General features: G+C 34.8%; 1 protein-coding gene across 1 annotated transcript; it reads left to right on the plus strand.

Annotated features, from left to right (window-relative positions):
* The first annotated feature begins 19,241 nt into the window (after positions 1-19,241).
* Positions 19,242-50,801, plus strand: CLCA2 (chloride channel accessory 2). The gene is given in 17 exon segments (XM_039838466.1): positions 19,242-19,427; positions 20,306-20,450; positions 21,740-21,866; positions 27,945-27,990; positions 27,992-28,012; positions 28,014-28,103; positions 30,104-30,331; positions 33,752-33,845; positions 33,848-33,981; positions 35,033-35,210; positions 36,034-36,140; positions 37,561-37,785; positions 39,839-39,960; positions 39,962-40,062; positions 42,877-43,002; positions 43,005-43,055; positions 50,329-50,801. Coding segments are annotated over 17 exon segments (2,454 nt in total).
* Positions 50,802-62,190: the final 11,389 nt, after the last annotated feature.

Genomic DNA, 62,190 nt, shown 5'->3' on the forward strand with positions numbered 1-62,190 from the left:
TGTATAATTCTATTATACATCTCTGTATATTGTACTGTGTGTTCGCCACCCAAAGTCAATCTTCTGGCACCAGATATTTGATTCCCTTTACTCATTCATCTTCCCTTTGCCCACCATTCCCTCTGGTAACGACTGAATTGTTGTCTGTGTCATGAGTTTTTGTCTTGTTCATTTGTTTTATTTTTATATGAATGAAATGATAATGGTTCTTGACTTTTTCTGATTTACTTTGCCTAGCATGATATTCTCAAGATCCATCCATGTTGTAGCGAATGGCAATATGTAAATTGGTATAGCCACTGTGAAAAACAGTAGGGATGTTCCTTGGAAAATTAAGACTAGAGTTACCATATGACCCAGCAATCCCTCTTCTGGGTATCTACCTGAAAATTTTGAAAACATTTATTTGTGAAGTTGTATGTACCCATATCTTCATTGTAGCATTATTCAGGGAGGCCAAAACATGGAAACAACAGAAGTATCTTTTGATAGGCGATTGCATACAGGAGGTATGGTACATATATACAGTGGCATACTACCCAGCCATAAGAAAAGATGCTTTTGCTTCTTATAGGGGAGATTTTTTTTAAAAACCAGGGTAACTACTACTGGAAGAAACCTCATTTTAATGTATGGTATTATTTACCTGCGATCCTTCCCTGGTCTCTGATTTCTCCCATTAAATGGGGGAGCCCGATGGTGATCACCAAGATACTTTTCAGGTCTCAAATTCTTTGTATCTATGCTACAGCCTGATGGTATGGTTTATATACTCCTGAACAAGCAAAAATTTTTCCAAATTTTATTTGGAAAAGTATAAAACTTTATCCAACACTTTATCTTTCATGTTAAGGATCTCATACATATTAAGTTCACAAATAGAGCAACTATCAACTGAGCAGTTTAATTGTGGCATACCTCATTATTGATTTTACTAAAGAATATTTTCCATTGATGATTCTAGCAATTCTGTTTTTTCCTCCACAGCACTGTTATTGTCCAGCCAAAAGTTCATGAGAATTAAAAGTTCATTCATAATAAATACAACTGTTTCACACATGCAAATACTAAAAAGCACTAGAGACTGGAGATTTAAGTATCTACTTCTTCACTGATGGATCATGACCTTGGCAACTAACTTCTCTGGGCTAGTCTTATCACACACACACACACACACACACACCACACACACACGTGGGTGGACAGGTGGAGTTGGGGCAAGAGACATAATTTCTAGGGCGTTTCCAACACTAACCTAGGATTCTAGCTAACCTTGCTAATGTCATAAATAGAAAATTAATTGTACAGAGAAGTTAGTCTCCTCTTATGAAAAGTACTTATTTTAATTAAATTACATCGGTATTAAGTATAACCACCATGATAATTCAAGAGAAAATATTTACAAAATCTCAAAATGATTACATAAGGTTCTCAAATTGACTTTTTAACTGAATTGTCCAGGTAAAGTAAATATAACCTCCCTCATCCTCTAAATCTGATCTGTTCCTAAGATCTGGTTGGACAGTGAATTATTAGAAAATCCCTTGTTCCATTATTATTTAAATGGAAAAAAAATAATTTATTCCAGCCCATTCAAAAACCTCAGTTTCTTTAGATATCATTAATCACTTGATAACCTATTAAACAGTCCACCAAAGATTTCCACATAATTTAAAACAGAGGACAACATACTTTTTCTGCAAAGAGCCACATATTAATATTTTAGGTTTTGTGAGTTACACAGTCTCTGTCATACTTAACACTGCCATTGTGGCATAAAAGGTGCCAAGGAGGATACATAAACAAATGGCTTGGCTGTGTTCCAATAGAATTTTATTTACAAAAATAAGTACCAAGATAGATTTGGCCCATAGGACATAGTGTGCAGATCTCTGATATAAAGCATTTAAAACATCAAGTGCCTGATTTAAAAAAAACAAAAAACAAAAAAAACACCTCATTCATTGTGGTACATTTGCGTATAGGATGCAACAATACATTATTGATGAAAATTGTGTTTTTCTCCCTGCGACAAACATATACTGTAATGTAAAAATTGCAGAAATGAAATAATAGGTTAAAGATACTTGACAAATACAAATAATACTTAGCAAAATAAAAAGCAATTTAAAAAATGGTGGTAAACTGTTTCCAAAAACGGCCTCTGAACAATTGTCTCATTGTTGTACACCCAACACAAGTGGAATCTACTTCCCTTCTTGAATTTGAACAATAGAATGTTGTAAAAGTGACCCTGGGCCAGTTCTAGATTTAGGCCTTGAGAAACCTAGCAGGTTCTGGTTTCCTTTCTTTGAAGCCAAGTACCATATAATTATCCAATTATCCTTCTGTTGAGCAAAACCCAGGCAGATCCCAGCTGACAGCATGAGGTGCTAGACATGTGAGCCATTGATTTTCAAGGTCCAACCATGTTCCCTCTGAATGCAGCTATGTGAGTGACCCTAGCCAATACCATGATCCAAGGGGATGAAAGGTGAAACAACTTTCATTCTAAGTGGGTAAACTAATATGGTCCAGACCATTGGACCCAAGAAAATTCAGAAGTAGGAGAACCCTAAATTTTCATAGAGTTTATCCCCTCCACTTTCTCAATTGTGTGTGTTCTTTTCCAGCATGTTTTGGTTTTCTTTTGTTGTTATAACAAACTTAGTGGTTTAAAACAACTGTTTTGTTCATGATTCTGTGAGTGAGAAATTCAGGCAGGGTTCAGCTGGGTGTTTTTTCCTCCATATGGCAATAGCTGGGTTGTCTCATATAGTTGCAACCAGATTGCTGCTGAGGCTGAAATATCCAACATAACTTTAGTTATATGTCTGGTGACTTAGTAGATTCATTTTAAGGACGAGGACCTCTTCCACTTTATCCTTGTGGCTCTGTATGTGGCTGTGTGTGTGTGTGTGTGTGTGTGTGTGGTAGCTGTATCCCAAGAGTGGGGGCTCAAGCAGCAAAGGCAGAATTTACAGATCTAAGGCCATGCAAGTTACACAGAATCACCACTGCTGCATTTTGTTATCTAAAATATATCAGAGGGCCAGCCCAAATCTGAGAGAAAGAGTGAAAGATTCCACCTCTTGGACAGTGTTAAGGTCACATTGCATCTACGGAAAGACAATTTACTACACAAGGCATCTATGGTATATGCTATTTCCTGATCAGTGGGTCTTATTAGCACAATATCATACATATAGTAGACAAAAATGATATCCCATAAGGTGATGAAATGATTATAGTTCCTGCACACTAAATTATGAGAGAGAGCTAGAGAATTAACATAGCCCTTACATAAAGCAATAAATTCTCTCACTTCCAGATGAAAGCAAATAACTTAGTTTTTGCATGCATATTAGGATGAATAAAACATATTTGCCAGAGTGATATCTACATACTAAGTGCTAGGAATTGTGCTCATTCACCTGACAAAAAGACTGCACCCAAATCAACATTTTAGATGACACTTTCACTTCTACACAGGCCAAATGAAAGATTAAATGAGGGTGTAGTGAAAATCACGATCCCTGCATCTTTCAGGTATTTAAAGGTAGCACTAATTGCTAGAACTCCCCCAGGAACATGGTATTGCTTTGGGTTTATTTACTCTTTTGGTAGAAAAGGGCAGTTCCAGGGACTACCGATTGGTTTTCCTATTACAATAGCAATGAATTAAGAAGCCAGTGCCAAGATGCTGTAAATTTCCATTAAGTTTATGAAGTTCAAGTCTATTTTCATCAGATCTAGCAATTTTTTGTTATACAGATCAAGTAGGATCTTAATAGGCTGTCCATCCATTTTAATTCTAGGGACACCACAATCAGTTATCCACCGCTAAAGATCCCTTTTACTTAAACAACTATGATTATTGCCCTGCTGCCTGTAATAACTGCAGCTACCTCATCTCTGATGGTTAAGTGCTGTCACTTGGCTTCTGCTGCTTTGAGATATTATTTCCACTAGGGAGTTAAGGATCCCATTCGATGGCTGCATCTCCTAACTTCATCTCTGGGCTTAGAGGACAACAGCTACAGCACTTTCATAGGATTCTGGCATTCTCCTCCCCAGTGTTTTCCCAATACATTAGTGACAAGAGGGTCCTCTGAGCCCTCTCAGGACACATTTGGAGATAGCTGACTGGATCACAAATGATAAATCCATTCCAACCATCCTATCTTCCTTAGTCTTTTAAATCGATCCTCTAAAATATATGAAGAGATCTCTAGCATCTCAACTTTATTTAGTGCATGCACCACTGAGCTCGGATTTTAACCAACCAACTGAGTAAACCTTTAGAAACTCTATTGGATGCTCAGGCAAGCACAATGAATCCAGTCTCTGGTAAGTATATCTATATTGATAATTTCAGTCTCATCGAAATCGTATTCTTTCATTCCTAGTCTAACACCCTAGGAATTCATTATCATAGGTTTCTGCTGATATAAACAAGCACATTCTTGCATAGTTTTTAGTATGAAAGACCTCTCCCGGGTCAGAGTTTTCACTTGTGCCCTGGAATGTATTGAAATCTAACTCTATGCAGATCTATACCAGTGGTTCTTGACTTTTGTTTTTGAGTCACAACTTGGAGGATGGGTGCAGGAGAGATTACTATTGGAATCTAGTGGGTAGAGGTCAGGCATGCTGCTAAACATCCTGCAATGCACAGGTTAGCCGCACAACAACAAAAAATTATTCAGTCCATTTCTTACTGATGTTAAGAAATAAGAAACCATGGTCAAATATGGAGAATACAGAGGCCACTAGCCACTGACGGATATTGAACATTTAAAATGTGACTATTCTAAATGGAAATACGTTGTAAGTGTAAAATACACACTGATTTTGCATATGAAAAATAATGTAAAATATCTTAATTTTTATGTTGACATGTTGAAATATTTTAATATATTGAGTTGTGTAAGAAATCATCAAAATTTAATTTTAACTCTTTTGTTTTACTATTCTTAATGTAGCTATTAAAAATTATAATCACATAGGTGGCTCACATTATATTTTTACTGGATAGTGCTGGTCAAGGGGTATAAAGAAGTGATAACAGTCAGTTATGAGAAGAATCAGCAAGGTAAATTCTTCAAATGAAGTTATTTTAGAATTTTCCAAGAAGACCAGACTAGCTTTTAAGACAGGGAAAGAGCTGTTCTTCAGAAAGCAAGAAGCTTGGTAGGGTCTAACTACTAAGAAAATAGAATTATCCAAGTCCACCCACACAACTCCATTACAATTCTGAAGATCTAGCTCCTTCTCAATCAGTGGCTTAATTTTTCATCTGGTGAGTCTGTTCATTCACCTTATCTTGTTATTCAGCTCTTCACATCATTAATACTTGATTTGGATATGTCATCTCAGCAACCCAGAGAGATAAGTTTTTAAGGCAATCATAGAAGCTCTCCTGACCTCTAAGCTTATCACATTTTTCTTTAAGCATCTTAGTGCAAGTATAAAGAGCAAACCCACCTCACAATCTTTGTAGTCTTCATTTCTACCCACAAAAGGCTTGCCTTCAATAATTAGTCAATTTCTGATGACTACAGGTCACTTTTAAGTGAAGGTAAAATTTACATTCAATAAAGCACACAAATATTCAATGTTCAGAACATGAGTTTTGACAATTACATACACCCATGAAGCTACAAACTAAAACAAGATCTAGAACATTTATATCAACCCAGAAAGTCTATTTGTCTTCCTTTCTGGTCCATTAACCAAAACTACCCCATCCCCAGTCACACACACATGCACACACTGAGAAAACCACTTTCTAATTTCTGTCACTACAGGTTAATTTTGACTATTCTTGATCTTCATATAAATGCAGTCAGATAATATATCTTCTTTTGTGTCCAACTCCTGTCACTTGATATATATTTTTTTTAGATTCAGTAATACTGTTGCACGTTTTAGTAGTTTATTCCCTTTTATTGGTAAGTAATATTCAGTTATATGAATATATCACAATTTGTTTACCAATTTTCCTGTTGATAGATATTTAGGTAGTTTGCAAGTTTTGGTTATTATGAATAAGGATGTTATAAACACACTTGTAAAAGGCATTTTATAAATATGATTTCATTTTTTTTTTAACCTAGGAGTGGAATTGCTGGGTCATGGGATATGCATATCTTTTACTTTGTTAAAAAATGATGTATCCATCTTCAAAGTGATTGTAGCAGCAATTGCTTCACATCCTTGCCAACATTTAGTATAGCCACATTCTTTATTTTAGTTGTTGTAGGGAGTGTGAGGTGGCATCTTATTGTGGTTTTCATTTTCATTTCCCTGATAACTAATAATGTTGATCATTTTTTAAATATTGATGTACCAAATATCCATCTTTTATGAAGTGCTATTCAAGTCTTTTGCTCATTTTTGGGTTGTCTTTTTATTGTTGATTTGTAGGACTGCTTTATATTTTCTGAAGATGTCTTTTGTCGAATATATATAATGAATATTTTCTCTCAGTCTGTATCTTGCTTATTCATTTTCATAAAGGTGTCTCTTGATGACAAGCATTTCGATACAATCTAACTTATCAATATTTTTCCTTTTATAGTTTTGTGCTTAATAACTCCACGTTTGTAAAAATTATTGTGTGTTTTCTTCTAAAAGTTTAATGATTCTAAGCTTTTATATTTAAATATGTGATTCATTTTGAATTTATTTTTGGAAGGAGTGAAGTAGGGGTCAAGACTTACTTAGTTGTACACAGATAGTCAATAGTTCCACCATCATTTATTTAAAAGACTTTCTTTTTCACATTGTATTAACTTAGTGCTTTTGTTGAAAATGGTTAGACCATATATGTGTGTACTTTTTATTCTACTCTAATAATAAATAATTTAAACTTATGCCAACATCACATCCTCTTGATTACTGTAGTTTTATATGTCTTAAAATTAGTAGACTCCATTTGCTACAAGGGTGGTTGTCCACAGGGTTAGTTAAACAAGAACTGAACAAAGTTTGAGGCACAGACAGGCATCACTCTTACTAGATAGAGTGTTAGTGGGTATCTTAGTCAGTTATACCATAGACTGGGTGGCATTAACAACACAAAGTTATTGCTCACAGCTCTGGAGCCTGGGTAGTCTAAGATTAAGATGCCAGCTAATTCGATTCCTGGTGAGAGCCTCTTCCTGGTTTTCAGAGGGACACCTTTTTGCTGTATCTTCACATCTAAGAGAGAGAAGAAGCAAATTCTCACATATCTCTTCTTATAAGGGCACAAATCTCATAATGAGGGCTTCATACTCATGACCTACTTACCTCCCAAAAGCCCTGCCTCCAAATACCATCACATTGGGGATCAGGGTTTTAAACTATGAATTTTAGGAGAACATAAACATTTAGTCTATAGCGGTGGGCAACATGTTATCTGTTGTTGAAAAGACGGCTTTACCAGAAACCACCCAGAAAAGTAATTACCCCAGTACTGCACAAACTAATTAAACCATTGGCGGTCAGGCCAAGCATAAGTATGGGATGAGGCTGAAATAGGTTATTATAATAATGTAGTGGTTAGCAACAAGGGCTTTAGAAGCATATAACAGTGTATTCATGTTTTCTAGCTACAAGTCTTGGGCAAGTTACTTCACTTCTCTGAGCTTTGATTTTTTCTTTAAAAATATTAAAGAATAATTCTACCTATCTGACAGGATTGTTATGATGATTGAGGTCATATTTGTACCACATAGCCTTGACCTTAATAAATCATAAGTACCCCATAAGTGGTAGGTATTAATAAACAATGATTGTTTTAAGGTGCAAAGCACATGATATAAAATCAAGAATGATTATCTCTCTCTTATATTTAAGACTTTCGTTTTAGAGTATTTTTAGGTTCCCAGCAAAATTGAGAGAAAAGAACAGAGATATACCATATATCCCTGGCCCGACTCATGGACAGCCTCCCCATTATAGAAATCTTCCACCAGATGGAACATTTGTTACAACTGATGAACCTAGACTGACACATCATTATCACCCAGAGTCCATAGTTTACATTTACAATTAATTCTTGGTATTGCACATTCTATGGGTCTGGACAAATGTATAATGACATGTATTCACCATTATAGTCATACGGAGCATTTTCGCTACCATAAAAATCCCCTGTGCTCTGCCTATTCATCTCTCCTTTCCCCAAACCCTTAGCAACCACTAATCCTTTTACTGTCTCCATAGCTTTGCCTTTTCCAGCACGTTATACAGTTGGAATCATTCAGTATGTGGCCTTTCCATATTGTTTTCTTTCACTTGGTACTATGCATTTAAGTTTCCACCATGATTTTCCATGGCTTGATAGCTCATTTCTTTTTAGCATTGAATAATATTCCATTGTCTGGATGTACCGTAGTTTATTTATACATTCACCTACTAAAGGACATCTCAGTTGCTCCCAAGTTTTGGCAGTTATGAATAAAGCCGCTATAAACATCCAGGTGCAAGTAGTTATGTGGACATATTTTCAACTCCTTTGGGTAAATACCAAGGAGTGGGATTGCTGAATCTGATTATCTCTTTTCATGCAGATATTTTCCATGGTGGTTTGAGTGTTCAGACAAGAGTTTTCTTAAAGAAAAGTAATAGCATATGTGAATTTACTTTTCACTTTAAACTATAAATGGTTCCAGCAAATACCATAATGTGCAAAAATCCAAAATGTCTGACCAGTTAAATAAAGACTGTCAAATTTAACCCAAGTCATAGCGTGTGTTCAGTATTTATACTCAAGAAAGTTATGTATGGAACATTTACTATATTATATTACATAGCCAATTTTTAAAATCAGTTTATTTTAATACTATGCACAAAATAACACTGTCTGTCCTTATATTTTAAGCTCAATACTCTATCCTCTAGATATTAGCAGTTCTTTGGCCGACCAAGGAAAAATGATGCATGGGTATGAGATTTCCTTTTTAAAATATAGTATCGTTTGGCTGTGATTAGGTATTAAAGCCTTCAATAATAAATATAAGCAATTTAAATCTCATGGCATAAAGATACTGTCTGGTCATAGAGAGTATATATACTATTTTATTCTTTTTGTATTGTTTGAAAATCTACTAATATAACTATAAATTAATTGGAGAGTTAGTTAACCACTTAAAAAGTACTTAGAAAAACATAGACTCTGGTGTCAAATATGAAGAAAAATATTCATAAGTAAAATGTGGTCCTTTGGAGACAAGAAGATTAATAATGCAGGGATACAGATATAAAATTGGCATAGTTATATTTTAGTCTAGTATATATTTTAAGAAAAGCTTAAGAATGCTAAATAGTTTTGCCATTTACTTTTAAAGTTATTTTATGTTAGGCTTTGAACGGGCATTTTTCTCCCTAGCCTATTAAAGCTAAGCATGATCCTTTCGTATGAAAGAGAAAATCACTTGCTCAAAAATTTGCAATATTATTATTTGTTCATTAAAATATCTTATAGTTTATATAGTAAACCATTTCATGTACATTTTCCAAACATTGCTTGGCATTTTTATAAATGCCAATGCTATTTTGTGAAGTGCTTTTATCAGTTGTAGTGGTTTTGTCCAGAAGTAACAGGAAACCTAATAATGATGGCTTAAAGAACCGGAGCGTTCATTGCTTCACACAATGAGAAGTCTGGAGTTAGGCACTCCTGGGTCGGCTCAGCTATCACGGTATCATCAGGGACACAGGACTCATACACCTTTCAACTCTCCTACCTTCATTTTTTGGCTGGCTAACCACTCACCTTCCATCTCACTGCCACAGAGGCTCTCTCAGCTTCTGGCACCCTGATAGAAAAGAAGAGTGGGCTTTTTCTAGACATTTCCCTTTTTTTTTTTATGGAGGAAAATCTTTTCTATAAATGATCCCAACAGTACCACATTCTTCTCCTCCACCTGCCTCCTGCTAGCAGACTACTCCTTAGATTATTGGCTGGAGTCAGGTCACATAGTCATGCACCAATATGAGGGAGACTTGGAAAAATTAGCATCAGACATTTTTGACCTCTGTCATAGAAGATAGGTTCTGACAGCAAGAAAAAAAAGAGTATGATTATTAGGTAAGAAATTAATAGTGCCCAAGCAAGTGCCACACACACCAGAGAAAGGACATAATTAATATGAGTTAATACTTATTAAATTCTTACTCTGGCCTAGACACTGTTTTAATCACTACATGTACTATTTAAATTTTACACCAATATTAAAGATGTAGAAAATGAGGCACAGAGATATTTAATAACTTACATGCAGCCAGTAAAAGGCAGAACTGGAATTTCAATCCACACAGTCTAACTTCAAAGTCCAATTACTCAACCATTTAACCACTGCTTCTACATGATTATTGTAGTACAAGATTAAAAGTGAATGCCAATAAAAATGTATATAATTCAAAACAGAAGTGGCAGAAAAATTTTGCATATTCTTAAACTCTGGCATTTTACTATTTTGGCTTTATACCCTGCTTAGTAAGTAATCTATAATGTGTGACTCATTGCTAAAATCTATAATATGGTAACTTATTCATGTGGAGATAAAACATATGTGATATAATGACATTTAAGATAAATTATGACTCAAAAAAATCATTATTTTATTCTTGGCTTAAAAAAAGACAAAAATATTGCCTAAAAAGTTTCTTTTAAAAAATTTGTCTATTGCTTGTAACTATTGGTTTTTAAAATCCTTTAATATTTTTAGAATATGAACATTTGATCTTGGTTAAAATGTGTCATCCATTGTACATTTTTTGTCTTTAAATTTATTGTATTTTTAGTAACCAATTTTGCCATTATTTTACAGAATCGATTTTTTTGTTTTTTCTTAGCTACGCGACACTAAAGAATCTGTATTCAAAAAATCCCATTATTTTCTAACAGAGAAAAAATAAAAACAGCTATTTAGGTAAAGATATGTTGTAATAATATTTTTTAGAAGTTGCTCCCTAGACTTTTTAGAGGAGAATAGAAAAAGGTATAGGAGAAAGTACTAATATAGGATACAGAAAAAGAATAGGTGAGTAATAAGCAATAGAGAAAAAGATTAAAGATGGTTTCAGTTTGTGCAGGGCCTTCATTGGAATTTTCAGGCAAGCCACATCCAAAACTCTTGAAATAATCATAATAGGTTGTTTAAGAAAACTGAGATCAAGTTAGGGTTCCGGGAGCTGAGGGATACGGGAAAACCTCTGACACCTTAGCTGTGCCCAGCTAGTTAAAGGGAAAATAGCAACTTAAGGAAACAGAAATGATAGATCACAAGAAACAGAATAGTAGAAGAGTAAATATTTTGACTTCAAATTTAGAGGAGTAGAAATAGAAATAAGCTGGAGTGGCTTTTGAAGCCACCCAGGGAGATGAGTGCCTAAGCCAAAATTGTCCTAAAAACTCATTCTCCAGAATCTCTCTTGGGAACACTTTATAAATGTTTGAGGTTGAGGGGAAGAGCCATCGAATCCTCCCACCCTGCCTGGTTTCTCAGTGGTGACCAGGACTGAGAGAAACAGGGCACTGGTTCTGCAGGAGGCCAGGGATTCTGTTGGTGGTGGTGAGCTGGATGGTTTTTTTCTTGAAAGTAAGGAAAAGAGAGATAAGAAGAGCGATAAAGATCTCTCAAGACAGAAAGAGGCAGAGGCAATCTGGGGGACAGGGAAGCTCCACAGTTGTACAATATTATTTAAAGAATGCTGATACCTTAGCTTCACACATTGGCAATATCAAAGCCAATGAGGTTTATCTGAGGTGTGATTATTACTAAAAGGATGCCGATATTTTAAGTAGTGTAAAAGTTTTGTTTCATTTTTTTTCTGTGACAAATACCTTTTTTGCTTTCCCTATGAACTCTTCAATAAAGTCTAAATTGATCATAAACACAGCATGTATGTGTTCCTTTGGAAAATTCAAAACAGTACATCTGAAACAATGTGAAGCACAGAAACAGCATGTATGGATGTAGGAACCAGGAATTTTAAGAAATTGGGTGTCCAGGTAGTTGCAGAAATCTAGGAGGCAGAGCTTGGTTTTCCACAGGCTATGAAATTGACATGGATAAAAGCCAATTATATGAAGGTCTCTGAGGAGCAAGGGGACCCCAGCTGAGAGCAACTGATAATTATATTGATAATAATAATTCTAACCTTTTATGGAGCACTTACAGACAAGACATTGAAAATCATGGCCTACGTTATAAACTTAGACTATATTTCTATGTCATTTGACTACAGATAACTACAGATCTCAGATTATTTTAGTGTCATTGTTTCTCGTTTTATGTTTTGTCATCAGTCAGCATTATGCTAGGCACTTCTGGGCAGGCAAAGAAGTATTCTTTGATTCCTCTCTTAATAAGCTTACGAGCTGACAGGCTTTTATTTCACCTCCACAGCAAAATTATTTAGTGGAGAGGGGAAAAGAAACTTCTAGAAAGCTGAAGAAAGGCTAACTGAAGACAACCAAAACTGTTTTCTGAGCTCTCTACATCTCCATTGTCTTACCTGCATTCAGCAATAAGCCCCTCGCTGGCCCCTGCTTCTACCTTTGGCCTCCTCTCAAAAAGTGATCTGAAAGTCAGATCCCGTCATACCTCCACTGTGCACCAGAGAGGGCCTCTATGCCACAGCCTCCTCCAGTCTCAGGACCCTCTCTGTGGCAGCTCTCAGGCTCTTCCTTGTGCTCACTCCACTCCAGGCAACCTCCAACCTCAGGGCCTAGTAATCATAATTGCCCTATTCTCTTCCTGCACTATTTCTCACATATTGGCATGGTTCCTTTTTCACTCCTAATGATCTTATCTGTGAGGCCTTCTCCAATCACCTAATACAAAATAGCAAATCCCAATCTCATTGCCTTCTCCTGGTTACCTAATTTCTTATTCTCTATAACACTTTCATTAGATATCCCACCGTATTTTTTTGTTATCTTTCTTTCTTATTTAGGAAGTAAACTCCATCAGGACAAGGACTCGGCCCATTTGATTCACTCTAATATCCAGTTTAGAACAATGCCTGGCATCAAGTAGAAACACGATTTTACATTTTTAAGAGCTTTCTTTAGCTATATTTGACACAATTTTATTTTCGAACAAATGAATGAGTGAAAAAAATAGAGAAATAAAAATTAAGGAAGCAATTCCCTGTTTGAATAATGTACATCCTTGGGAAATGCCTGCTTGAGGCCACGTATTGGAGATCGTTAAAGCAATCTTATCATGGCTCACATATGATCAATAAGAAAACATTGTATTTGAGGCTTTAATAATAGTGTGACTTTCAAGAATTTAAAACATATCTGTTGTTGGTTTCTTTTTTAAAATTCTGTACTTGTTTCTTTACAAAGAATATTTAACAATGATGTCACCATAAAAATGCATAATTAATGCAATGTTTTTTTCCTGAGTTCTGAAAAAATGCAGGCCTTTCCTATATGGAGGTAAAAAATATATTTATGGATTACAAAGACTGCTTTCTTTTTGGTGTAAAGGCTGTAATCACCAAGTAAATCCTTGGATATTCCCTGGGAGCCCTTCTGATACAGAAACTCCTCCAAGTGTGGCTCAAGGACCAGTAGCCTCAGCAGCACCTGGGAGCTCGGTAAACGTGAAAAATATTGGGCTCACCTTGACCTACAACGAATTTCGAATCGGTATTTGAACAGGTGCTCCTTAGGTACATTACAATTTGAAAAGCACTAGTCTAAATGGTATTTTGGTGCATGGTGGAATGAAGGTCCTGCAGGTGGATTTTGTCTGGAGTTTTTGTCTGAAGATTCAGAGCCCCGGGGTACCTGCACCCCAAGAACAGAAGGGGGAGCCCTAATGCCCCAATTGCCAGGTCTTTCAACCAGTTGCAGTTGTTTTTGTTGTTGTTGTTTGCAGGGGCGGCAGGGTTCAACGGAACATTACAAGTAGCAAAGGAGAGGAAGGAAAACCAAAAGACTTGTTACCCTTTGCGGGTAGGGTTGGGAGCAGCAGGGGAGTCTGGCAGATCCCTGGAGCTTCAGAGACATACTGAAACAAGAAACAGAGCAGGAAGAAAACATAATGGGAGACTAGGGAAGAGGAGGGTCAAAATTTTGTGCTTCTACTTCTGTTTATTGTTCCCTGAGTCTCTGTGCTTATTTTTATCTCTCTAAAAAATTTCTCTTATGTTTCTGCCTTTTTTTTTCTTCTCTGAAAAGCAATGATAGTAATAATGATAATATTTTACATCCACATGATGCTAAATACTATCTGGTGCCTGACAGATACATATTTTATAGAAGGAAAATTTATGCCTGTTTTACAAATGAGGACTATACTATATCCTTTCTCTCATTTTCTTTATTGGGTTATCATTAAAAGCGGGTCTTGTTTTCCATGCTGGCAAATTTTGGAGAGGCTTTTCATGCACAAAATGATCTGCAGAGTTATTGCACAGTGAGGGTGTAGAGGAGGCATAATAGCAAAAGCCCAGGGGTAAAACACTGCATGGGGAGAATTCAAGAAACTAGACATGAAATGTAAGAGCTCCAAGCTTTAGAATTTTGGTGACTCAACAAACACAAATGACTTTTCAGACCCTATCTGGACTATCCACTTCATTTCTTTGTATTGAAAATGAGTGCAGTTGTCCCCACTTACCTGCAGGGGACACATTCCAAGACCCCTAGTAGAACCTGGAACCACTGATGGTACCAAACCCTAAATACACAATATTTTTTTCTATATATACATACTTATGATAAAGTTTAATTTATAAACTAGGCACAATAAGAGATTAGCAATAATAACTAATAATAAAATAGAATAATTATAATAATATACTGTACTAAAAGTTATAGAAATTGGTCTCCCTCTCTCAAAATATCTTATTGTACCGTATTCACATTTTCACTTAAAGAAAGCACTTTACAGCTTCTCTTTGACATATCTGAATTGCCTGCATTACTACTGTTGTGCTTTGGGGACATTATTAAGTAATATAAGGTTATTTGAACACAAGCACTGTGGTACCATTACAGTCGATCCAATAACCGAGATGGCTACTAAGTGACTAATGGGCAGGGAGTGTGTACAGTGTGGAAATGCTTTATGAAGGAGTGATTCATGGCCCAGGTGAGATGGAGCAAGACAGCATGAGATTTCATCACATTACTTAGAATGGCGCGCAATTTAAAACTTCTGAATTGTTTATTTCTGCGATTTTCCATTTAATATTTTTAGGCCTAGGTTGACCATGGGTAACGGAAACCAGAGAAAGTGAAACTGTGGACAAGAGGGGCTACTGGATAACTTTGAAGAAAATGGGTAAGGGGGGTATGAAATGTGCCATCTGGGTCCTTGGCAAACTCTATTTTATTTAATTCTTAGTCTTTACAGTTTGTCTCACTTCTATTTTGATTTATTTCATAAACATTTCAAAACTAAAGCGGCCCGTAAGTCATGCAGCCCAGCAAGATTCTACTTTCTTCTTCTGAATGGGATTGCTGCAAGAGTTGAAACAAAGGCAAAACTTTCTTGGACACCTCAAGATGTCAAATGTCCTGACTTCTCTGACACCAGCTGCATGTTTTACTCCCTTTGACTGTGAGTCTCCATCACCAGACTCCATGAAAAGAAATTGAGACGCCTTGTGGGGCCAGGTCAAACTGCATAGTCAGACAATGAACAAAGATGTCCTTTAGATTCTTCAATTACTGAAATTGAATAACTCTTATTTTCTTTCTTTTTTTTTTTTCTGAATAACTCTTATTTTCTTGAAAGTAGATGAAAGCAGAGCAGGTTCCTCTAGTGTTTACAACATTGAAATAAATGCTTGAACATTGTATTTCTGTTTTTCTTTGCTTCAGAAATATTTCGTTTCTTAGATATCATAATATCTATGGACATAAACAGTGAATATTCTTTGAATGAAAGGATGAATTGTTCTTTCTATTTTCAAATCAAACTTTATCAAAAGTGGGCACTCTATTTAAGAATGACTTTTAAGTAATTTAGTTAGGTCAGTTTTCTCCTGCTTTTTAGTTTTGTCTCCTTTGGGGTCAACCTGGCCAACGGGGAAGGCAGTAAGGAGAGATCTTCATACTGGCCTGGCCCCAAGTCTAGTTGCTGAGAGTAGGTCAGAACAGAGGTGGTGGGAAAGGCATTCAGGAGTGAATGTGACTCCCAGACTTGCTAAGAGAATCGGTCAGTGACTGCGAATCCTGTAAGGAACCGATAATGAAAGTGGAGTCCAATCAAGTAGCCAGACCTAGGCACTGGGTTCCAGAGACAAGAAAGCAGAAAGCAGATAGACAGAAATGGATGTCATGCCTGGCCCCTGAGCCCAGGGTGAGCAAAGCCTGAGTGGCTTGTTTAGGTTTTAACCCAGGTAAAGTTAGACAAGATTGTTTATTTATGGCTGTTCTTTACAAATCTGTATGCACTCTGTAGTCAGCATTCTCCACCGCCACATTCTAAGGGAGCCACTGTAACTGTTGATAAGAACAGATGGAAAGAGAGCTGCATGTCAGTCCTCAATGGCCCCTCAGCCATTGAACGACTTATATAAATATTCATGGTGGCAAGAAGAAACTCTTTTCTAATTTTTGACATAAAGCTAGTCTCATAGTGTGACTTAGGAGTTTAATTTTTAAGCATAGTTCTTTGCTGACGGGAATAATGCTTTCCTTAAAATCATGAGTTTGGCATAAGAAATAAACTGCCAAAGAAAGTTGAAAATAAAGTGTATTGTTCCATTCAGTGAGTCACAGTTACAGGCAAAGCCTTCAGAGTTGCCAAACCTTTGGACTTCTGCTCTGTAGACATACTGTGAGTGAGTGGGAAAACCCACAGTTGGAATTCGCCCCAGAAGACAAGATAACTAAGCTAACCTCTGAACTGAAGAGTGAGCAGCCTTGGCAGCCATGTGGTGACAGGTGACATTCCATTCTCCTCCACATCCAGGGGAGCACCAATACCCAAGTGTTATCTGTCAAGAAGAAGCAAGACGGAAACTGCTCTAGAACAGAAAAGGTAACTTCTAGAAGCAAAACATTCAAAATGGGGGTGGAGGGAAGAGTATTGTCACACTATAATAATGTGGCTTTTATTTACTTCTCTTGACTCCATTCATTTAGTCATTTATTCATTCAACGAATCGTTTTTGAGAGTTTACTAAGCTAGGTACTGAAAAGATGGTGATCAAAACAGATAAGGCCCCCTCTCTCTTATGCTCTTCAGCAGGAAGCAGACAACCATTTGCACAATATGAATGTGACATTGTAACCATAATCATGCTTCAAAAGAGAGGGATCTGATTCTATTAAAGAATGAAAGCAGGGTTGACCTAGTTGGGGAGCTCAGCTCAGGCTTCAGACCAGATGTGGGATTTGAAGAAAAAGCAGATGAGAAACAATGAGAGAAGAAGAGGTTTCAAGGAGAAGGACAGTAGGAGAAAAATTTTCTTCAACGTTGCAGCTCTTAATTCATTTCTAGTTTCTTGAGAACATGAAAGAACATGATATGGTGACAAACAATGGAATTTAGAATCAGTTGGATTCATTCTAGCAATATGACAATACTCACATAACCTGGAAAAAATTACTTAGATTTTCTGAGCCTGAGTTTTGTCAATCATAAAATAGGCGTGATGAAACCTATCACACGATAAATGTTAGTTCTTGTCCCCATTGGCTAATTTTCATAATCTTTCTGAGATTCAGTGTCTTCACTGAATAACAAAAGTAAAAATTATACCTGCATCAGGGAATTGACATTTTTAAATTTATTGGGGTGACATTGGTTAATAAAATTATATGGGTTTCAAATGTACAATTCTATAATACATCATCTGTATTTTGCATTGTGTGTTCACCATCCAAAGTCAAATCTTCTTCTATCACCATATATTTGACCCCCTCTACCCTTTTCTACCTACCTCCGACCTCGCTTTCTCTCTGGCAATCACTAAACTGTTGTTTGTGTCTATGAGTTTTTGTTTGTCTTGTTTGTTTGCTGCTTTCAGTTTTATATCCCACATATGAGTGAAATCATATGGTTCGCAACTATTTCTGTCTGACTTATTTCACTTAGCATGATATTCTCAAAATTCATCCATGTTGTCACAAATGGAAGTATTTAATCTCTTCTTATGGCTAAGTAATACTCCATTGTATATAGGTACCACATCTTCATTATCCAATCATCTATCATAGGACACTTCAGTTGTTTCCATATCTTGGCCACTGTGAATAATGCTGCTGCAATTACCATTGGGGTGCATATATCTTAGTGGATAAATGTTTTTAAACTTTTGGGGTATGGAGGTTCCTCAAAAAATTAAGAATAGAATTACCATATAATATGGCAATCCCTATTCTGGGAATTGAAATTTAAATGGGTACATTTGTAAACTCTAAAGCATTATGTAATTATCAGGTATTAATCATTCATAAAATATTTACCAGGTCCTGTGATAGGTATTGGAGAAATGGAAGGTTGAAGGAAGCAGAGCCTTGCTCTCACAAGAGAGTTCCTGAAAGAGAAATTCATTTTTTTCCCTGGTTCAGAGAAAAAGGCAACAAGGGGAGAGGGAAAAGTCTCTGTCACCTGCACAGGCATCCAAGATCTTGGTGTTTGACCCTCCCTGGGGGATATGTGATACCTCTGCCCCAGCAATCAGCTGAGAGCTTGCCCAGACTATCTGACACAAGGGCCCCATGAACAGGACTACAGGATGGATTTGCAAATCTTCAAAATGAGCAGACAAGAGAATCTTACAACAAACAAAAAATGACTTGAGTGCAGTGGGGAATTAGTTACGCTGATGGGTAGAGAAGGCTATCAAGGGTAATGAGAAAAAAATCACTACAGATTTTGGTTTTTCTACTGAAAGTGGATTGAATAATCCAGATTCTCTGATTTCCAGCCCATCCAGCTAGGCAACTGTCTTTCAAGCTCCTTTTGTATTGTTTTCCTCTTCCTCTGAGAAACAGAAAATGAGAAAGAAGTGGAAGATTTCTTGCCCAACCATGATTAAGGAGAAAGCTCAGCCAAAGAACAGGGAAGTATGGCATTGCTTAGAGAAAAAGGACTTGTAAAGGCAGGTCTCAGATAGACCCATTCCAGATTTTGTGAAGAAGACACCTCTTTCATCACAAGTTCTAGGACTTTTCAAGTTCAAGAAGAAACTATCTGTTTCCCATTGACAACCTGGAACAATGTACCCAGCAGGACAAGTGTGAGTAAACCAGAGGCTTCTCTAACATGACCCACAGGGACAATGCAGGTCCTGTTTGCAGCCTGAAGCTTGTGACTCTCCTGGTTGCCTTAGGTGCAGAATTCCTAGTACTGGTAACCAGAATGCAGCTTCAAGACAATGGGTATAATGGAATACTTATTGCAATCAATCCTCAGGTATCCGAGGATCAGAACCTCATCCCAAACATAAAGGTGAGTGGCAAGTATGAAGTCAAAACCATTATCCCATTAGAAAAGACCTGTAGCCTCCTTTAAGGAGCTAACAACACTGCCTGCTTTGTAGCATGAGCAGTAAAGAGAGCAGTGTTTCTTAAAGATTGCATCAAAAATTATAATTACGGCCAAGCCAGTTTGTTCACCTAATTCTCTATAGTCTCAGATCATAGACTGTTGATCTAGTCCTCTTTTATTTGTTGTTGTTGGTTACTATTAACTTTAGCGTTTTTGTTTTCCAACATGACTATTTTGGGGGTAGCAACTTTAAAAATAATACATTGTGGCAACGAAGACAAGGTGTTTGATTGATGAATAAGCATGATTTAAAATCACGTTGTTGGGTTCTATCCTGAGGGTGAGAATTCTCAGACAAAAAGAATGAGAGTCTGGAAAGAGTGCCAAAGAGCAAAATTCTTTCTTTTCACCTGAATGTTCTGTAAGGTAATTGATTATTTTCACCTTATAGAAAAGGAGGATCATAGTTCCATTACTTAAAAGCCTTCTTTCGATAATGCTTTAGTGAAATTAGTACCATCATAAGGTGTGGTCTTGAACATGCCTACAGATGTGCCATGGAAAGGATTTGTTTGGTAAAGCTTAAAAGACTTTCACAAAGTTGGGAAAATCATGTAGGCAAGCCCAGACACACAATGTGTCCTAATATATCTTCCAGATAACCATTGGAAGTTTATTTTGCTCCTAATTTTTCTCAAAGTCTAATGCTGTCTCTAAAAGAAATGGTTCATTCAAAATATTTGCATTATTTTTTTATTACTATTTTATTGAAGTATAACCAGAAAAATCATTAAAGATTTACAAGTGATAAAATAGGCTTTTCTATTATTTGGTTATAGGAAATGATAACTGAAGCTTCTTTTTACCTGTTTAATGCTACCAAGAGAAGAGTGTTTTTCAGAAATATAAAAATTTTAACACTTGCCACATGGAAAGCTAATAATTAGAGCAAAGTAAAACAAGAATCATATGAAAAAGTAAGAAGTCAGAATTTCATTAAAGCAGCTTAAATCAAGGGAAAAGAACGAGCAAGATTTACTGTGTTCAATCTTTAAAAGTGAGAACTAAGCAAAACAAACCATTGATATTAATATACTAATAATATTATTGGGAAGATTGTTATTCACAAAATATATGAAAATATAATCAATGAGTATAAATTATGAAGTAAAAATAGCAAAATGTCATTGCCCAGTTAGCCTCTCCGAAGAACTCTTTTCCTTTGTAACTTACAAAATCCTTCCTGAAATTTTTGGTTAAGGACCAAAAACTGGTTTTATCTACTGAGTATGAGCTGTAAAGAAAATAATCACAATTATGACTATCTTCATTTCCCATCCTGTCAGGAGCAGTAAACATGCATGTCCGGACAGAAACATAAGCCTTCCACACTTATAAAAATATGGCTGTCTTCTCTTGCCAGAGTATAAATTAGTAGAATTTCACATTATGCCCAGTCCAGGACACTACTTCTGAGGAGTATGTTGATCAGAAGGAAGGCAGTGAGTGAGGAGGAATGGAGTGGCTACCTTTTCTTTTCCATGCAAAAGACAACCTTCAAAGGATTCTCATAAGCTGTAGATCAAGTTAAACATTCATGATACTCTCTGGCGCATACTGATATGCCTGCTATATACAAATGTTAAATAATTTTGGCAAATGACTGTTTGAAGCTACACTGAACAAGAGCCTCAGCAGCTACCAGTAGGAGCAGAAATAGAGGCATTGAGAACATAGCTCAGGGCTTCAGTAATGGGGTGGCTCAAGATCTGTAACTACAGCTCAAATAGAAGGACTGGGACATGGGGTACAATTTCTCTTTTTCTTATTTGTGTCATTGGTAAGAAATTTCCTAAGCCTGTTTTAATTCTTAGCTCTCCTTTGAAGTTACTCTCTCAGTAATGGAATGATATAGTAATCCAACAGGCGCCCCAGTATCCTGAAGAGTTTGCAGAGACTCTTAAAATCATTTGATTTATGACCAGATGATAGCATTTGACAACGCTTCAGTATGGAGATGGGAGAGATAGAGGAACTGGGATAAACTGAGAAGAGAGCTACTGTTTTTTTAAGCTTCAACTAAGTGCCAGGCATTCTACATGTATTTTTTAATTCCCTCACACACTAAAATTAGTTGCTGTTATCACAAATTGGGAAATCGAGGCTCAAATAAAGTTAAGAATTTTGTCCCAAGTCAAACAGCTAGTAAATTACAGAGCTGCAATTTAAATCCATGTCTATTTGGTGCCCAAAACCGTGTTCTCTGCACTAAGCTTCGTTGTCTCTAGCTATCTATATAGATTTCATTAACCACTTTGGCCATCTGAGGAATGAAGAAGTATTAGAGATAACCAACCTCAAAACCAGTAGTACTCCTGATCTTAATGAAGAACTTGATAAGTAAAGCAAAAATGAGAATATGACTGAACAGAAAGATTAAAGGAAAGAATAGTTATTGAAGGCTGTTCATGTATCTGATGGATACCAACTTCTTTAACTTCATAATGCCAATTAAACAAACACATAGTAAATAATCTTTATGTACAGATGCTATGCTAGGCACTGCAGAGGACAAGCATGGTGATTCCTGTCCCTGTGAACCTATAGTCTAATGTAGGTAGGAAGTGGGAGTGGAGGGGTGGGGGTGAGGAAGGAGTGTTCGGAAGAGTAGGTAAGAGGTGCATTACTATGGTCTCTGAGGTAGAATGTAACAGCCTAAGTATCCCGTCCCATGCAGAGCACTCTTTCCCTTTTGCTTCAGGACAAATTTCCAGAAATAAAAATTAGGTTTTGTCCATATGAAGACTAGGTAAGCCCTTGGCTTGAATTTCTATCTTTCTAAAAATAAATGTTAATTACTATAAAAGTAATTCATATTTGTTGCAAAAAAAGTCAAAAGCAATACCGAATTATGAAAAATAAAAGAGAAATATCTTCCTCTATTCAGCGGCACACACACACACACACACACACACACACACACACATATTACATAGTACAAATAGCAATAATTACATATATACATGTATATGTATTTACCAGATCATATTAGGTCTATTGTTCCAAAATCAGCTTAAAAGAAAACTTAAATACTTAACTTCTAAGAGCAAGTCCTGAGACAATGTAATATCTTTCTGCCTAAAAATAAAAGAAACAATGTTGTATATAAAATTATGTTCTATAGATGATTGTTTGAATAAATATTTAGTTTGGACTTAAAATATTGTTTTAGCAATACTAATTGAATGGTCAAGGTACAAGATGAAATATAACTTCGATAGAATGATTGTTTTGCTAATCTATTGGTTATGGGAATAAAAGATAAAGCTATGAGAAACACATTCTATTGTTTTGCACTGATGAAATAACCATCAGAAAGTTGTTCACAAAAGGCTGTAATATTTTACAATACAGTTCTCAATGATATGTAAATGCTCTTAAAATTTATTCAAATATTTTTATTATATTGTATACTGTTTTATAATGTCAGATTTTTATATTGTTGACTTTTGGGAAAAATTTTGATCTGACTAAATTTTATTATATAAAACTTTAAAGTTTTATATAACCATTCTGACAGATATGAGGTGATATCTCATTGTGGCTTTGATTTGCATTTCTCTGCTTATTAGTATGTTGAGCATCTCTTTATGTGCCTGTTGGCCGTCTGTATGTTTAAGGAAATGTTTATTCAGATCCTCTGCACAGTATTTAATTAGATTGTTTTTGTTATGCAGTTGTATGAGTTCTTAATATTTTTGATATTAACCACTTATTGAATACATGATTTGCAAATATATTATCCCATTCAGTAGGTTGCCTTTTGTTTAGTTGATGGTTTTCTTCTCTATACAGAAACTTTTCTGTTTGATATAGTTCCATTTGTTTATTTTTGCTTTTGTTGCCCTTGCCTTTGGAGTCAGATCCAAAAAGAAAATAACAAAAACAAACAAACAAACAAAACACTGCTAAGACCAATGGCAAGGAGCTTACCACCTGTTTTTTTCTAGTTTTATAATTTCAGGGATTACATTCAAGTCTTTAATCCATTTTGAGTTCATTTTTTATGTGGTATTATATAATGGTTCAGTTTAATTCTTTTGCAGGTAGCTATCCAGTTTCCCAGCATTATTATTAAAAAGACTGTCCTTTCTCTATTGTATATTCTTGCCTCCTTTGTCATATATTAATTGACCATATATGTGTGGATTACTTTCTGGGATCTCTATTCTGTTCCATTGATCTATGTGTCTGTTTTTATAGCAATACTATACTGTTTTGATTATTATAGCTTTTAAGTGTAGTTAGATTTTAGCAAGCATACTTCAAGCTTTGCTCTTTTTTCTCAAGACTGTTTTGGCTATTCAGGGTCTTTAGTTATTTCATGTAAATTTTAGAATTGTTTATTCTAGTTCTGTGAAAAATGCTGCTGGATTTTTGATAGGGATTGCATTGAATCTGTAGATTACTTTGAATAGTATAGATACTATAACGATATTGATTCTTACAAACTGTGAGCACAAAATAGCTTTCCATTTATTTCTGTCTTTTTAAATTTCTTTCATCAGTGTCCTATAGTTTTCAGTATACAGGTCTTTAACCTGTTTGGCTAATTTATTCCTAGGTATTTTATTCTTTTAGATGCTAATATAAATGGGATTGTTTTCTTAATTTCTCTTTCTGATAGTTCATTGTTAGTGTGTAGAAATACAACCAATTTTTGTAGAGTAATTTCGTATCCTGCAACTTTACTGAATTCATTTATTAGTACTAACAATTTTGTTTTTGGTAAAGACTTTACAGTTTTCTAAATAAAGTGTCATGTCATTTACAAATAGTGATAGTTTTACTTCTTCATTTCCTATTTGGATGACTTATTTTTCTTGCCTAAGTGCTCTGGTGAGGACTTCTTGCAATACTATATTGAATAAAATGGTGACACTGAGCATCTTTGTCTTGTTTCTGATCTTAGAGGAAAAACTTTAAAATTTTCACTACTGAGTATGATATTAGCTGTGCAAGCTTCTTGTATACGGCCTTTATTATGTTAAGGTATGTTTCCTCTATACCCATTTAATTGAGAGTTTTTATCATAAATGGATGTTGAATTTTGTCAATGCTTTTTTTTTTTGCATTTATTCTGATGATCATATGATTTTTATCTTCATGTTGTTATTGTGATATATAACATTGATTTGTGGATGTTGAACCATCTTTGCATCCCTGGAATAAATCCCACTTGATCATGGTGCGTGGTCTTTTTAATATATTGTTAAATTTGGTTTGTTAATATTTTGTTAAGAATTTTTGGATCTATGTTCATCAGGAATAATGGACTGTAATTTCTTTTTGTTTTATTTTGTTTTGTTTTGTTTTGTTTTTGAATGTGCAGTGTCCTTATCTGGTTTTGTTATCAGGGTAATGCTAGCCTCATAAAATGAATTCGGAAGCATTTTCTCCTTTTCAATTTTTTTGGAAGAGTTTGAGAAGCATCGGTATTAAATCTTTGAATGTTTGGTTAAGCTGTCTGGTCCTAGATTTTTCCTTTGTTCAGAGAGTTTTGCTTACTGATTCAATATCCTTCTAGTAAATGTTCTATTCAGATTTTCTATTTCTTCATGATTCAGTCTTGGAAGATTATATGTTTCTAGAAATTTATCCATTTTTTTCTAGGTTGCCTAGTTTGTTGGAGTACAGTTGTTCATAGTAGTCTCTTTCAATCCTTTGTATTTCTGTGATATTCCTCGTAACTTCTCTTACATTTCTTATTTTATTTTTTTGGTAAGTTTATCTCAAGGTTTGTTAATTTCATTTATCTCTTTGAAGATGTTTCATTAATATTTCCTTTTTTTAGTTTTTATTTATTTATTTACAGCTGATCTTTAATATTCTCTTCTTTCTGCTAACTTTGGGCTTTGTTTGTTCTTTTTCTAGTTCTTTTAAGTGTAAGGTTAGAACGTTTGTATGAGGTTTTTCTTGTTTCTTGAAGTAGGTTTGTATTGATGTGAACTTCCCTCTTAGAAACACTTTTGCTGCATCCCATAGATTATTAGATGTTAGATTCCTGTTTCCATTCTCTGGGTATTTTTTTCATTTCTTTTTTGAGTTTTTCAGTGATACAGTGGTTCTTCAGTAGCATGTTGTTTAATCTCCACATATTTGTGTTTTTTACAATTTTCTTTTGTAATTGATTCCTAGCATTGTGTTTGAAAAAGATGCTTGATATGATTTCAATATTCTTGAATTTATTAAGACTTGTTTTGTGGCTTAACATGACCTATCATGGAGAATGTTCCATGTGGACTTGAAGAAGAATGTATATGATGCTTCTTTTGAATGGAATGTTCTGTTTATATCTATTAAGTTCATCTGATCTAAGTGCCCTTTAAGACTGATGTTTCCTTATTGATTTTCTGTCTGGATATCCATCCATTGATGTAAATGGAGTGTTAAAGTCTCTCCTATTATTTCACACTGGCAATTTCTCCCTTTAGATATGTTAGTATTTTCTTTATATATTTTGGTGCTCCTATGTTGGGTGTATATATATTTACAAATGTTGCATCTTCTTGCTGGATTGACCTCTTTATCATTATGTAATGCCCTTCTTTGTCTTTTATTACAATCTTTGTTTTACAGTCTTTTTGTCATGTACAAGTATAGCTACCTCAGCTTTCTTTCGGTTTCCATTTGCATGAAACATCTTTTGCCATCCCTTCATTTTCAGTCTGTGTGTCTCCTTATATCTCAAGTGAGTTTCTTATAGGCAGCATATAAGTAGGTCTTGTTTATTTATACATTCATCCACCCAATGACTTTTGACTGGAGAATTTAGTCTATTTACATTTAAATAATTATTGATTGATATGTACTTACTGCCACTTTGTTAATTTTTTTACTGGCTGTTTTGTAGTTTCTCTGTTCATTTTTTCTTCTTATGATCGCTTCTCTGTGTTTTGATGACTTTATTTGGTATTATACTTACATTCCTTTCTCATTATCTTTTGTGTATCTACTATAGGTTTTTGGTGTTTGTGTGTGGTTACCATTAGGCCCTCATAGAACAGCATATATCTATAAAACAGTCTATTTTAAATCGGTAGTAAGTTAAGTTTTAATGCATTCTAAAACTACATTTTTACGCCCTTCACCATGTTTTATGTTTTCGATGTCACATTTTACAACTTTTTATTTTATGTATCCCTTAATTATTGTAGTTTTATTTTTACTATTTTTTCCTTTTAACTGCACAATAGCTTTATAAGTGATTAATCAACTATACATGCACTTTCACCAGTGATATTTTTACTTTTGTATATTTTCTTTTTATTAATTACTGCCATTTATTTTCAGCTTAAAGAAATCCCTTTAACATTTCTTGTAAGGCTGAATTAGTGAATTACTTACAAGAAAAAAGCAGGCATGCTTGGATAACACAGACTGAGGAATAGGAAAGGTTTCTTTGCTTATTTGGTGTCTTAGTCCATTTGAGCTGCTCTAACAGAATACCATAGACTGGGTTGCTTATAAACAGCAGAAATTTCTCAGTGCTGGAGGCTGGAAGTCCAAGATGAAGGCACTGTTAGATTCAGTGTCTGGCGAGGGCCCACCTCCTGGTACATAAACAGTCATCTTCTCACTGTGTCCTCACCTGACAGAAAGAAGAAAGGAGATCTCTGGGGTCTCTTTTATAAGGTCACTAATCACATTATGAGGGCTCCACTCTCATGATCTAATCACCTCCCAAAGGCCCCAACTCCTAATACCATCATTTTGGGAATTAAGATTTCAACATAGGCATTTAGGGGGGACATAAACATTCACTACATTATACTTAAATGTGATTCTTTCCTTTTCTCCAAATCCTGAAATTATAGGCCTATATGAAGCTAAATAGAAGGCTGTCTCTCTGTCCGTCTAGTCATTTCTCATGTATACAGGCAGATCTGTAAATCTACTGAATAGCTTCCAAGAATTACTGGGTCAAAGGGTACCCTCAGCTGTAATTTTGGTAGCTATTGACTGATTCCTCTCCTAAAGGTTATATTGTTTTTCACTCCCGTTGACAGCATTTGAGATTATTTATTTAGAAAGGAATTATTTTAAATATCATCATTACATATTCATTCTCTACTTCCTCTAATGTTCAAGGGCAATGTGCTCAGAGGTTCAGGATACTGCCAGTCATGCTCTTCCTTGGACCTCCAAAAGTTCATGTTGATTTCTTGGTAACTTTTACTTCAACTCTGTTTAGTTGTTAAAGCCCTTGGCAATACAGAACTCCTCATCAAGGTCAAATTCTTTAAAATAAAGTGAGTACATTTCTGAATTGATGAACAATCTTAACAGAGTTCTTTAAAAAATGTTTTATGTGTGTCTAGCAAGCTACGATCTTTGCAACTAATTATTATATGAGCTAGTGAAGAAAAAAAACACAAGTATATCTAAAATAGACTCAATTTTTCTTTCTATTTTTAGGTGTTCATCTGATATCACAAGCATGTTTGTGTGTAAAAAAAAGCCTTTGCCTCCAAGAAAATTGTATTTATTAGTAAGCTTTTCCAAGGATGCATATTTATATATAATAGCATCTAAAATGCAATTGCATCAATAACGTTCATGCAAAGTTTATCTTCTGTAAGTATTGCCTTGGAATGATAAACTACTACAAGATTTCATCTCTTCCCAAGATAGACTGATATGTTTTAAGTATTTAAACAGAAAGATAAGATTCATTATGTTTTAGAGTTTGGGGGACGTTGGAGTTCATCTAGTTTTTATTTTACAGATTAAAAAAAAAAGAAAACTGAGGACCCGAAGATGATCACTTAAAATAGATTCTTTTCGAAAAGGGATTATTTGCTTTCCAGGGATTATTTAACAAGGGGAGCCCTATAGATCTCAAAATAAATTGTTGTGTTCTTGTATCCTTTCATAAGAAAATATACTGGGTTAATGAGAGTGATACAGCACATGATGATGTTTCTCTCATTTGAGATAGTAATCCATTCTTATTTTAATTTCACTTTCTAATTCTTTTTCTCTTGTTTGCATAGTCTAGAACTTGAAAAGTCAGGTGCTACCAAGGGAAGTCAAGTAACCCTTAGCTTTGCTGGTTTAGAAACTCAACCTTGTTAGCATCCACACTAATTAACAAGAGACTAGTCTATAAATACAGAACAAAAAGAATACTGTGTCATAAGCATCCAATACTTGCCTCCTCAGGCCAGTTCATTTTTTCTCTGAAGAACAGCCAAATTGTCACCAGAAGCCTGCTCTGAGAGCATGGGATCAGAAAGACGGGACTTTTAGGTGATACAGAGGTTTAGCGGCATAAGCCTTCATGACTAGATATATGTATCTATCTCTACAAAAACCTAAAGGCCCAGTCTGTGAGCCACCTCTTCTCCACAGAGCTTGGAGCGCTGTGAGCACATGCCTCTGTGAAGTTTTCTGCTTCCAGGGTTGACCAATGCCTCTTGGATTGACACATTCTTTCTTTAGATAACTTTTTTCTTCAGTCTAGTTTTAGTCAAGGGTAGGAGTCATTTTGTAACTTTGAAGCAATTTTTCATATATCTAGGCCTGATTCATTATGTTTTAAATTTATAGCTTTAATGTCTGAAGTCAATCTAATTCCATGTATTTCATTCACATTGTTTGTAATAGGTGCTGTCTTTGTGACCCTTTGAAAGACCTGCTCATTAAATCCAGTCAGTTAAGCTTTACAATTCCTCAACCACAGTCATGAAACATTGAGAAAGGAATTAAAAACAAATAACAAAAACAAAAAAAAAACAGGTTCTACTCCTGCGTTCCCATCCTACTAAGCAATTATTAACTGCCCTTAATCAATTATTAACCTTTTGAAGCTTTGGCTTCCTCTTCTATGAAATTAGAGATGAGACTAAGGGACTCTTCTAGCTCTAAGAACCCATGTTTCCATTAGCAGGAAGCATCTCCCTCTCTATATATATGTTTTGTAGGAACATAGCCACTGGAAATAGATGGTAGCACATTACTTCACAATGCAAAGTATACCTTTAAAAGGGATGTTGACATAGGTTTAGTTTTATTAAATCAATTATATCTACATTTCCAAATGGAGAGAAAGATCAGGAAGTAGATTTAAGTTGGTTTTCTCCTTATCCTGTTCTTAGAGAGATCAATATTTGAACTAGATCAATATATGTTGACTGATTAATAAAGGTGCAGTGGTCATTAAATATGATTTCAAGAAATAGGCTGACCAAAATAACATCTCTTGGGGTATTTTCTTTAACAAAATATCATGCTAAGGAAAGTTGAAGATCGTTTTGTGGGTCTTTTTTGTGTTTGTTTCTATGTTCGTTTTTAAGACTAAGATTATATAGAGTCTGCTCTCTGTTATCCAAGTGAAAATAAGCTTTAATAGAGCTTAATCTCATTACCATAAGGTGCCAGTGTTGAAGTAAAGAGTGCCAAAGATTAGGTGTAAATTTGATGTCATTCTTGAAGTAAAGAAAGACATTGTTGTGGCACTGCTTTCCCATGTTTCAGCTCACTTTTTCTTTTACCTTTAGTTGCTTGAGAATGAGAAATATGTCTAGTATGAAGGGAGAGCCTTTATTATCAGGTAGGCTTTGTTCTTTTTCTAGGTGGTTGAATTCTGTAATGCAAGCATCCATAACCAAGAAACTCCAAACCTACAGAACCAAATGTGCAGCCTCAGAAGTATATGGAATGTGATCTCAGACTCTGCTGACTTCAATAACAGCTTTCCCATGAATGGGACTGACCTTCCACCTCCTCCCACATTCTCCCTTATATAGGCTGGCAAAAAAGTGGTCTGTTTAGTGCTGAATGTGCCCAGCAAGATGGCAGAGGTAACATTTTGAATCAAAATGATTGTAAAATACTCATCATTTTTTTCTATAAGTTTTCAATTCTTTTTATTTTCAGAGGGTAAGAGCAAAGGAAGGGGAGGCCAAAGGTTTGGAATAGCCATGGACATCGTTTTTTCTTGAGGATAGAAGGAAGAAATTCAGAGTATGCCTCAGAAATTGAGATAATGCAGATAAACGAAACCTACAGATAATTTCTAACCTTCTCTTTTGTTACCAATCGCAACGTTTTCTAACAAACAAGATTTTTTTACAAAATTCAAACATGTAACAAAAGGCTTCTACCTGGCCACATTCTACTGACTGGTAAAGATCTCTGGTCAAAGTAAGAAACTATGAATTTGCAGCAAGTGTGCATATCCAGTATGTGTATATTTCCCATATTATTGCAGGCAGAAATCTCAGTCATTTAGTAATCTCAGCTTTCCAGTCAAAACTCCAGAACTCTCAGATAATGGTTAAAGGCTTAGTCTATGAGCTCAGACAGATATGCTTTACATTCTGGCTCATTCACTTACTGTATAATCAAGAGCAAAATAACCTCTCTGAAACTTAGTTTTCTCATCTGTAAAATAGAGAAAATAATACCTACTTTCAGTGTTGTGACAGAACCAGATCATACTGGCTCGTGAGAGTCAACTGTTAAATTTTTAGGAAATTTGCAAGCCACTTGTTAAACATGGTCATTATACCATATAGACTTATAACTAAATAAAATATATTAAAACAAACGTAAAAATCTTCAAAAATTATTTCCTAATTATTTTTCTACTATTTTTTATTATCTATGCCTGGAATCAATAAATTACAGCCATGGGCCAAGTTTGGCCCCCTACCTGTTTTGGCATAGCTTACAAGCTAAGGATGGGTTTACTTTTTAAATGGTTTAGAAAAAAATAAAATAATACTTAATTACACTTGAAAATTATATAAAATTCAAATTTCAATGTCCATAATAAAGTTTTATTAGATGCTCATATTATTACATATTATTTATGGCCACTTTAGTACTAGTATAGCAGAGTTAGTAGTTGCAACATAGAACATATTGCACACCAAACCTAAGATATTTACTATCTAGCCCTTTACTGAAAATGTCTGCTGGTCCCTGATTTATGCTCTTGAGGTTATTCCTGGTCTATTGTGTCTGTATGGGTCTGCATCTCTCTCCAACTGAATTTAATGACATCACAATGACAGTTTGAAACCTGACTCAGTGGGAGTATTTATGCCACAGAAATTGTTAACTGCAACAAATCAAAGTATTTCTCTCAATCTCTCTCTCTCTCTCTCTCTCTCTCTCTCTCTCTCTCTCTCTCTCTCACACACACACACACACACACACACACACACACACCCCAGAAGCCAGTTTTTAAACATTTACTAGTATACCACTATGTATTTCATAAGGTTGTTGAAGGGAAAAAATGAGATAATGAATATCAAGTTTCGGGTTCATAAGTGGTAGCTATTTTATTATAGTATTTGTCATAAGAGACAGTTTATTCCTTTGCATTCTTTGGATCAGTAGTCTTGGAAATTTTGTTATTTTTAGTTTATCTCTAAAATATTAAAATACATTTAGCTTTTGGGTAATTTTGTAATCTTGCCTACCTGCAGTTAACTATGGTATAATCTTCTCAAATATGGTCTCAGGGTAATTTATGTTAGCTATCTGCCTCTATTGAGCAAGAACAGATTGAGTGAAAGGGAAAGATAGTTGTACTTGAGTGAAGACCTGAAAGAAGCAGAAGAGAAATAAGCCTAAAGTCACAAACTCATGGCAAAGTAAACTTCCCTCCCTTTTCCTGACAATACGTCATTGAGCCATCATGGCAATTCATTTATTTATCAGGTACCCATACTGTGCTGGCTTAGGGGATACAGAAATGACAGAATAGGGTCTCTGCTTTGAAATGCTCACAGTCTAATAAAGGAGACATAACACTCACGTGCAAATAAATACAATACAGTATGTTGAAGTCCAACAGAGGTGCGGGGCCGCATCTAGTGCTGTAGAAGAAAGGGTGAACTTGGACTTGAATCTTGAAGGATAAGAACATACTTGCTAGGTTGGGTGAAATGAGGGAAGTAAAGGGAAGATATTCCAGAGTAGGGAAGAGTATGTGCAGTGACTGAGAGGCAAAATTAGAAGGATTTGTTTAGGGAAAGTGCATCAACTGGCATGGTTCTAACTAACATTGGGTGGCTATAAGGAAGTGATAGATAAAATGGAGAGATGGTATGAATTTGAGAGAAATTGAAGACATTGAATTGCTAGGACCTGTTCAGGAATATGGAGGCTTGTAACAGAGGAGTAATGAAAGAGTTCCAGATTTCTGGCTTAACTAGTTGGGAATAAAGTCCATGATTGAGAATGATGACTTGATGACGGTTGATAGCAACTACTTACTAAGTGCTTACTATGTTTCCATTTTGTAGATAGAAAACTGAAGCTAAAAAAGATAACTAGTTTCTCTCTGGTTACATAATTAGCAAAACTTGAAGGCAAGACTGAAAGTCCTTGTTTTATCCACTCTTTCAACTTACTTCTCAAATATGTAAGAGAAATAATATTTGGGAAAGAAGGCAATGAATTCAAAGCGTAGAGAGTTTAGGATACCTGTGGGACATTAAACTGGTGATACTCCCTAAGCAGTGCAAAATACAAAATATTAAGGGAGATATCTGGGTTGTAGATAGAGACTACAGATATCACTGAACTGGTGGTAGCTCAGCTTGTTGTCCACTGCCTTCAAAACAAGCAACCCTAGTGAATTAATCAGTAGCATCACTTGCCCAAACTTGGTCACTCATATTACTTTATATGTGGTTAATACTTCAAGGTCTAACTGTACTGTCATACACATATCTCAATTGATCCTCACAGCAATTCTACTTTAATAAGTAAAAATGATATTATGGCCCCACTTACAGATAAAGTGCCCAGCCTAAGATGATCATTATAACAGAGGATAGTGCCAAGATAGATTCTTCTGACTGCTACTCTCTACCATAAGGTTTTTTGCAGTTTTCTCTACCCAGACTAAATTTTAAAAGAAGCAGCTACAAATATAATCTCAAGTACAGATATTCTACAGATATTTGAATTTCGAGTTGAAGAGAAATAGTGGGGATATGTATTTTCAGAGAGTGGTAATTATGAACAACTTATTGGGAACAGAATTCCAAACCATTTTTTCCCCCCAGAAAATCATTCATTTTTGAGCTTACAGTTAATTGAGCAATATTCTTTCATTGTATCATTCTCTACAACTCAAAAAATTACAATTCAACATCTCTAAAGAATTGGCAGAGATATTTGCTTATTAGGTTACTTAGTCATACTTCTGTCTACTAACCAAATGTTGTTACCTTTCTTTTTCCCTTTTTGGGACATAGGCGGACAGACTTCTTTGACTGTAACAAGCAGCAGAATTTTACTTGATGCAGATTGCTGAAATTCATACCTTCGTGGGCATTGCTAGTTTCGACAGCAAGGAGAGGTCAGAGCCCAGCTACATCAACTTAACAATGATGATGCCTAAAAGTTACTAGTTTCATATCTGCCTGCCACTGTGTCAGCTGAAGCAGAAACTAGCATCTGCTCAGGGCTTAAGAAAGGATTTGAGGTACAGTAGAGCAACCCAAGTCTCAGATCACCATCACTTTTCTTTCTCTCATTTTTTATCTGAGTTGCTCCCGATTAGGGGCAATCTGTTACAGTGTGCTTATAACAGCCTCAACTACAGGAGAGTAATGATGGATTATCTTTAAGGTAAGGAACCATGTTTTGTTTACTATTGTATCGCATGTGCCTAACCAAGTACCTGACATGTAATAGTTGCTTAATAATTGCTGTTGAAGGAATGAGTAAATGATTGAAAACAGTGGCCTAAGCTGGGGAACTTCATCATCATCTGGACACCTTCTGACTCTGACCTTGTCAATTCCCAGCTGTGGCTATGGTTACTCTTCGATTTTCTAGTCAAAATCAGCATATCTGTCTCCTGCCTACACTCATACTAGGCCTCACACGTATGAGACTCAATTAAGGCCAGAGGTATGTTTCAGGAATGATAGAGTTCATTTGGGATGCAGTCATGAGTCAAACATCTGGTAGCAAGCAAAACGCATCAATTAAAATTGTTGCTGCCTAGAGATAAGTATTTCCCAACCTGAGCTACCCATTGGAATCACTTGGGAATTTAAAAATCCTAGTGCCTGGGTCTCAACCCCAGAGAGTGTTGATCTGGGATGTGGCCTGGTCATAACATTTTTAAAGCTCCCCGTCTGATTCTTATGTATATTCACAGTTGAGAACTACTGTTCTAGGACCCCTTGTTGTTCATTGCTGGATCTCAGAAGCCAGGTCTCAGACAATATTCTTCCCTCATATTCTCCACAATGGCCAGTATTCTAAACTAAGAGCATATCCTGGCAATTGGATCAGAAAGAGTCCCTGTCCACAAGCAAATCGGCAGTAGTATGTAGGATGACAAGTGCTGTGATGGGGTGAGCTGCAGACTGAATGAGAAAGAGCACGAAGTACAGGGAGCCATAGAGTACCTCAAAGAGGCATACGCCTAACTGGTGAGGAATTTGGAAAGAGAATGAATTTTTCTGCTCAGTAAGACAATTTGAATTACATTTCCTTCTAAACAACTGATACTCTATGTTCAGGTGGTCGAAAAACTGAATGGAAAAGCCTATGGCTCTGTGATGATGTTAGCGATCAGTGGAAATGATTAGCTCATTGGCAATTGCTTAACCACTGTGCTCAGCAGTGGTTCAACCATTCATACCATTGCCTTGGGTTCATCTGCAGTCGAAAACCTGAAGGAATTATCACATACTACAGGTAAATAAATTTCTAAAAATGTATATTTTAGAGCATTTGCTTTAAACTTGAATATTCAAAGCATAACCATGAAACCTAGGTTATGTCAAGAGATTACATGGCTGAATGGAAATAGAAAATGTTTTCATAAGGAAAAAAACAAAATCATTGCTAAAATTTTCCTAAATTTTGATGACTTTTTTTTTTTTTTACATTTTACTTGGTGCCAATTATATATATCCAATGAAAATAATATTATTATAATTTCTTTGTTAAACCAACCTGATCATGTATAATTGGGAAGCTAAAAAATATGTTTAGGATTAAATGCAATAACTTATAAGAGCACATACAATATTGTAAGATACATACCCTTTTTTGTTCTAAATGAAGCACAGAATAATTTTGTCTCATAGTCTTTATATTCAATAAAAATGGGTATGCTGAATTGAAAATTGATAGGTTTTATTGAATTATTTTTTAAAACAATATTTTCAGAATGTAAATGTAAATATTAGCAATGTAGATAGTAATTAACCTAGATTATCTAAGAATTATCTTCATTAAAAGATTAGTCAATAAATATTTATTAAGTTTTTACCACCTATGAAGTACAGTTCTAGATCCTAACCTTACAGTCATGAAGAGAACAAACAAAACCACTCCCTTTGTGCTGCTCACCAGGCAGTTGTACAGAGTGCCATGCAAAGCAAGTGAAGCACAGCTCCTACTTCCTCCAAACTAACCCTCTTATGCAAAGAAACGTTGTTGGAAAAAGATTAACTTTTATTTTTTGTTTTATTCGTTACATTTTATTAGCTAACATCCCGATTATGTATTTCAGGAAGTTTAAAGTTCTTTATTCCAGATAAATCAAACTCTAATAACATAACTGATGTTTTCAGTAGAATTTCCTCTGGAACTGGAGATATTTTTCAATAACATTTGCAAGTCAGAATTTCCTCAGTGTTATACTTACAGTTGAGATTGAGGTGAGGGAGAAAGAGATATAGATGAATTAAGTAAACTGCCTACATGCTTTATGGCATCACCAGAGCCAGGCTTTATTTTTACATGTTTGTACTTCTCAACCCTAAGAGCCATTTTCTGTAATTGCTACTCAACTTTTCAAAGTCTATAAACAGAGCTTGTTCCTTCCTCCTGGCTCAAAATGGGGGTGGGGTGGGAGTGCTGTGGGGGTAAGGCCCAGAAAATAAGAAACAGTGTATTTAGTTTTAGTTTCATAATAACTTTCCATCAATCAGAATCCATTTTACTTTTGCCTCTTCAAAAACTTCTCTGAAGCTCCTGTCTCATATAAAAAGAATCAACGATTTCATTAAATTCTAAAAATTCTTAAACAGCTCTTTGCCACAATTTACTTGATTTTGCTCACAAAACTTCCTCTAATCAAGCCAGTTTTCAAAAGGGCCACATTTTTCTTCTTTCTGAGTACTTTAAAGATATTTTTAAAGTAACTGAACAAAAATTTCTCTGCTGTCTCCTCACAGATGGTAAGTGAACCTGCCAAGTTAATGGCTTCATGTGAACAGTGAAGCCAGTAAACAATTCTTAGGAAATATTTAACACAAAGATTATATGTACACAGTAAAAGCAATAACCAGAATCCATCATTAGAAATGAAAAAATATGAATTACAAATGACGATATATATTGTAGATTAGATTACAATCGGCATTTCTGAATAATCTTTTTACTCTGTGATTTCTTCTCTAATAATAAGAAATAAAACATATGTTTTAAATAGTAAAAGAAAAACAACAAAATATTATTCATATGGCTCAAATTGGCCTTATGTTCGCAAATGCGGCCACCTCTCCCCACTTGTTTTTATGTCTTAAACCCCACTAAACTGTGGACTATTCTAAATCTGATCCTCTACAACAGCTCAGGGTCCAGCACAGAATGTGGCATAGTAGTCAGCAGTCATTAAACTGATTTTAGCAAATAATCCACAATGTCTTTGCTGTCACCCACCAATAAAATTTTATATGCATTCCAAGTCTGAGCAATTTTACAATGCATTACTAATGTATTTATTTAATAAATATAATTTTTCAAAGTTATTTACAGACTTGTATCCATTGTGAATACATGATAATTAAATGCTGTTAAATTGACATTTGTATTAGCTATAACAAAATATTTTATATCTACTGTATTTATATAATATACTATATTTTGCTTTGGCAAAGTATTTTTATATGAAAAATGATTTATGTAAATATAGTACATATAAGAATTAAATGATTTTTATTTTTTCCAATTCATTTTGTCACAAAAGTTACGAAAAAAGATGGAATGATTCTGCATACACTAGAAAATTTCACCTATGTATTCTCTTGAATAGCTTGAAAGTACAGGTGAGAATGTTAAACCTCACCATCAATTGAAAAGCACTGTGACTGTGCATAACAATGTAGGCAATGACACTACCTTTCTAGTCATATGGCGGACCAGTGGTCTCCCTGAGATTGTATTATTTGATCCTGATGGAAGGAAATATCCCACAGATAATTTTATCATCAATCAAGCTTTGTAGACTGCTCGTCTCTGGATTCCAGGAACTGCTAAGGTAGGTGTCGTGACAACATATAGTCATGACTTTTAGTTGAATCACATAATTAAATGCACTGTATAAAGGAAATCCCATTCTGATATATCAAAATTTTACTTTAAATTTATGAGAGCATTTTGTGAATGTTAAAAATTTAAGGGGAACAACTAAGGTATGTTCAAAACTTTAAATAATGGATACCAAAGCCTTCTCACTTCAACGGTAGAAATTAATATTTATGTAGTAAAAATAATCTTTTTGCTTACTTTTCTTTACAAAATCCACATAGAATACTTATCTATACACTTGACATTCTGGGCAGAGTGAACAGCACACAGAAAGATTCAGAGAAAAAGAATATGGCTCTTTATAAAATTACAAGTAGTTTTTGCTGTGGATGAACAACCAAGTAGCATGTAATGTGGAGATTTAGTAGAAGAAAAGTGGAGGGCATGCTGAGGCTAGACAGATAAACAGGAGCCAAAGCCTGTTTAGCAAGAGCTCTGTATAGCAGTAAAGGAAGCAGGATTTTGAATACTAAAGGGAACCAGAAAATGTTCTAGGCAGGGTGATGAATTGATCAGATCCACTTTTTCACTGCCTGAATGCAGTCCCTCCTTGACACTGGAGGCCCTCCTTTCCTTCTGATTACTGTAAACAGCCTTTGCTCAGCCTCCCTGCCTCTGAGCTAGCATCCCTCCAATCCATTCATCACCGTTATCAGGTGATCCTTTTGAAGCACAAATTGGATCAAATCTGTCTCCTATTTGAAACTCTTTGGTGGTCTCAGGATAAGATTTATGTGGTTACTCTTATATACCAAGTCCAAGCTTATCTCTGGCTTCTGCTCAAGCTTATCTCTTAACCCTTGTCCCAAATACCCTGGCTTCTGCTCCTACTTAACTTTTCTCCAAACTCATCACGTTCTTTTCATACCTGTGCATAAGAACCAAGGACATTTTATCCAATTCTTGCTGCCCTTGCCCAACCTCTTAGTCTAAATTAGGTGCCCTCTATTGAAAGACTTACTACACTCATGGAGAAGTTTTTGATGCGGCAGTTCCAGCCATGTATCTGTTATTAATGTTATCATTACAATCAATCAATCAATGATTTTGATGTTTACATTGTGACTTCACTGGAAAATGGTAAAACATATGAATCCCAGTGAAGAAGGCTGGGTAAGTTGTGGTGGCACCTTAACTTTCCATACTGAGTCACACAGTAACTTATTGTTTTCTTTCTTCTTCCTCCTGCTCGATTGTGTTCCTCCTCTTTCAGGATTCTAGAAGGAACAGCCGCAGGAATGAAGAAAAAAGGAGTATTTATGTACAGTTTAATCAAAAGAATGAATTTCTGCTACATTGTAGTTCAAACGTTTTTCTTTCAGACATTCTTTTGCCGGTTTTCCCCCAGGCAGCCTAGGCAAAAGAGAATGGTATTTAGCAATATTTCTAGAAATTATTCAACGTAGACATTGTAAAATCCTGACCTATTAAAAATAGGTTCCTTTTCTTGGTCCCTAGTAGTGTATATGGGTTTTGTTGCTTGATATTTCTGGGCATTGGAGGTAGTGAGTGAGTGGGGAGTGGAGGGAAGGAAAGATACTGTTGACTTTTAGTCCAGGTTATCCACATAAATCATAATTGGTCACTGAAATTTGCTGTAAGTTTCTTTGTTATATAAAAGGAATAAAAATATTGAACCTCCCTTTGGTCGAAGGGGCTCTGATTAATAGTTGCAAAGTACCCTGAAGCTTTGAAACACTGTTATCTATATCTTCTAAAATGTGAATCAAGATGTGCCCTTCTCCACAAATAAATTCAGGGTGTAATTCCCTAAAGAGGTACCTAACACTATAAATGGGTTATGTTCTGAGAGCCATGTAAATATTGAATTTAGTTATCACTTAGCCAATATTACTATTCCTGACACTCTTTTGTAGTAATTTAGAAAATGCAACATCAATGAAACAAGAACAAAACCCAAGGAGCTTAGATTTATGCTTTTAAAATTAAGGGTTGATTTTTTTTCTTCACATTTGACAAAATAAAAAGCCTTTGTTTTGCAGTCCGGGCTCTGGACTTACACACTGAATGATACCCACCAAGCCTTGAAAATGACAGTGACTTCTCACGCCTCCCACTCAGCCATGCCTCCTGCTATCATGGAAGCCTTTGTAGAAGGAACCAGCCCACTTTCCCCATCCCATGATGATTTATGCAAATGTAACTGCTACAATCGAGCCAGAGACAGAACACCTTGTTACGCTGAAACTTTTTGATGATGGAGCAGGTAATGTGGAATGTTATGTCATTTTTCATGTTCTCAAGAGCTGTCGTGATGCTGCAGTATCAATATTATGCTTATCTTTTAAATTCTTTCAATTCAATTATTTTTCTCATCCAATCTTATGAGATTCTCAATTTCTCACAGAATCACTGATACGCTAAGTAGCTATAGGTCTCACTGCACCAGGAAAGCAGATGTGAACTTGAGAAAAGAGTCTCCATGAGGCTCCTCAGAGGGACTGTGCATGAGCAAAATAGTGGGAGAAAGTTGCTTGACACCTAGGTCTTGGCTTCCACTTGTCCAGTGACATTGGCCACACTCACATAGTGAGGTCATGCAGAAAGAGTTTCTAAATTCCTGTGACATACCCATATTCTGCTAAGGCTTATCAGCTTTACTAGTCACAGAAATAATCAGAACGAACAATTAAAATAGCAAATGAAAACCCAAGAAGGGGGATGCAATGACAGTAAATCCATTTTTAATTCTTGAACCCAACTGTGAAGAGAAAATTGGAAACTGAACTTGTAATTCATGAGATGACCCTAGACTATTCTTTAGCCAAGTGCCTTTTACATATGCGGTTTGATCACAAGAAGGTCAAGCCAGCAAGCCTAGTGGAATCAAGATAGAGATTTTCCCACCACTGGAAAAATAAAGTAAAACAAAACAAAATCCCCCTTCAAAGTACTCCTTTTGCACACAGTTCAGAGCCTTCTCACCATACATCGCAAGCTGGGCAAACAGGAGCACCTGGGCTCTTTCTGGCTAACTTTTTTGACTTTTAACCTTTGTCATTTTATCTTTCCTGCTCTACTTTTTCCTAAGCTAAATTCTCAGAATGATAATGGACCTCAAAGTCTATGTTAGCAACCCCAAGTGTTTGATTTACTAATAAAATCATATTCCTTCCCTCTTGTTTCAAAGATAATTTTTTTCAAGAGTCTTAGGTTTGGCAACCCATTAGTATCTTTGCCATGGCAAGCCTGTATGACATTTGCGAAACAGAAGTTCATTTAAGGGATTTTAGTTCAGGTCTACCTTAGAGGGATACCAGAGAAGTCCTCTTGTTTTGTTTGGGATGGATCCAACTGAACTTCTCATGATTGCTCATCCATGGCCACACCTTTCATTTTTTTGTATTTGGTCCAAAAATGCACTTTGCAGAATGTTCCTGGTCTACAGGAGAACAAATATAGCTAACTTAGGAAAGATCATTTGAATAACCAATAATCTTTTATATTTATTCCCTGGAACCATTTTATTTATTTGATGTCTAAATTTATACTCTAATGAAAAAGATAATAAAAAAGATTGTTTAGGCACAAAGTGGAAATTTAGATGTTTTCCCCCCAATACTTACCGCACATGTATTGTCCACTACTTATTTTTATATTGGAAAGAGTATTTATCTACTAAATAAAATTAATAAACAATAATAAAATTTATACATGTAGAATCTTTTATAATTTAAAATGTACTTTCTCATACACACTTTCAAAAAATCATCACAACAACCCTGTGAGATGTTATCATTTTACAGATGAAAAAACTGAGGCTCATATCGATTATTTATTTCACAGCTACTAACTGGCAGAGCCAGACCTTAAAACCAAGTTCCCTGACACTCAAGTCAGTGTCCTTTCTCATTTCTTTCTGATTCAGTGATTAAAAGAGGTGGCAGTGGTAAACGTGCCATAGAGAGATTTCCCTTAATCATTTGTCAACAAAGATAGAACTTATAATTAAAACACTAAATACCACGATTTGATTTCTTTCTAGTACATAAAAACAATTTCTAAACCTACTATGATCATAAGTTGCTTAGCACTTTTTATTTTAATTAAATATACTCATACTTTTCTCATGTTAAGGAGCAGCCCTGCCTCTGCAGGGGAGACTCTAGTGCACTTACTTTAGTGATGGTACAAAGCTAGAGTACGAGGCTGCATGTGTGGTATGAGAACTGAACTGACTGTAAGAGGACAAGCTGCTTGCCCAGTGTGGCCATCTGCACTTGAACAGTGAATGTGATCTATACTTGGGCTAAGCTGTATCTCCCTGCTGCCTTGGAATCTAGGCCTTCCTGTCATTCAGTCATGCACTTGGTTTGGAGCTGAGCTGCTCTCTGAGGTTCAATACAAAAGGAGAGAAGTCTAGCACTGTCCATGCCTTTAGAATGCCTCCTGAAGCAAAGCGCAGTGGATGGAACCAAAACCTGTCAAACTCCAAATTGGTGAGCTCCTTCTAATCTAGAACAATATTTCCATATACCCTCTGAGGAAATGAAATGATTTCACATTATTTTATCAACTAATAAAGGTTTTTTTCATCAGGAGTTCTTTTTTTTTTTTAAATCAGGCTTCAGGATGTTCGTAAACCCTTTAAAATTATGTGAATATATATCTCTGTATATGTATTTCCTGGGGAAAGAATAGCTTTTATCTCAAAAGGATTTATGACTATAAACAAACTAAAAAATGTGCTTGGTTTCTGTGAAAAACTAGTATTATTTTCAATGACAAGAAAGAGAGCTCTAAAGGTGATTATTAAATGCTCTATTTGCACAAAAGCAGGCACAACTCATTCACCTTTAAAAAATAATTTTTCATAGGTTAAAGAACCACATGGAGAAAGTACAGAGCCATTGGATTTTTAAATACCTGATAATATCATAAATAGTTATGACCATAACAGCATACACTAAAATGGGAAGAATAAGAAGAGCAAATCTTAGTTTTAATGATTTAATTAAATATTAGTAATCAACTATGATGACAAATGTTGACACTAATTTTTATATATAGAGAGAGAGAGGTGCTGATATTATAAAAAAAGGTGGCATTTACTAGAGGTATTTTTACTCCTTTGCTGTAAATGGTATATACAGCTTGAAAGTGCTTGTCAATCACACTCCCAGCAAAAGCACCCTAGCCCACTCTATTCAGGAAGTCATGCTATCTATACACCAGGTTACATAGTAAACGATAAGAATCGTTAGCACTGTTATCTGAATAACATCATTTAATGTATATATCACCGATGAGTGTGTGTGTGCACGTGTGTGTATGTACATCTGTATTAAATAGAGAGGAAGAGAGGTGCTAGTGACAGAGATGGAATTTCAACTCTTTATACTTAAGTCAATGAATGATTTGTTGACTACCTTTTCAATCCTCAAAGATTCATGGTTGTAGACAACAAAAAGGTAATTCCCACAGATTTCTCCTACTTTCATTTTAGTCATATATTTTTACTTCCTTCTTGTGACTGTTTCATTAGAATTACTAATAGATAAAGAGATTTATTGAGTTTTCTCAGTTCCAGCTCCTGCATTTCCTGTACAGAGGTTTCAGAAAGAGGCAAATAGCAGTTAGCAATTGAAAGGACTCAAATAGCCCAAATAATCTACACAGGAAATAAGTTCCTAAAAAAAATATGAGTTTGAATATTACAGACAATTGAGCCCTTCCTAAAAATGTTCTGTCTTCCTTCAAGATAAAAGTGCCAAATAAAAGACACACACATCTTTTTAACATCATTATAGTTCCTGATGGAAAGCAGTGGTTAAAATATAACAAACAGAATTATGCTATAGTCTTTTAAAATTATTTTTCTTTTTTTTTTAAGAACATTTCTAAGCATTTTTATTTGCAGAACTGCAGAATCTTCATGAATACTTTTCATGTATTTTGGCCCCTATTACTAATGATTTTGTATCTAGATAAAATACTTAATTCCTAAATAGATATTTCCCCTTTCATTTATACATCAAATATTTTAAAGGCCTACTTGGTGACAGACTTTGTCCTAGGAACTTGGGATACCAGGTAGGATAAGATTCCATTCAAGGAGCTTGCAGGCTACCGTCTGGTCTAAGTATCTTTTTTAAACCCATGAGTTTAAAGGGTGAAAATATCAGCACCTAGTGCATAGTGACTCAATCGTACTTTTATCTGTGTACTTCATATAGGCTCTTGATAGCACAGAACGAAAAAGCTTTCCCTAGTCATGTCTACTATACATAACATTTATGTTAACAGCTCATTTTCAGGTGATGACCTTGAGCATACACTTCCCTGAAAAATGGGAACTGCTCTAGTTTCACATCAGCAAATCTCCAGACATGGCACCATCTACTCCTTTCCTCTCCTCCTCAAAGGCCAGTGTCTTCACTGGGTTTGCTGTGGATGCCATCCAGCCTGCCCATCCAGGAGCCTTGAGAACTCTGCCTTGTATGTTCCTGTTCTACTGATCTCTTTGAGTAGCATTCAAGCATGATTTGTTACCTACCATATTAATATATTTTCTTGTTGGTCCCCCTTCAGCTACCATCTACCTTTCCAGTCCCTATTGCCTGGTTCCTTGAAATATATCTAAACCTGCTGACTGTACTTTCTCACCTCCAATTTACTACTCTGCTCACTGCAATTGGACTTCCATCCAGATCACTCTTCCATCCAAATCACTCCATTGGAATTGCCCTGGCCCCAGTCACCAATGACCTCCCTGCTGTTAAATCCAAAGGATATATTTCAGTCCTCATTTTACATTAGCAGTATCTGATACGGCATATTGATTTCTTCTTTGTCATTTCCTGGTTTCTATGATACCACACTCTCCTGATTACTTCTTATGCTCCGGAATATTTGATCAGGCTCTTTTTCTAGCTTCTCCTTTTCTATTGTTGCCATTTTTCAGAGCTCAGCTAACCTTATCACTGTACTATTTGGAGCCACACTGCCTGGGTTGGAAACGTAGCTCCTCCATCTACTAGCTGTATGATTTGGGGTTAGTAACTTAGCTTCTGTATACTTCAGTTTCATCATCTATAAAAATAGGGGTAATAATTGTACCCTCTTCATAGCATTGCTGGGAGAATTAAATATACATGAGGTACTTAGAAAAGTGCCTTGCACATAGTGAGCCAGGCACTCAATCAATGCAATTTATCATTACAGTTGAAATTCTTATTAGGTAATCTCAATCACATGGCTTTATTAATATTTACATGACTATAACTTCCAAATTCATAACTTCAAAATTATTAAATCCAACTAAAACCTCTTTTTGAGCTAAAAATCCATATCTAACTGGCTCCTTGACATTTTCAATTGGATGTTTTACGGGAATCACAAACCATGTAACAAATTTTTAGTCTCCTTCACTTTAGCCAACTTCTCCTCCCAGTTGCTCATTTTAAAACCTGGGAGCTATTTTTGTTGTTGTTCATCAGGTTTTTCTCTTCACCATTCCTTGTTCAAATTTGCCATCAGCTTTTGCTGATTTTATCGCCAAATACATCTCGAACTGCCAGCTTCTTGCCTCCTCTCCACTGCTGTCACCCAGCCCAAGCTGCCATCTTTTCTCATCTGAACTGTTGCAATGGCTGTCTCAATGGCCTCGTTGCTTACTGGGCTTGAATTCATTCTCCACTGAGAGCAGCCAGAATGACCTGTTAAAGAGCAAATGTGATCACGTCAGTGCCCTGCTTCCCCACAGTCTGTAAGATTAAACTCTGAAACCACTACAATGGCCAGCAAGAACTTCTCTCCTGTCTCATCTCAAACTGCTCTCCTCCTTGCTTTAATTAAGTTTTTCTAACTTGCAAAGCTCTTCCACACCTCAGAGTTTTTACACAACCTCTTTCCTCTGCCTGTGATATTCTGACCTCTACTCTTTACCGGGCTGACTTGTAGGCATATTTTAGGAAACTTTTAAACATAACTTCCCTGATAATACTAAATTATGTACCTGTGTTATCTTCTTTCATAGAACCCTGTCCTTTTTCCCTTCCTATGTTAATCACAATTTGTAAATATATGTCTATTAATATGACTATAAATTCCATGAGGTATACTGCTTTGTCCATGATTACTGGCGCAGCATATGACCTCGAAAGAGTTATTGAATGAATGGATGGATGAGTGAATTGTTGAATAAATAAACTCAGTTATTCTAAAAATGTAGTAAAGAAAAAAGGTTGGAGATGTGAAACAATTAAAACTGTGGGATGGAATATGGCCCTTGTAGAGTGGAGATAGCTGTAACTTAGATATCAGGAAAAAAATGATTCCTACTCTGGCTTTAATTCAGCTTTGTGATCTTTGGCAGGTTGCTTAAATTCTATTCGCCTCAGTTTTCTTATATGGAAAACAGGACTAAAACTATCTCCTTCGTAAGGCATTGTATAGAAGAAATGAGAAAACACATATGAAATCAGCAAGGGAAGAGAAAGTATGCCCAGTGAGTTTCCTGGACTCCTGGGTTTGCATTGTTAGAGACTTCTCCACCTTCTTATTTGGAGTAAGAAGCCACAAACACTCCCTCCCATCTCTATTTGAAGATAAGAGTGGTGCCTGCTACCTAGTATTTTCCCTTTTCCTCCACTGCTTCAGAAGCACAGTAGTGTGCTAAAAGAGGCAAACTGAAGCTCAGACTCCCATTACTACTGGGAACCATTCTTTTTCAAGAGCCCCAGTAGTTTCATCTATACCACTATGTATAGAAAGAGTAGAAAGAAAGTCAATGTGTGGAATTAGTGGTTATTTATGGCTTGAAAAGACTGTATAGAACCAAATGGGATTTCAGGATAGAATTGATGTCATAAAGGGCATTAGAAGGGAATAGAGAGACCTTTACTCTACTAGAGAGACCTCACTGATGAGCAAAATGATTGAAGCAGATCAAACTTGTTATACTATAAAAACTTCAGACCAAAAAAGATCTGTGGGAGGAATAGTTGGATGTGTATTAAGTTGCTGAGATCGCTCAGCAATGGTAAAATTGGCTAACTAGCCACAAGTAGACCAAGTAGCCATGAGTAGATCAACTAGCAAGAAGGTACCCTTTTAACTCAAGAACGTGCTTCATTACCTCTTTTTTTTCACAAATTGTTGTCTAGGAAGGTGTTTTCTTCACTGCTATGGCCAGAGAAGCAACGGGTGTATGTCTCTGGCTTTACAATTATTAAAATGTGACTACATATTCTTAAAAACCTTGTTAGCAATAAATAAACATCTCACATATGCATAAACATATTAGTATATATCCAGGTACCAGCTCTTCCCCTTACACAATATCCTAGAAAAGATGACCAATGACATGGAATAAACAAAACATTACCAGGTCACCATTATGTGTGGAAATATACAGATGACCTTTGAACAACACAGATTTGAACTGTGTGGGTCCACTTATGCACAGATTTTTTTCAATACAGTTGACCCTCCATATCCACAAATTTTGCACCTATGGATTTAACCAACCGTGGATCAAAAACAGTATTTTCACTTTTCTAATTGAGATTTCTCAACTGCTCATTGCAGTTACTGTTTTTGATCTATGGTTGGTTGAAACTATGGATACCATAGTTAAGTTTTAGAGGAGTCAGCAGTTATATGTGGCTTTTGACTGTGCGGGGGTCAGTGCCCCCAACCCCTGCATCATTTAAGGGTCACATGTATATGGACTAGGCATTATGGAAATGGGTTACTTGGTTTTTATTAAAAGTCTGGGGTAAATAATTGTTAAAATTGAGTACCAAGCATGATATGTATCCCTGCCATAAAGTTAATTTCCTTTATGCTTTTTCCAAAAATTAAAGTGAGAATATATTATTTACTAGCCAACTACTATGTGCCCAGCACAATGCCAAACACTATATAGATATAATTTAAGATGGTCATTGTTTTCCAAGAACATATAATCCTGTAAAGAAAAGAGGCACAAAATGGTCAAAAAGCCATTTTTATGGTTCAGACTGTGGGAGCTACATGTATTAAAAGGCTGTCGAGACCAGTGTAGGTGAGAGCAGAGAGAGGCCAGGTTCTAATGCCAGGGGCCTGTGCAGGGCTTTTAGAGTGGAGCCTGACCATGAAAAGCACCACTCTTAGAGCTCCTTCCCAGCCCTATCTTCCCTATCTGCCTAACAGCTTGACTTTCACACTGCTTCCTGTGACATCTTCATCATGTTCCTATAGAACCAACATTCAAAATATTATCCTTAAAAATTCTTTCCTTCCTGAATAAATATTATATTATACTATGCTATACTATACTATACTATACTATACTATACTATACTATACTATACTATACCATATCATATCATATCATATCATCATATCATATCATATCATTTCATATCATATCATATTATATTATATTATATTATATTATATTATATTATATTATAGCATGTTATATTATAATACATGCCCACTAAATGGATATCAGTGGATCTCAAAGATCACTGAGATTATTTTTAATTTTTCTATCACTTTTTTCTGAGTGCCTCAGTTTGAATGATTTTCATGAAACTGCTTTCAAGTTTACTGATTACTGTTTCTGTTGTGTCCAATTTGATCTTAATCTTCTCAAATGAATTTTTTCATTTAGTTTTTTCCAGTTCTAGGATTTCCATTTCTTATTTTTAAAAGTTTCCACATCTCCCCTCAAATTTTCCATCTCTTCATTCACTATATCCAACTTTTCCTGTAGACCTACAACATACCCATCATGGCTGTTTTATAGTCCTTGACTATTAATTTCAAATCTCAGTTACTTGTGACTTTTATATTTGCTGATATTTTCTTGACCATGTATCACATTGTCTGTTTCTTTACATGGCTAGCAATTTTTTAAATTATATATTGGACATGTGGTAGCAAATTACACACTCTGGAATCTGTTATATTTCCCTAAAGAGTTTGAAATGTTTCGAGTAGATACCTTGGATGCCTCGAATTTGAGGAGGCTTGATTTTACTTTTGGCTAGGATTTGTCTATTTTGGTTTTGCTCTTAATCCTTGGGAATATCTCTTAATTTGGGGACACAATCTTTTTTTCTAAGATGCCACTTTTTCAGTGTTTTAAGGGACATCTCTAGGTATTTGTCAAGCTCCTCTAACGTAGCAAGACTCATACTCCTAACTCTATTCTCCTCTGTGGTGGGAATTAGCATAAAACTGTTCAATTTTCAGCCTTCTAACTGTTGTTTTGTCCTTCAGCTCCTGATGTTTCACCCAAACATGCATAACTCAGAGGTCTTCGAATGATTTAATAGAAGTTAATACACATATCTTAGGTCTGTCCCTCTCTGGCTCCTTCGATTTTCAACCATTCTGGGAAACCCACACTTAGTCCTCTGACTTCTCAGACTAATAAGATAGTGGCTTTTTGTATCATTGCTATGTATACCAGAGTGGTAAGTGCACTCAAAAGAATAGCTAAATAAATATAAATCATTCCCTGTCTGGTTCTCTTCTTTCAAGGGTTATATCTCCTCCAGTTTTCTGCATGGTTTTTTCTTTGAGTCCAGTGCGTCAATGTTTTTTTTTTCTTTCTTCAGAGTTTATATCTATTACCTGCTAGAGAGTTAGTATAAGAGAAGCCACTCAGGTATTAACATAACTAAACTTTACCTTTGATTTAAGTTACAAATAGTTTTGCCACTTAATATTTATGTTTATATTTTGCTTTGGAGGTTTTTTCCCCAGGTAGACATTTTTCAAATTCATCAATCTTTTCGTTTATGGCTTCTGAATTTTGAATCTTGATTAGAAAAACCTTTCCCACTTTAAGATTATACTGGAATTCATCCATTGTCTCCTACTAAATACTTAATATTTTTATTTTTTACATAAACATTTTTATCACTTTGAAGTTTATCCTAAAAAAATAGATATGTAGTATGAATTTTATTTTTTCCAGCTTTTTACCTAATTGTCACAACACCATTATCAAGAAATTTGTATTTTACCCCATTAATTTGAATTCTATTTCTATTATATGCTAAATTCCTGAATGTATTTTGGCCTATTTTTGACATGTTTATTCATGTGCCAGTACTGCAATTTTTTAGTCATTAAAACAGTGTTTTTATATCTGATAGGGTTAGTCCTTCTATGTTGCTATTTTTTAGACTTTTTATGGCCAATCTTGATGATTTTCCATTTAAACTTTACAATAAGCTTGTTAAGTCAAAACTAGAGGTATTATTAATAAAATCACATAAAATTTATACAATAAAGAAATATCTTTATTATGCTGAATTTTACTATTCAAAAAAACCATGTCTTTCCTATTGTTTAGGTTTGAATATGAGTTCTTATGTAGTGTATTAAAGTTTTGTTCATGTGCATATTTCTTGTTAGATTTATTTCTAGGTATTTTAATTTTTTGTTGCTATTCTCAATACTCATTTATAATAAATTAGAAAACTTACTTAAAGTGACTAACCTTCCCATTTATATTTTTTAATTTCAGCTAACAGCTATGAAATAAGAATGAGTAAAAGTTTACAGAATATTCAAGATGACTTTAACAATGCCATTTTAGTGAATATATCAAAGCTAAATCCTCAATAAGCTGGCACCAAGGAGATATTTACATTCTCACTAAAGCTCTTCATAAATGAACCTGAATACCAACCTGGTGGAGAGACACAAGACAGCCACAGGATTTATGTGGCAATAAGAACCATAGATAGGAACTCTTTAAAATCTCCAGTATCTAACATCATCCAGGCATCGCTGTTTATTCCCCCAAATTCTATTCCTATACTTGCCAGAGATTGTCTTATATTGAAAGGAGTTTTAACAGCAATGGGTTTGATAGGAATCATTTGCCTCACTATAGTTGTAACACACTGTATTTTAAACAGGAAAAAGGGAGCAGACAAAAAAAGAGAATGGAACAAAATGACTATGAACGAATGCAGAGAGTACCTTCCTTCTTAGATATAGTACCCATGCCCTTTGCACTCTACAAAAACATAGCAATAAAAACAAATTAACATCAAAGCTGTTAAAAATGCTTTGAATTTTTGCATAATTCAGATCAGATTTTTACATGGTAAATTACATGACAAAATGTTTTATAACACTTGTTTTGGGGGGAAACTAGAAAACCCTTAAACTCAGGCTATGGACAAAATAATAAAAACTATTCTCCAAGATAATGTCTTTAAAGGCAAAAAAGGCAAGGTCAAAGTGAACCAAAGAGTCAAGAAAAGCTTGTTTTATTGAAAAGGAAAAATAGACTCAATTAGAGAAAAGGTTAAGTCTGAATGATATAGTATAACTCTCTGTATGAAGCAATTGTTTAGTTACTTTAATTAATTTCTCTTTCTCCTTATATGTTCAGAATAGATTGCTTATTTATAACTAAAGATCAATTTGCACTTTATATATGAAGCCCCTATTGTAAAATTCCTTCCCTCTAGCCGTTGGGTTAACTATACTACAGATCAAATCCCACAGCTAATGCTCAGAGATTTTTGCTCATTGTGAAAGTTAACCTTAAAATGTGGGTATTACTCTTATCCCTTGACACCAGTTTTGTAACACGTTTATTGAATTTATTGTTTGATAAGTTTCTACTCTCATCAAACCAGCTTTACAAGTTATTGTCTTGGGTGTTCTTCAGTGAAAATGGTAATAGCTCTCATGAGGCTTTAAGTAAAAAATGAAAGACATAGTTCTAAAATTATTTTAATACATACATAGGCTACATAGTTTCATTAAATTTCAACCAAAGAAGAGAGAGACTGACCTTTAGAAATGATTAACTGATTCTGTTTTTTGTTTAAATAAAATTCTAGAAATCCTTCCTGTATTAAGGGTTATTTACTTATGGGGTGGGGGCAAATAGAGAGAGGGAAACATAGGTCACAAGGAAATAAAAATCATCTTCCATCTAATTTTACTTCTCTTATTTTTAAAAGATATACTTGAGCAATAGAACCATTTGCTTTGTATATTAAAGAAGTTAAAACTTTATTAGGTAACTACAAATAATAATGTAGAATAGATCTATTTTACAACCAAGATCAATTAAGAGCGAAAATTAGATTAAGTTTTCGGGAGGTGGGGAGGGAATTGTGGGGAATTGGGGCAATAAGAAAAAGAGACAGAGAGTGTGAAGTCTTGAGCAAGAGACTCAGAGCAGTTCTGGGGAGAAAAACAACCAGCAAATCTCTCCAACTAGGCTTCCTTCTTGCGGTTCATGCTACATCCCCAGGTCTGGACTAGTACATTTTAAGTCTCAGAGTGCCTAAATTTTCACAGATGGGAAATATCAAGTACCCACTTGGCTGTTAGTCTCTCCTCTCTCTAAATGCCTGCTAGCTTGGAATTTGCTTGTCTGTAGTTTCAATGGGTTGGTAAAATACTGAGACAGAGTTTGGTAGGTTTTAAGTCATCGGATATTACCCTCATTTTACAAACAGGAGAATGGAGTTTTAAGTGACTAATTCAAAAAACTGTGTTATTTAATGACAGAGCTATATAAGAGTACAGACAGGTTCTCTTACTGCTCTTTCACTCCTATCTATTTTAAAAGGTGTGAGAAGATGCTGGGGATTATGCCTAGAAATATTTAACTCTTTCAAGATCATTTAGCAGGAGACTAGGTCTAGCTTTAAGAAACAGGATTGTTGGCTTTTTGTTTTTGTTTTCATTTTTGCTTTTTTTTTGTCTTGGAGGTGCAAGGATGAAAAAATAGACTTGAGTCTGGAATTAGTGAATTGGAAGAGGCAAAACTAGGATAAAAGATGCTAAAGTGATGAACTGAAATATATTATAGCAGAGTAGAAAGGGTGATCTCATCAAGTATATACAACAAACAATATTCAGTGGTTATGAGGAAGTGTAGCATCAGACAAAATATATGGTAAATGTAGGAAGATATTTATTTAGAGAAAAAGGTTAAATTTAAATGAGAGAGAAATAGAAGCAGGAGATAGAAGATTTTTAGGGGATGAGTTGATATAGCCTATATACTGATTGCTGTTTGTGTATGCACTGTTGACTGCTCCAAAAGTACCTTTTTACCTGCATGTTAGTATCAGAAAGTCTACCAAAAAAAATTTGCTTTTAGCTTTGCTTTCTGTTATATTGTAATTGTTCTTAGAAAAGTTGGTCTCTAAAAATATTATTCATTTAAAACTTGGTGTGACAAATCCATTTGTACTAATGGCAGAGTTGCTCATATCAAACTAATCCTTTTGCTGATAATAGTTATCACTCTTGGGGAAAAAGATATAAAACACACTCTTTGAAAGCATTGGACACCAACAAAAGCAGGTAGAAACTGGAAGAGATATGACCCTTGAAAAAAGGCAAGCAATCTAGGTGAGATCCACATTTTAAAAGCTTTTCTCCCTAAAGGCAGTCCCAGTTTACTTAGAGCATCTGGATAGAACTCAAGCAAAATACAGCAGTCTACTAGGTTAAAAAGCCAGAAGTAAGGGTCCTGGGGTGCCAAAGCACTTGGAAATTGGGGGAGGAAATCATAGAAAGGAAGCGACCGCCAAAGAGAAAGTTCCCAAAACTGTATCCTCTCAATCTTTGATTGGGTCTTATATTGCAAAAATAATCTAATGGAAAACAAGAGATTGGAGACTAAAATTGCTGAACAGAGATTTTAGCAACTGCCCAGTTTGGGGGAGAAAAAGTTTAAGGTTTAACCCCAACCAAGTTAGAGAGTTTGTTAAGCACCTTGTTTTTCTACTGAAACTTCAGAAGGGCCACATTAGGGGTAAAGGCCATGTCCCCAGACTAAGAGTTATATCCTAAAACAAAGGGCAAAACTGAAATAGATCTGCTCTGACAAAGCCTAAAATCATGTCTCCACAGAATCAAGATGATTATTCACCAATAATTTAACTACTGCTATAACATACCTCAGAGGAAGATAACATTATACAATTTCTATAACATATCATCCAGTATATAATAAAAAATTAATAGACACACCAACAAGCAGGAAACATGTCCCATAATTAATGAGAATAAAAATGTGTCAGTAGAAGAAGATACAAAAATTAACCAGATTTTGGATTAGCAGACAATGAGTTTATAAAGAAATTACAGAAAAAAGATAAGTATATGATTAATAGAAGAGGAAATTCAGGAAAGATGTGGAAATTCTTTAAAAAGAAACAAATGAAAATCCTAAAAATTGAAAAATACAAAATATAAAAAATTTCGTAATGGATTCACAACAAACTGACACTATAGAAGAAAAGATGAGATGACTTGAAGACAGGAAAATAGAAAGCATCCAAATGAAGTATTTCGTTTAAAAAAAATGGAAAAGCAAAAAGGACCGTGGGATATAATCAAGCAGTCTAGTGTACATGTAAATCAATTCCAGAAATAGAAGAAGCAAAAATTGGGCATAAAAATATTTTAAAATTATCAGATAAAAAATTTCAAAATTGATTTAAATTATCAACTTACAGATGTAAAATCCTCAGTTAACCTAAAATAAGATCTATATGAAAAAAATAACACCTAGTATATCATACAAATGATGACTGTTATTCAAAACAATTGAGGCCAGAAGACAAAAAAATGACATCTTAGAGTGCTAAAAGAAAAATCTGTCAACACAGAATTTTATATTAAGCAAAAATATCTTTAAAAATGAAGGTAGATAAATAAAAGCTGAAATAATTTTCACTAGCAAAGAATACCAAAGGAATCTTTTTAAGCTGAAGGAAAATGATGTCTAGTGGAAATATAGGTCTATAGTATGAAAGGAAGATCACTGGAAATGGTAAATAGGTAGGTAAATATAATATATCGTTGGTTTCCTTTACTCAATTCCTTTAAAAGGCAATTAATTGTTTAAAGCAAAAACACCCACACAAAAAAATATATTACGGTATTAATCACAAAGAAGTAACATACATGACAATAAGAACAGAATGAACAGAAAGGTGACAAATAAAATTATACTGTTGAAAGTTACTTACATTATACATAAAGTGGTATAATATTAATTCAAGGTAGACTAGGATAAATTAAAGGTGTATATTGCAATCCCTTTGGCACTTATCAATAATAAAGTAGGGTATCTAAAAAGCTAACAAATGTAATAAAATGGAACACTACCCGAAAACTACCTACTTAACACAAAAGAGACATGTAAAGAGCAATAAAGGAACAAAGAATAAACAGGAATAACAGAAATCAAATAGCAAGATGGTAGACTAAAGCCAGCTAAATTGATAACTGTATTAAAGATAAATGAACTAAACATTTCAACTAAAAAGTGAAAATTTGCAGACTGGTAAAAAAGCAAGACTCAACTATGTGATATTTAAAACAGATGCATTTTAAATATAAAGACATAGAAGTTGAAAATGAACAAATAAAAATGATATATCTTGCAAACACTAAGCATAAGAAGTTGGTGTTAGTACATTACTATAAGACAGAACAGACCTTGAGAAAGGAGAGAAAAAGAGGGTCATTCCATGATAGCAAAAAAATAAATTCAAGAAGATATAAGAATCTTAAATGCGCATGTACCTATTAATAGAGCTTCAAAATATCAGAAACAAACAAGCAAAATATGCCAGAACTAGAGATAGACAAATCAATAATCGAATTTAGGGATTTAAATCTTTCACTGTCAATATCTGAAGAATATCTAGATAGAAAACTCAGTAAGAATGAAGAATATTTTAACAACATTATCAATGGATTTGACCTTGACATTTATAAAACCAATTACTGCAGAGTACACATTCTTTTTAAGTACTCATGTAACATTTATCAAATTAGATCATGTGCAAGGCCACAAAACATATCTCTAAATGTAGACTATGGAAATAGACTGACACCATATGGTCAATAGATTTTCTACAAAGGCATGTGCAAGTCAATAGGGGAAGGCAACTCAATGGGTAAAAGAGTTCTGTTCGATAACTGATGTTGGGAAAACGAAACATATATTTGGTAAAACAATTTTATTTTTATCTTAATAAAATAGGAATTCATGATGGATCATAGATATAAATATAAGACTTGAGATATGAACTTCTAAAAAAATAAGATAATATCTTCACAGCTATAGTGTAGAAAGATTTTTTTAGAACAAAAGAAACACTAAGCATAAAAAAATAAGTTGGACTGCATTAAAACTAAACATTTATGTTCATCAAAGGGCACCATTAATAAATGAAAAGGCAAGCTACAGAATGGAAGAATATATTCACAACACATATCTGACAAAGAAGTCATATCCAGAATACATAAATATATTATAAATCAGTAATAAAAAGACTTGAACAGACACTTGACACATATATGTTAATAAGCATATATGAAGGCAATCAACACCATCAGTCACTGACAAACTGAAAATGGTAACTATTATGAAATACTTCTTCATTCCCACTAGAACAGCTAAATTATAAAGACCGACAATATGAAATGTGAGCAAAGATGTAGAACAACTGGAATTGTCTTACGCTGGTGAGTGTGCAACCATTTTGGAATACTGTTTGGCAATTTCTTAAGAGTTATGCATATATCTAACCCTGGACCCAGTGTTCCACTTAAGAGAGTTGAAGAGGTATGTCCTCTAAAAGACTTGTTCAGGAAATCTTATAGCCACTTTACTCATAATAGCCCCACATTGTAAACAACCAAGTTTTTATCTACAGAATGGATAAAATAAATGTTGCTATTTGAATGAATTCACAATAAAATACCACTCAGTAACAGAAAGAAACAAACTGATACATGCAACAACATACATGAATTTCAAAAGCATTATATTAACCTAAAGAGCACGTGTTGTATGATTCCATTTATAAGAAGCTCAAAAACACTACTAATCTCTGGATATAAAATTCATAACACTGGTTGCCTCAAAGCAAAAGTGTGAAAGTTGACTGGAAGAAGCACAAAGGAGCTTTCTGGAACGATTAAAATGTTATATGTATTGATCGAGAGGGTGGTTACATGGGTGTATACATTTTTCAAAATTAATTATCTGTTTGCACTTGATTGGTGCATTTTATTGTACACAAATTTCACCCCAAGAGAAACTTAATATGAACAAATTTTTGTATCCTTACCCATTAACAAGCTTTATAGCAATGGTTCTCAGCTAGGGGTGATTTTACCCTCTAAGGGGACAGTTGGCAATGTCTGCAGACATTTTCGATTATCACAGCTAAGGGAGTTATCTAGTGGGTAGAAGCTAGGGATGCTGATAAACATTCTACAATGCACAGAACAGTCCCAACAAAGAATTACTCAGCCAAAAATGTCAATAGTGCCGAGATTGGGAAACCTTGCTTTATACAAAGGAAGAGCAAGGGTTTATTCATAAGGATATTTGATACATGAATATGAGAAAAAGGGGCCTTAATGGGAAGGCACACAAAACTAAGCTTGATTTAAATAAAGTTGAGAAAAAAGTATTTTAAATAAAATAAAGATGGTCCATATTAGAGGACTGGATTCATAAGGCTAGTAGAAATTCCGACTGGTGAAAAAATAAAGAGAAATGAATATAAAGTTGAGTGGACACTGCATTACGTGTTAAGATCTGTATTACAATCTGTGAATGTAAATTACAGGGATACAGGGAGTAGAAGCAGAAGGGAAGAGGGATGAGTAGTGGTCTCTGAAGAAATGGGAATCTGATTTATTGTGTATTTGTCATAGGAAGTGAAAAAAAAAAACACAGATAAGGCCAAGAGAAAGACAGAATAAGATATGAAAGTTAGGGATACAGATTACAGGGTACATGAAGGTAGAGTGAGAAGTAGTCGAGGGCACAGAAACAGATGCTTGTAACCATGGAGGTAATTAGAGCTGGTACCCAAAGGTCAAAAAGAATGCCTCCCTCCATAAATCCTTCCTGCACTTAGAATGCCTAGTTCTTATCAGCAAGAGGGTTCCTGGAATGGGTGGGGAGTGACCCAGATGGTGGCCAATTTTATTTCCAACTCCCTCTCACTACAGGCTGCTGAGTCTTATCAGAAAGCTGCTTTCTGAGAACAATTACCTCAAGGGAACAAGAAGGAGGAAGCTACCCAGTACAGTGGGCAATTGCTTTTTACCTCCCTGGCTCTGCGGAACCGAAGCAATATAAATGAACAAACATCTAAAAGAAACCTTTCTTAAAATTGACATGACCTTACTTCACCCCAATATAGGAAAGAAGAAGCAAAAGTCTGAAGAAGATAAAAGCGAAAAAAGAGAATGAAATGAAAAAATAAAGTAAAAAAAAAAATAAAGAATAGAAATTAAGAGTAGAGAAGACAGGACTACCACTCTTATGATAATATGTTAGGATTTCAAATTGATAGTCTTTAGTCTAATATTTTTATTTTTATGTATAAATTTATTTCAATTACAAAAGTAATACTATTATAAAAAGTACAAATGTTTAAGTAAGATGTGACATATAAAATAGATACTAAATAATAAGCTTATTTATTTCTTTATTAATAGACATTTGGATAATTCAGTTTCTTGCTATTACAAAGTAGGCTTTGAGGGACAAATTATAATACCCTTGTACATATAATCATATATATCTGTGTGAGTTTGTTCCTCCTGTATGTAATTTTGCGCACCTGTGCGAGTATATCTGCAGGGTAAATTCCTAAAAGTGGAATTGCTATGTTAAAAGATGCTTACTCTTAAATTTTGATGAATATTTCTCTCTAAAATATTTGTATCAATTTTTCTCTCATCAATATTATATAAATACTTGTTTCCTCATAGCCTTATTACCATTGCTAAAGGAAGTCATGAATTGAGGTTAAAAGCAGGAGTCATACTGAAGTACTGCATAGCAAACAGCTTAAAATTGATTCTTAAACATCAATGTCCTTAAAATATTCTTTGGTCATTCTTACTTGATGCCATTTAGTGTAAAGCCCCAGCTTTCTCCATCTTGTTAACACCTCTTCTATCTCTCCCTCCAAGACGAAGGTTTGTGTAAGTGGGAGGGAAGGAGAAATGTAAAGATATTTTGTTTACTTAATAAATTCTATGTGCCAGGCATTGTGTTAGCTGTGTTGTATTTTTTTGTTTTGTTTTAATTTTTCAATCTTTAAAAAAACCAGTTTACCATAGTTACCAAATCCTAAAAAGTAGATTTGATGCAAGTGATCCTATTAGAGATAGAAAAGACATTTTTGTAATGATAATTATATAACAATCCTAAATTTGCATGCACCAAAAACATAGCATTAAATATATAAAGCAAGAGTTGATAGAACTAAAAAAAAAGAAATAGAAAAATTCACAAACATAATTGTAGAATTAAACACAGCTCTCTCAGTAAATAAAAGAACAAGCAGACAAGAAATGGTAAAAATAGAGATTTGAATCACATAACTAAACAACTTGGCTTAACTTATATAGAACACTATACTCATCAACTACAGAATATATATTTTTTTCTCAAAAGCACATGGAAAATTTTACCAAAGTAGACCCATAAACTGAGGCAAAAAGCAAGTCTCAAGTTTCAAAGGATCTAAATCTTAGAGTGTGTTTTCTGACTACCTTTGAATTAAACTGGAAATCAATAATAGATTAACAAGAGAATCTCCAAAAGCAAAACACTTTGTAAGCCCATATGCTGAAAAAAAGAACTCAAGAAGGAAGTTAGAAAATATTTGGAATTAAATGATAATTAAAATATGGCATATCAAAACTTATACGAGGAAGCTAAAGCAATAGTCAGAAAGGAAATTTAAGGAGGAAATAATATCAGTTTTAAACAAACTGTTCCAGAGAATAGAAAAAGAGGAAAGACTTCCTAACTTATTTTATGAGGTCAGACAGCCTTGGTATTAACACCTGGCAAGGACATTACAAGAAAGGAAAAGTAAGAAAAATCTCTCCCATGAACATAGGTGCAAAAATCCTAAACAAAACATTAGTAAATTGAAAAAGATATCACATCATGATGAAATAGGATTTATTCTAAGAATGAAAGGTTGATTTCGTAAAATAAGTCACCGCATTACTAGAACAAAAAAGAAAATTCACATGATAACGTCAATGGATGCATAAAAAGCATTTAATAAAATTCAACACCTATTTATGCTTTAAAAAAAAAAAAGAAACCTCTTAGCAAACTAGGAATAGAAGAAGACTTTCTTAATCTGATAATGATATCTATAAAACATCTCTAGATAATAGCATATTTAATAGTAAAATATAGAATGTTTTTCAATCTGGGACTGAAAACAAGAAAAAAGATATGATCCTCTCCACCTGCATTCAAAAATTTCAGGTAGTGAGAGCTAGTGTAATAAGAAAATAAAATAGAAGTTGTACGATTGGAAAGAAAGAAGTAAGCATATTATTTCTCACACATTACATGATTAAAAACATAAAATCCAAGAAAAAGTATGCACTAGAAATAAGTAAATTTAGCAAGCTTACTAATTATGAGGTCAATACATAAAACTCTATTATATTTCTATATACTAGCAGTGACCAATTAGAAAATAAAATTTTATAAAAACACCATTTATAACAACACCAAAAAAACACAAAAACCCAGAAATAAATCTAATGAAAGATGTACAAGGCCTCCACCTTGAAAACTATAAAACATAATTGAGAGCATTTAAATAAAATGAAGAGATACGCCATGTCCATAGATTGAAAGACTCAATATTATCAAGATGCCAATTCTCCCCAAACTAATTCAATGAAATCGTATCCAAATCTATGTAGCAGATTTTTTTTTTGGTGAAATTTATGAGCTAATTCTAAATTTTATATTGAAATGAGAACCTAAATTTGCCAAAATTATTTTGAAGAAAAACTAAAGTGTTTACACTACCAGATATCGAGATTTAACAAAGCAGCAGTAATCAAGACAATATAATATTGAGGTAAAGATTGTCACATAGACAGTACAACAGAATAGAGTCCAAAAACAGACCTGAACATTTGTAGGAACCTCATTCACAACAAAAGCACAATTGTAATTTAGTGGGAAATCATTCAATAAATTATCTGTTATCTATAAAAGCACTACAATTTATTTCAATAACTCTTTTGTTTTAGGTATTTTAGGAGATTATGCCACTTTGAAGGAGATTCTATGAAGACTGGATCTGTACTTTCAGGGAAAAAGTGAGACAGCTTGTGCTCAGAATAAAATGCAAAGTATATAATATTGTAGCTAGATATGATGAAAGGACATGAGTGGGATTTGAGCAGTTCAAGCAGTTAGTTGTATTGGACTCATCTTATTGAACTACCCTAAGTTTCTTGACTCCATTTAATCTGGAGCCCTCAGTAACTTGCTCCCTCTCAGTCATCCAATCCTTGTTAGGCCTGAGTGGTTCCACTGCCAGACGCCAGCAAGGTACCACTTGAAATCCTTGGCTTCTCCTATACCACAACGCATAGAATCTCTCTTTCCAAGAGCTGTTGAAGGGGCTGGTTGACACAGCCGGGAAGTTCAGGAGAGTTGACCACCCGCAGGAGATGAAAAGTAGCAAAACACTTTCCCTTCCTCCCTCAAATGGACTGTTCTAAAGCATGTTTTCTTTGTATAGCCTGTTAGGAGACATCCCAGATGGCAGGGCAGGTGCACCAGCAGGGTGACCTGCTGACCTGCTGACCTGCTGAGTCTCTTCATTGTACCACAATAGCCAAGGTAGCAACACTTGACCTTTCATTGCTTCTCAGCTTTCCCTGACTCATTTCCCATTTCTGTTATTCTCACTGCTCTGAGATTAAACTCTCAAATCAATAGCACATAGGCTTGCCTTAGGCTCTAGGGAACCCAGGAAAGACACATAGTTGGGGGTTTGAGATATTTTTGAATCTAAAATTTTTATGTCATATGTATAATAAATGCATACATTTATTCAATAAGCATTAAATAAATTATTTTTATATAAATTATTGGATCATCTGGACAACCACTTTATAACTGAGTACTTCTGCTCTATTTCAAATGCTTCACTTCTGATTGCTTAAGCATTATATACGTAAGCAATAAGTACTAGTTATTAGCAGTTAGTACTAATTTAATTTTTATGAGCCAAGGTCGAAGAAAAGGGACAGAAAAGATGAAACTGATGTTCACCACCACATGAAGATCAAATGAAGTCATGAGATAAAGGGATATTTCAAGTAATTTGAATAAAGGAAAGTGGTGGACCAATTTGAGTTTTCATCTGAGGTTTGGCAAACTTAAAAGTGTCTATTCAGTAGCTGGCAGTCCATAATTCATGTTCTTAGAGATATTTAATTTCAGTAAAGTAATTTAATGTTGTTAATTTGAATTTTATTGAGCAATAAGAGCTATGGAAAAGAGAAACAGAAGTCTGAT

The sequence above is a fragment of the Pteropus medius genome, unplaced genomic scaffold, assembly GCF_902729225.1.
Source record: "Pteropus medius unplaced genomic scaffold, Ma_sr-lr_union100, whole genome shotgun sequence".
NCBI classification, from domain to species: domain Eukaryota; kingdom Metazoa; phylum Chordata; class Mammalia; order Chiroptera; family Pteropodidae; genus Pteropus; species Pteropus medius.